The sequence below is a fragment of the Gossypium hirsutum genome, chromosome D10 (assembly GCF_007990345.1).
Source record: "Gossypium hirsutum isolate 1008001.06 chromosome D10, Gossypium_hirsutum_v2.1, whole genome shotgun sequence".
In the NCBI taxonomy this organism is placed as follows: domain Eukaryota; kingdom Viridiplantae; phylum Streptophyta; class Magnoliopsida; order Malvales; family Malvaceae; genus Gossypium; species Gossypium hirsutum.
In genome coordinates this window covers 60,484,305-60,554,662 of record NC_053446.1, presented here as the reverse complement: position 1 = coordinate 60,554,662, position 70,358 = coordinate 60,484,305, and the positions used below count along the sequence as shown (strand labels likewise).

General features: G+C 32.5%; 7 protein-coding genes and 1 pseudogene across 15 annotated transcripts; 4 read left to right on the top strand and 4 right to left on the bottom strand.

The window, feature by feature from the left end:
• Positions 1–5,802: 5,802 nt before the first annotated feature.
• LOC107915807 (uncharacterized) lies at positions 5,803–8,770 on the top strand. Of its 2 annotated transcripts, XM_016845007.2 has the most exons (6): positions 5,803–6,019; positions 6,892–6,925; positions 7,013–7,269; positions 7,352–7,559; positions 7,910–7,947; positions 8,032–8,770. In XM_016845007.2, exons 1-6 carry the CDS (start codon positions 5,982–5,984, stop codon positions 8,222–8,224), a joined length of 768 nt encoding a protein of 255 aa, XP_016700496.1. In that variant the 5' UTR covers positions 5,803–5,981; the 3' UTR covers positions 8,225–8,770. The 2 variants fall into 2 exon arrangements, with proteins under 2 accessions (XP_016700496.1, XP_016700497.1); XM_016845008.2 differs by lacking the exon at positions 6,892–6,925 and having other exon boundaries at positions 5,804–6,019.
• Positions 8,771–11,989: 3,219 nt separating this feature from the next.
• Positions 11,990–14,856, top strand: LOC107915806 (uncharacterized). Of its 4 annotated transcripts, none has more exons than XM_016845004.2 (7): positions 11,990–12,352; positions 12,668–12,735; positions 12,959–12,979; positions 13,226–13,482; positions 13,565–13,772; positions 14,123–14,160; positions 14,244–14,856. In XM_016845004.2, exons 1-7 carry the CDS (start codon positions 12,211–12,213, stop codon positions 14,434–14,436), a joined length of 927 nt encoding a protein of 308 aa, XP_016700493.2. In that variant the 5' UTR covers positions 11,990–12,210; the 3' UTR covers positions 14,437–14,856. The 4 variants fall into 4 exon arrangements, with proteins under 4 accessions (XP_016700493.2, XP_016700492.2, XP_016700495.2 ...); XM_016845003.2 differs by having other exon boundaries at positions 12,662–12,735; XM_016845006.2 differs by lacking the exon at positions 12,959–12,979.
• Positions 14,857–18,131: 3,275 nt separating this feature from the next.
• Positions 18,132–19,766, bottom strand: LOC107915592 (plant UBX domain-containing protein 4-like; annotated as a pseudogene).
• A 3,742-nt stretch (positions 19,767–23,508) lies between these two features.
• Positions 23,509–33,085, top strand: LOC107915804 (kinesin-like protein KIN-UC). Of its 2 annotated transcripts, none has more exons than XM_016845001.2 (21): positions 23,509–24,169; positions 24,518–24,618; positions 24,849–24,971; positions 25,190–25,375; positions 26,771–26,992; positions 27,077–27,221; positions 27,645–27,794; positions 28,165–28,253; positions 28,466–28,678; positions 28,870–29,004; positions 29,366–29,545; positions 29,675–29,854; positions 30,403–30,522; positions 30,661–30,789; positions 30,864–30,999; positions 31,096–31,188; positions 31,401–31,526; positions 31,894–32,019; positions 32,270–32,413; positions 32,494–32,622; positions 32,786–33,085. In XM_016845001.2, exons 1-21 carry the CDS (start codon positions 23,938–23,940, stop codon positions 32,938–32,940), a joined length of 3,114 nt encoding a protein of 1,037 aa, XP_016700490.1. In that variant the 5' UTR covers positions 23,509–23,937; the 3' UTR covers positions 32,941–33,085. The 2 variants fall into 2 exon arrangements, with proteins under 2 accessions (XP_016700490.1, XP_040959431.1); XM_041103497.1 differs by having other exon boundaries at positions 23,521–23,629; positions 32,786–33,062.
• A 1,401-nt stretch (positions 33,086–34,486) lies between these two features.
• On the bottom strand, positions 34,487–39,002 carry LOC107915805 (uncharacterized). The gene is made up of 3 exons (XM_041103498.1): positions 38,369–39,002; positions 38,207–38,264; positions 34,487–37,632 (listed from the first exon to the last, which is right to left on the bottom strand). Exon 3 carries the CDS (start codon positions 37,588–37,590, stop codon positions 34,597–34,599), a length of 2,994 nt encoding a protein of 997 aa, XP_040959432.1. The 5' UTR covers positions 37,591–37,632; positions 38,207–38,264; positions 38,369–39,002; the 3' UTR covers positions 34,487–34,596.
• Positions 39,003–42,138: 3,136 nt separating this feature from the next.
• Positions 42,139–61,996, bottom strand: LOC107915802 (exocyst complex component SEC8). 4 transcript variants are annotated; one of them, XM_016844995.2, is made up of 27 exons: positions 61,804–61,995; positions 61,141–61,265; positions 60,371–60,583; positions 57,023–57,196; positions 56,754–56,858; positions 55,799–55,908; positions 55,485–55,595; positions 53,909–54,044; positions 53,688–53,794; positions 52,996–53,294; positions 52,584–52,729; positions 52,345–52,460; positions 50,736–50,806; positions 49,837–49,970; positions 48,170–48,219; positions 47,387–47,487; positions 46,709–46,821; positions 46,354–46,461; positions 45,843–46,040; positions 45,537–45,622; positions 44,771–44,939; positions 44,613–44,690; positions 44,037–44,138; positions 43,837–43,911; positions 42,803–42,898; positions 42,663–42,712; positions 42,139–42,577 (listed from the first exon to the last, which is right to left on the bottom strand). In XM_016844995.2, exons 2-27 carry the CDS (start codon positions 61,180–61,182, stop codon positions 42,490–42,492), a joined length of 3,078 nt encoding a protein of 1,025 aa, XP_016700484.1. In that variant the 5' UTR covers positions 61,183–61,265; positions 61,804–61,995; the 3' UTR covers positions 42,139–42,489. The 4 variants fall into 4 exon arrangements, 3 of the variants coding, with proteins under 3 accessions (XP_016700484.1, XP_016700488.1, XP_016700487.1); XR_001689280.2 differs by having other exon boundaries at positions 42,529–42,577; positions 43,837–43,961; positions 61,804–61,996; XM_016844999.2 differs by lacking the exons at positions 60,371–60,583; positions 61,141–61,265; positions 61,804–61,995 and having other exon boundaries at positions 56,754–56,954; positions 57,023–57,160.
• Positions 61,997–63,375: 1,379 nt separating this feature from the next.
• LOC107916078 (uncharacterized) lies at positions 63,376–65,903 on the bottom strand. The gene is made up of 2 exons (XM_016845252.2): positions 65,829–65,903; positions 63,376–64,461 (listed from the first exon to the last, which is right to left on the bottom strand). Exon 2 carries the CDS (start codon positions 64,415–64,417, stop codon positions 63,566–63,568), a length of 852 nt encoding a protein of 283 aa, XP_016700741.1. The 5' UTR covers positions 64,418–64,461; positions 65,829–65,903; the 3' UTR covers positions 63,376–63,565.
• A 2,235-nt stretch (positions 65,904–68,138) lies between these two features.
• LOC107915801 (dehydration-responsive element-binding protein 2A) lies at positions 68,139–69,199 on the top strand. The gene has a single exon (XM_041103496.1). The coding sequence runs from the start codon at positions 68,392–68,394 to the stop codon at positions 69,109–69,111; it is 720 nt and encodes a 239-aa protein (XP_040959430.1). The 5' UTR covers positions 68,139–68,391; the 3' UTR covers positions 69,112–69,199.
• The last annotated feature ends 1,159 nt before the right edge of the window (positions 69,200–70,358 follow it).

Genomic DNA, 70,358 nt, shown 5'->3' with positions numbered 1-70,358 from the left:
TTTGTATTTTTAAAAAAAAATGGCATGAGCATAACTTAGTGTTCGTGAGTTTTTTTTCTTAGAATTACAATAATAGAACAAAATCCAAACAATCAACACGACTAGTGCAACTTGAACCTAAGCTATACTTGGGGTGGTGAACATTCTTAACCATTAGACCATCACATAGGATTCAATGTTCATGAGTTTTTTAAATACATGTAAAATAAAAATATTTATTTTATATACAAAATGTCATAGGTATATTATTTGATTTTGATATTAAAGTAATTGTTATTGAATTTGTGTTAATTATTACATCTGATTTAATCAAATAATTGGATAATCATAAGACATAAAATAAAAAAATATAAGTCCAAGCAAAAGTCATGGGAAATGTGTTGCCGTATTTGTAGACGTGAAAGCCTTAAAAATGGAAGAGTTCCGATTTTTTGGGTGCAAGATTATTGGGACATTAAATATAATATTCTAAAAGATATATTAGAAAGTAATGATAGTGTTCAAATAAGGTCGATACCATTGTTGAATTTTACGAACAATGTCACACCCTGAAGTTATAAAGAGAAAACACAGCATCCCAATCATTGAAATCAAAAGAAAAAGGAAAGGGGAGGGGAGGGGAGGGTCTATTTTCATTACGAGTACAATGAGCTCCGATTCTTCCATAACCAAGAGGTACTAAATCCTAAGATTCCAAAAAGTCATTTTACATATTTCAATTCATCACAATTTAGGTCGTATTAAGTTACCTATCCCTATATTTTAAGTTTGAGTCATTTCATATTTAAATAATTTTTATTCGAGTTATATTCAGGTTCAAGTTGAATAGATCTGAATTGTTGACTTTTTAAGAACAAGTTTGATTTGATCGAATTTAAATTTAGATTATTCGAATCGAATTTTTACATTAAGATCAAATTTGACAGACCTAAATGAATTCAATACAAAACATTAAAATCAATATGTTGTATTTCTGTAAAAAAGAACCTCCTTTTCTTAAACATGATAGAGTTTAGAATAGGCTTACCAATGTGTTTTCAAAGTGAAAAAAGTCTAACAAAAAATTTCGTTAAGTATTTTCATGTAATCAATCTTTTAAAAGATGATATTGAATTTGGTGAATGTACTACATCATTCTATTATAGAGGTTAGATCAGATTAATCCTTCTATTGTTAAATGGATCAAATTAGTCTATATACTATTACAAGGAATCAAACAATAATATAGGGACTAAGTTTATCTATTCAATAATAGAGGAACTATTTTGATATGGTTCATATAATTGAGGGACCTTACAAGCACTTTTACCTATCAAATAGTATCTAAACCTTGTTTCTTCTTTATTTGGTATAGGCTGGATGGCAAGGTGGCATTGATAACTGGTGGTGCCAGTGGCTTAGGAGAGTGTACATCCAAACTATTTGTCAAAAATGGAGCCAAGGTTCTGATTGCTGATGTTGAGTATAACTCCTATTTCAGTCAAATTTGAAAAATAATTTTCCAATTAAACTCTGTTTATTTGTTTCAATCAAATCTCGACAAAAAGGGGGTCAATAAAATGGGAAAAATTCTCAATGAACAAAAAATGAATTATGGGTTAACATTAACGGGTAATTTAAGAAATGATGTGTTAGGCTCAACGGGGTTCACTAAGGGTTAATTATGTAGGTAGGCTTTTTATGGGATAAGTGTGTTAAAACATAAGTGCCTTTATCATCTCAGTATATCAAATCAAAGGTGTGGTCTCGATATGCATAATCGAAGCAAGTTCTAGAATAACAAATCAAATTGACACATTCATAAACAATAAAAAAAATGAGCAAAAAATGTATGCTCTAAAGGCTCAAAATCTCACAAAAAATTATGGTTTTTGATGTCAATCTTGCAAATCTCAAACTTCAAGGTAGTATTTCAATTTAGGGAAACAACCTAAAAATTTTAATTACTGAAAAATAACTTATCATGCTTGATTCTCCCATGTTTTAAAGTTTAAATCAACCAATACATAATTATTGAAAAATTAATCTAAAACACATCAATCAAAATTCTACATCGATAAAAATTCATTCTAATGAAAGTATGAGAAAATTACTTAAATACAAGACATAATTCAAGGATTTTCTAATAATTATATAAATAACCTCCCCACACTTAAGATGTACATTGTCCTCAATGTACAAACAGATATAATCACAGTATAAATGGAATATCATAAGAGAGGGAGAAAACTGAAACTGCCCTGAATATTGAATGAAATTGCCAGAATGGTGAAAAGCGGAATTATAGACAAATGTAGATGTAGTGCATGATTCTGAGCAAACTAATAATAAAATAAACACAAATAAAATCAATGATCCTCATCATTGAAGGCATCAATAGGGTGAGTCGTCGGTGCCGAAGAAGGGACATGGAGGCGCTAATAGATCTACTGCAGTGTCGCGTCAATGCTATCGAACCTTTAAAAGTAGTGCTGCTCAAAGTGAGTGAACCGCTTAGAGAGGTCCACTAATGTAGCAGTAGAAGAAACATTATGGTAATTAGAAGGTGGAAGATGAGGTGGGTCCTCGTGATGGAAAGGGACATCATCAGTGAAGTCCTCGGGTTCATTCTGAGAGTCAGAATGAAATAATCAATACTGAGGAGGATCTACTCCACGAAGCTGCTTGATCATCCTCATATGGGTCATGCTCGATAGTCCTTGTGGAGACATCTGGTCGGTGAGTGTAAGCGTGGAGGACTACTCTGGTGTGTCGAAGAGACCAAAGTTTCGAGCGAGTCGAGTTACATAAGGGCCTAAACAAATAGGACCCTTCCTGTTGCAATCTATCTGATGGCGGAAGGCGAGGGCGATGAAGTAGGTTAAATAAAAAAATATGCTCGGTGGCCATGCTCCATAAAAAATATGCATCGGTGGTACTGACAGCTCCAGTGCTCTCTCTCTCCTATCGGTCAAAGTATGAGCTAAAAGGGCATGAATATACTGTAAAACTGGAGGGAGAGAAGTCGCCTTCGAGCGACTCGCGTCTAAGGTGTCGTACTCACCGTAAGATCTACCCAACAACTAGATGGCGAGTATTGAATATGCCGATGTAGAAGGAGGAAGTTCTCAGCACTCATAAACTCCTCAGTGGATAGTCCCAAAGCAGCGCCGAATTCAGGAACACTCATATGGTGCACCAGGCTACCGAGTCAGAAAGTGATAGTGCCCGGCTCATTATGAGTTGTCATGACATGCTGTAGAGTGATTGTCGAGCAGAACTCTAAAGTTAGCTCCATGTATGTGGGCTCGATGATGGAGAAAAATCGGTCTCACGGGGCTATAGTAATAAAGGCTCGAACATGATCAACTAACTGGACCTGCTCCAAAGTGGCCCAATCAATACATCAGCTTAAGTCGAGTGGTCGTAGTCACAGAAATATAACATTACAAAGAAAGTGATTCTTTGAAATATAATTACTAAGAATGTAGTCACAGAAATATAACATTACAGAGAAAGTGTTAATTAATAATATTACAAAAAATATACATTTGGTTCATTGAGCAATTTTCTAGGAATGTAAAAGTCGATTTATTATTAATAAATTTGTAATTTAATATATTTTTTAACAATATTTATTTATTTTTAAAAATAAATTATATGATTAAATTTAAAATATTTAATATGTTTTAAGGTTTTTTATACAAATATGTATGTAAGTTAGAATATAGTTTTATTTTAAATTTAATAGTATTCAAAAATAAATTGTTTTTAAAATTTAATGGGGAAAAGTAGAATAGATTTGAGGAAGGTTTCTTTTACAAGTAAAAAAAACTTTTACAATTCTACTTAATTTCAAAATTGAACAAATTAATTTTTCTAAAACGAATCAGAGTTAAAGATAATTAATTACAAATTTAATGTCTTACATCAATGGTACATAATTTTGAGATTCATATTATTTAATAACTAAATAATATTTATTTTCATAATATTTTAATAAAAAAGTGGAGGGAGAAAGATTTATTTTTCCTTAAAAAGAAATATATATATACAGCTGTCCTAAAGAAAGAGATGATAAATATACAGCTGGTAATAATAAATTAAATGCAGTCGGCAAAACCAGCAGCCATTAATTTTTTTTGTTTATTAAAGAAAAGCTGACAATTTCTCTGCTCTTCATCCCTTCATCCAACTCTGTTTCGTTTTCTCAAAATTTCTTTGACTGTTCATTTTTTGAATGTAAAGCATAATATGTTTTTTTTTTCATATTTTTTTATCTCGAGAAATACACGTATTTTGCAAATGAACAATAAAAAAAATTATATATAGATGCCAGTTACGACAGGGCTGACACAAAAATTATATATATTTTAATTTCAAGTTAAGCAATAATTACACGATGATGAGGTGGGTGTTAGCCACTGGAATGTCGGCATCGGTTGGCACTGTTCATTTTAAGTTATTTTTGTTATTATTTTTGAACTTTATCAATATTAAAAATTTTTAGGTTAGTTTGATAAACTAATCCAAAAATATAAATATTTACGAAAATAACAAAATCTACCGTGCCAACTAGCGTCACCCACCCCACTTATCATGTAATTATTGCATGCCGATAGGATTGAAACTAAAAATATTTTTTTTAGTGTCATGATCAACATCGATAAGTATTTTTTTATTTTTTTACAAAATACGTGTATTTTTCGAAATAAAAAATATTTTTTAATATTGCTAACACCAATTATTTTGGCGTCGAGTTTGTCTCTACCGGTATGGAAAAAATTTTGATTATTTTCCGAAAAAAAAGTAATTTAAAAGGGGGCATGGATAAAGCAGAAAGAAAGAAGAAAATCATAAAAGACATGGTTGACCTGATTTAGAAAATGAAAAAGTTAATTTTTTCCCTAAAAAGAAGAAAAAGACAAACTATATATCCTCTTTAATTCTCTACGTCTACGGCGTGTATTTGAAAATGAGATTCTATTACGAATGATGTCAAAACTTTACTTTTCCTTATATTGATACTTATTTTATAAGACATCCAATTATGATCTGTTTATTTAATTTTTTTAAAAATTTCCGGAAAATATTTTTTTGTATTTCTTTAAGTTTATTTTATAGAAAATAATTTCATCAATGAAAAATGATTCACCATTCAATTTAAAATAAAAATAAATTATTTTTCCTCTAGAATAACCTACTTTCTTAAAAAGCATAAGTCATTATTAAAAATAAAAATAAAAATATATATTTAATATATAATTCAGGCCGGGCCTAGGCCAAAAAAGTCTTACCCGAGCCCGGCTCGTTTTTTGCCCAAGCACATATTTTGGGCCTATATTTTTACCCGAATCTTCTCATTTTTTAGGCGGGCCGTTGGGCCAGGCCGGGTAGCCCAACCCATGATTACCTCTAGTTGTGACACGTGGTGGCTTTAACTAAAAAAAATTAAGGGTGGTTCTTTTAAGTACCCAATAGAATACAAAAAAAAAAGAGCTTAATTGTTTTAGAAGGGTTTTTTTTTATATATTTTGAAAGTTGAAATCCAGAGGCTATTGTTGAAGCATTGTGAAAGTTGAATGGAAAACAAAGAACTAATTGTTTTTTTTTTTTACACTCTTTACATCTAAAAATATAAGAAATTAAAATAATTATTTGGAATGATATGGTGGTTTCTAGATTATTCTGAAATCTAGATGGTCTTCTCACAGCAACTTGGTGTATGAACTGAAAAGGGCGTGCATATCTATTTAAATTTAATTTCAAAAGTGCAAAAATAGGTCCAAACCCATTTAACAGGTGGCACCCTTGTTTTAGCCGTATTTGACTTTGCTTTAGGAAAATTGCTTTTCTTGCAAGGAAAAGTACTTTAGGAAAATTTCTTTTCTTACAAGGAAACTAGATTTCCTTTGGTAGTGACCATCTATAAATCTTTCTTTCATCTTTTAGTTTCAGAGCCATTTAACAAGTTACTCTGAAGATTTTGATATCCAAATTCAATGCCATGCAGAGCAACACCCTCTCTCAGCTTCATAAGGTAATTATTAACATCTCTTCTCAGCCATTTGTGTTTGAGGTCTGGGTTATCCCTGTCTTTGTTTTTTGAAGCTGTGAGAGGTATGCTGTCCTTGGGATTTGCTTGGAAGCCCTTGCTTTGGGGTTTAATTCTCTGTGTTTTTGTATGATGGAGCCTATGTTACCTTTTCACTTCCTTGTTTTTAGCAGGGTGTCACATCACAGTCCTGCCCATTCCATTCCTCGGTATCTATCACTAAAATATACATAAAAATATAACTATCACCATTTATTTATTATATGTCTCCTAAAGCCGCTTCTGAATTGGCCGGCGGTTCAATGAACCGTCTTCCTTTTCTTGCCTTTCCGCTCTTCGGGCGGTGAGATTGGAATGAATCCGTTTACCGGCTCTCTTCCTTCTCCTGCTGCCAGGGCCTTTGTTTCTTTTGGGTGCTATGCAGAGGCTCCCGAATGGTTGTTGTGCGGCGGGGCCAATCTGCGGGTTTGGAGAGTTAGGGTTTCCGATGATGGACTACCCGAGCCTTTTGGAGGGTCTTGATTTGCGTGCTTAGTCCTTTTTGTTTGAGGTCTGAGTTATCCCTGTCTTTGTGTTTTGAGGCTGTGAGAGGTATACTGTTCCATTGACATTTGCTTGGTTTAATCAGCGCATTAGGTGGATGAATCTAATGGCTGAAGCCCTTGTTTTGGGGTTTAATTTTCTGTGCTTTTGTATGATGGAGCCTCTGTTACCTTTTCACTTGCTGTTTTAGGGCCTTCCTTGCTTGCTTTGGTATGGCCTTGCCTGAACAGAAAAAAAGAATCTATTATCACTCTGTTTCAGATTTAGGAACCTTTTTTTTTCCATCATTTGTTTTCTCATAAACATGTTGACAGATCTGCAGTTGATGACGAGGCTCTGCTTAAAGAAGTCTGACATCACCCTCTTCATCACTTACGCCTTCCCAGATTTCGTCCGACTTTGGTGTTTACATACTTTATTTCTCGATTTTTGCAGTCCGGACTTGCTTTGCCCAAGAAATTGAAGAAGGGTTACAAGTTAACCAAAGCAATACTGGCTTTTACCTTGCCCTGCTTGCTGCTGCTGATTCAACCAGTACAAGGGGCTTCCAAAACCCCAACTTTACAGTATGGCACATTTGGGAGGAGGAATAATGCTCCTTCGACACACCCTCCACCTGTTAATGACCCGACAAGGGGTTGCAATGCCGCTAATGGTTGTCGCCAGTTTACTCTGAGTCTTGAAAACCGCAGGTGGTTGAAATGAAAATCCATGTTAAAGTTCATCCATTTTCCCTTCAATACTGTTCCCCTGATGTTGAAAGTGTTGATACAGAGGAACTCTAGTTGAAGCTGTTGGCAATGTTACAGTGGCGGAGGGAACTTTGAACCACAGAGAGCCAGGTACCGAGGCCATAGCTGCTGGGATTGCCACTTGGTTCTTGAACAAGACTGAGTCCAATAGCAATACATATGGCCGATTAAGCATTTCACAGGACCCAATTTCCAGTGCTGCAGTGTCATCACAAATGTTGCAGCAACAGGTATCTGAAAGGGAGTTCCATCCTTTGATTGTTTCCTTTAATATCAACTTTCAATAGTTAATGTTCATTCAACAAATTCGTTAGCAAGAAAAAGAGATTGAGGAGTTGTTTAATATTGCTAATTGCATAACTCATTAGGTGAGGTTTAGTTGTATTTTGGAAGTGCTATTGCCTAAACCCGGCAAATAAACTCTCTAAAGAAAGTGAGTCCTCCATTAATTTCTGTTTCCATCTACTCATATATTACTTCTCAACATTTTCTATGGCTACTACATCTGTTATATCAAATATGGGTTCTCTTTTTTGCTTTGCTACAAATGATTTGTTTACTTATCTGAGTTCGCTTGCAGGCTGTTTCTCGAGGGATTGCTCGTATGGGACTGCAAGTGTGAGAATTCTTATAATATTTCAAATGAAGTTTGTAAACAAGTGATTGCTTAAACTCTTTAAGCTCCGTTATTTTGTTTTGCAGTTATACATCAATGTCAACTGAAGATAACTCCAAGATACCTCCGGCAGATGGAAACATTGAAATAAAAGTTAATTCAACATCGAACATGGTGGACTTGAGGTTCTTCACTAGCCTTGAAATCAGTCTTGGGGAAGCTGATATTATACGCGTCTTGGAATCTGCTAAAACTATATTACAGTCCTCTCGACACTGAAGCTTAGTTTAGCATTGTTGTTCCTGTTAGGAAAAAATGCGTTGCGAGAGAAACCAGTGAAAAACAATTGCACTTTCTTGAAGTTGCGATGTCAATCTACTGTATTTGAAGTCGCAACACTGCATTATTGAAGTCGTGACGCCAAGCATCTGCCGTTGATGGCGCAATGTGAGCCTTCCATGGTCGCGATGCCAACTCGATAAACTTTGAAAACTTTGCATTGTGGGTCTCAAATAGTCTTGAGTTAACGAAAGAGTTTTCGTATCGGATAAACTCCAGATTAGAATATATAATGGGTTATAAAGATGATCTTATTCATTGGTACAAATTGTGGAATTGATTGAAATTTGTGACCATAGCTACTCTGGTAACGAATATGGCATCTCATGATTCAGACTCGACGATTGTATTGAGTTTAAAGTGTTACATTTTTCTTATGTAGTTGTGTTGTTACCATATGTATGAGCTTAGACGTTTTTTCATTTGAGAGGTTATTATTATGGTTATTATTTTATAATAGACAAATTTTCGAATGATTTTTTTTTCTTTAAATTGAATCCTTAAAATGATGCTACAACATTTCAGTCATTTAATTTTTTATACAAATTTAACAATCCCTAAAAAAGAATGTAAAAAATGATAAATAAAGTGTTACTTATATTTTCAATTTATTATAAATAATGTGAAATGTTTAAATAATAATCATTTAAATTTTATCAAATTGTTTAATTATATTTTACAGTGAATTTTAAGTAATATATTATATAAGTGTTTTTTTTCTTTCATTGCATCCAAAGTCATTAAATTATTAGTAAGTTTATGTTTTAATTACTTAATTTCAAAAAGTTACAAAATGTTCAAAGTTTTTAATTAAATCACTAAGTTGTTAAAATTATTGTTGTATGACATTCTCCATTTGCACTTCTTGTAGTTCAGTTTTTTACATGGAACAGCTTCAAACTTCTCGAACTTGCGGATCGAAATCCAAATAGCTTAGAGTTCGATAGCTAGACTTTAAAAAAAACTTAACAACTCAGTGATTTACATAAAAACTTTTGAATAGTTCAATAACCTAAATGAGAACTTTTGAATAATTTAGCAATTTAAATAAAAACTTTCAAAGAGTTTAATGACCTAAATGAAAATTTTTGAATAGTTCAATGACTTAAATGAAAACTTTCGAAGAGTTCGGTGATCATTTTATAACTCTTTAAAGTTAAGTGATAAAATGTAAACTTAATAATATTTTAATGACATTGGATCTAATTCACCCTAAATTAAATTCATGTTTATGAAAAATTCATAATTAAAAGAGTTGAGTTTGCTATGTTGAAAGTATGGTTTTATTTTGATAGAATTTGATTTTTCTACAAATTTCTTTTAGATAAAAGTAACATTTAATTTTTAAATTTGGTAATTTATCTAAAAAAATCATAGTCATTAAGCTTTTCTTCAATCCACGTTAGTTTTAAGATTTAATAGTTATGTATATCCTAAATTTAGATTCCGTTAAAACATGATAATGTGATATTACGTGATGTGAATATGAAGATTATAAATTTCCAAGCATTTTTTTCTCATATATAAGAAATAAAATAATTATTTAGCAAAATATAATAGGAACTGAATTAATTAGAGATATATGAAATAAAATAATTATTTAGCAAAATAATTAATGCAGGTGAAGAAAATAAATATTTGACATATAAAAATAATAATGATATTTAAAATAATTATTTATTTTTATAATATTAAAACTCGCCATACTAATAATGTAGGTGAAGAAAATAAATATTTGACATATAAAAATTATATATAAAGAAAAATATGTCAAAAAAGTAGTTGGTATTTTTAAAAAAATAAAATATATTTAATATAATTATAAATATAAAAATATTTATTTTATATAATTACATATTTATTAATTTATTTATATAAATAAAAGAGTTATTAGTTAAAAAGATGAAATAAAAATAAAAAACTTGAAAACAATGTTTATTAATTAAAAATTAAAACAAAGCTTGAAACAAAACAAAATAAATATATATATAAATATATTTATGAGATTAATCGAATTTGGGACTAGAGTTGTTCATGGGCGGGGTCGGGTTTAGACAGGGCCAAATAAAAAAATAGGCTCATTTTTTAAGCTTAGGCTCAGTCCGACTTAAAAAATGAGTCTAAAATTTTGTCAAAGACTGACCCAAATAAAAATGCTAAAACTTGAGCCCGACCCGACTGACATTAAAATTTTTATATTATTTTTATATAAAATAAATTTTAAAAACATAATACATCAAATGCATTAAAAAATTAAAATAAATGTTTGTCAATAAATGGAAAAAATAAAAAAAATACTTAAATAACACTAAAATAAGTGTAACTTAATAACAATAAAATAGTAGTAATATAATGACGAAATGATAGCAAAATAATGAAAAACCAGTGGTAAAACAGCAACAGTTATTTTTTTACAAATTTGGACTGAGCTGAACTGAGCCTGGTCCGAGGTCCGACTTATTTAGAAAACGAACTTTATTTTTTTTGTTCAAATTCATTTTTCGAATTTATATTTTTACCTAAATTTTTTTTATATTTCAATCCGATCAAATAATCCGACCCATAAATAATTCTATTCAAGGAAAACAATTAGATTTGATGAAAAGAAGACACATTTTTGTTGAAAATCTTTTTCAAAAAACATTTTTGTCAATGTGTACGTTAATCAGCGTACATTCCATTTGACAAATGAGTTTGATTGGTTGCGTGTGTTTTCCTTTTACCTGTACATTCAACCATTTTGATTTAATGGATAAAGAAAGAGGACTCAGTTAATAACTAGGAAGCTTCTAGAATATATCACACCAACTTGATGCGACCTTTTCAAAATATCATATTCGCAATCACCAGTTCCTCACATTTGAATGGTAAACTTTTCAATAGATTGAGTAAAATAGAAATTCGAATATTTTGAATTGTTTAAATTATTTGAGTTTAAGTTTAATTAAATTTTATAATTTGAATAATTCAAATGATAAATTTGTGTAAATATTCTTTTGGTCCCTGTCGACTAGACTCGAAGGTCCGTTCGAAAAATAAAAGGGTTTAGGCAAAAAAATGAGGCTAATTTAAAAAAATAGGTCAGGCCTCGAATAAGGTATTTTTGGCCCCAACTCAGCCCGAATTCACGAATGGACAAAAAAATTATTATTTTTTTCCTGTTTTAATGTTATTTTCTTGGTTTCTCCCTATTTTGCTACAATTTTACTATTATGTTAGTACTTGTTATTGTTTAGATATTGTATAACAGGTGTTTTATTGTTAATTTTGTTATTATTTTAGAAGCATTTGCTTGTTAAGTTGCATCTATCTTAATGTTATTTAAGTATATATATTTTTAAAATTTATTTTTAATTTGTTTGAAAATATTTATTTTAATATTTCTAATATTTTTGCTGCATTATATATATTTAAAAATTATATAAAAATTTTAATATGGGCAAGTTAGCGGGGCTCAAGTTTTAGCAATTTTGTTCGAGCTAAACTTGAGTAAAAGTTTAGGCTCATTTTTGGGCTCAGAATTTTGATTTACCTCGGCCCATGAACATCAATTTTGAATATGAGCACATTAGTCATTCTTTCAACAAAAATTTTTAAAAAAATTAAAATACTTATAAAAATTTCAAAATTTGTTTTTTCAAAAAATTACAAAAATTCTAAAAAGAAAACTTTAAAAATTTGAGAGCGATTACCAGATGATGACATTAAAATACGATCATCCTCTCTCACCTTCATAAGGTATTTATTATCATAAAAATACAACTATCACCATTATTATTATTGTCATTACTCTGTCATGTCTCATAAAGCCGCAGTCGAATTGGCCCGGTTCAATGAACCTTCTTCCTTTTTTGGCCTTTCCGCTCTTGGGGCGGTGAGATTGGAATGAATCCGTTTTCCTGCTCTCTTCTGGCAGAGGCTCCCGAATGGTTGTTGTGGGGCGGGGCCAATCTGCGGGTTGGGAATGGACTAACCGAGGCTTTTGGCGGGTCTGGATTTGCGTGCTTCTCAATCCTTTTTGCTTGAGGTCTGGGTTATGCCGGTCTTTGATTTTTGCGGCTGTGAGAGGTATACTGCTCCATTCACATTTGCTTGGTTAAGCCCTTATTTTGGGGTTTAATTAAAAAAAGCAACTTGAAACATCGTGAAAAGTACAAATATCCTTAATTTATTCTTGAAATCAACTTATATTCCTGATTTTGTCAATTTTGTCCGCATTAGTAGTTTGAAAAGGCACACAGTCAGCTTTGATTAGTTGTCACGACTTCAGGAAAATTACTTTCCGTACAAAACTAGAACCCTTTGGTAGTCAACATCTATAAATATCACTGTCCCAAGACCATTGTTAAATCTTCCCTTCATATTCTCGTTTTTTAGTTTCAGTTACTTTAAAGATGTTGATATCCAAATTCAATGCCATTCAGAGCAACACCCTCTCTCAGCTTCATAAGGTAATTATTAACATCGCTTCTCGGTCCTTTGTGTTTTAGGTCTGGGTTATCCCTGTCTTTATTTTTTGAGGCTGTGAAAGGTATACTGTTCCATTGACATTTGCTTGGCTTAATCAGCGCATTAGGTGAATGAATCTAATGGCTGAAGCCCTTGTTTTGGGGTTTTAATTTTCTGTGTTTTTGTATGATGGAGCCTCTCTTACCTTTTCACTTGCTGTTGTAGGGCCTTCCTTGCTTGCTTTGGGTATGGCCTTGCCTGAACAGAAAAAAAAGAAAAGAAAAAAGAAAACAACAATCTATTATCACGCTGTTTCAGATCTAGGAACCCTTTTTTTCCCTTCATTTGTTTTCCCATAAACATGTTGAGATATCTGACGTTGATGACGAGGCTCAGCTTAAAGAAGTCTGAAATCACCCTCTTCATCACTTGCGCTTTCCCAGATTTCGTCCGACTTTGGTGTTTACTTACTTTATTTCTCTATTTTTGCAGTCTGGACTTGCTTTGCCCAAGAAATTGAAGAAGGGTGACAAGTTAACCAAAGCAATACTGGCTTTTGCCTTGCCCTGCTTGCTGCTGCTGATTCAACCGGTACAAGGGGGTTCCAAAACCCCAACTTTACAGTATGGCACATTTGGGAGGAGGAATAATGCTCCTTCGACACACCCTCCACCTGTTAATGACCCGACAAGGGGTTGCAATGCTGCAAACGGTTGTCGCCAGTTTACTCTGAGTCTTGAAAACCTCGGGTGGGTGAACTGAAAATCCATGTTAATGTTCATTCATTTTCCCTTCAATACTGTTCCCCTGATGTTGAAAGTGTTGATACAGAGGAACTCTAGTTGAAGCTGTTGGCAATGTTACAGTGGCGGAGGGAACTTTGAACCACAGAGAGCCAGGTACCGAGGCCATAGCTGCTGGGATTGCCACTTGGTTCTTGAACAAGACTGAGTCCAATAGCAATACACATGGCCGATTAAGCATTTCACAGGACCCAATTTCCAGTGCTGCAGTGTCATCACAAATGTTGCAGCTACAGGTATCTGAAAGGGAGTTCCATCCTTTGATTGTTTCCTTTAATATCAACTTTCAATAGTTAATGTTCATTCAACAAATTCGTTAGCAAGAAAAAGAGATTGAGGAGTTGTTTAATATTGCTAATTGCATAACTCATTAGGTGAGGTTTAGTTGTATTTTGGAAGTGCTATTGCCTAAACCCGGCAAATAAACTCTCTAAAGAAAGTGAGTCCTCCATTAATTTCTGTTTCCATCTACTCATATATTACTTCTCAACATTTCCTATGGCTACTACATCTGTTATATCAAATATGGGTTCTCTTTTTTGCTTTGCTACAAATGATTTGTTTACTTATCTGAGTTCGCTTGCAGGCTGTTTCTCGAGGGATTGCTCGTATGGGACTGCAAGTGTGAGAATTCTTATAATATTTCAAATGAAGTTTGTAAACGAGTGATTGCTTAAACTCTTTAAGCTCCCTTATTTATTTTGCAGGTATACATCAATGTCAACTGAAGATAACTCCAAGATACCTCCGGCAGATGGAAACATTGAAATAAAAGTTAATTCAACATCGAACATGGTGGACTTGAGGTTCTTCACTAGCCTTGAAATCAGTCTTGGAGAAGCTGATATTATACACGTCTTGGAATCTGCTAAAACTGTTTTACAGTTCACTCGACACTGAAGCTTAGTTTAGCATTGCTGTTGCTGTGGGGAAAAATGTGCTGGGAGAGAAACCAGTGAAAAACTATTGCACTTTCTTGAAGTTGCGACTTCAATCTACTGTTTTTGAAGTCACGACACTGCATTATTGAAGCCTTGACGCCAAGCATCTGCCGTTGATGTCGCGGTTGGAGCCTTCCATGATGTGAGCCTTCCATGGTTGCGATGCCAACTCGATGAACTTTGAAAATTTTGCATTTTGGTTCTCAAATGGTCTGGGGTTAAGGAAAGAGTTTTGGTAAGCTCATATAAACTCATATTAGATTATATAATGGGTTATAATGATGAAATGATCTATTAGTTGGTTGAAATCTGTAATCATAATTACTTTGATAATGAACGTGACATTTCGTAACTTAAGATTCGACAATTGTTTCGAGTATAGAGTATTGCATTTTTCTTATCTGGTTGAGTTATTACCATGTGTACGAGCTTCAACGTTATTAATTTGAGAGGTTATTGTTACTGTTATTATTTGATAATGAACATATTTTCAAATTATTGTTTTTTCTCTAAATTGAATCCTTAAAATGATGCTAATGTTATACAGTTTTCAATTATTTAATTTTTTAAGTAAAAATATTGTAAAAATGATAAGATATGATTAGATGACGTGTTACTTATATTTTAAATTTATTTTTAAATAATGTGAAATGTTTAAAAAATAATAATTTTAATTCTACATTTATCAAATTGTTTAATCATATTTTATAGTTAATTTTAACTAATATATTAAGTAGGTTTTATATAATTTTTCAGGTTGAATTACGAATGAGTCTATCCAGGCCCAAGACAATACGAGTCAGGCCAGACTCTTAAGATAGATCCAAGTTTTGCTCAAGTGTTCTTTTTTTTTTCCCCCAAAAAAATTAAAGCTTAAATTCCATCAAAGTTACTAAACTATTAGTAAGTTCACGTTTTTGTACTTAACTTTAAGATTTTATGAAATGGTCAAAGTTTTTATTGAAATCATTGGGTTGTTAAAATTGTTGTTGTATGACCTTTTCTGTTCACATCGCTTGCACCAATCGAAAACTCTCATTTCCTTTTTCCTCTATAGTTCAATTTTTTTTTATGAAATAGCTTTAAACATCTCAAATTTGCGAGCCAAAATCTAAATAATTGTATTCTTTGATCTCCAACACTGATCATCAGATCGAGTTGAATCTAAAGTATATTTTTCTACTTGTCGACGGATATTGATCCACCATACTGATCATTGAATCATCGTTTGGAATTCTATAGCTAGACTTTAGAAAATATTTAACAATCTAGTGACTCAAATAAAAACTTTCAAATAGTTCAATAACCTAAATGAAAATTTTTAAATAGTTCAATGACTTGAATGAAAGCTCTGAAAGAGTTAAATGACTATTTTGTAACTTTTGAAGTTAGGTGATAAAGTATAAACTTATTAATAGTTTAATAATATTGGGTATAGTTCACCCTAAATTAAATTCATATTTATTAAAAAATCATAATTAAAAGAGTTTAATTTGCTACGTTGAAAGTATTGTTTTATTTTGATGAAATCATAAATTTACAATTGATTTTTCATAAAAAAAATTCAAATCTAACTCAAAATACAGATAATTCCACAATTTATCTAAAAATGCACAAATTGGTATCTTACTTAAAAATATTTTTCATTCGATTTTTGACCTTTTTCATGTCCCACACCCAGCTATTCGATCAATGTTTTTGCATTTACCCTTTTTCTTCAACTTGGTGAAAACGTAAAAAAGTTTCAGTTGAAGTCTCATCGAAAATCTTCCACGACTCTTTACTTTCATCCTCGTAGATTTCGTATTCGGAAATAATATTGTAGGGTAATGGTTCACCATTCTAGGGGTGTTCAAATTCCAGTTAAAATCAAATTAACTGACAAAATTGATCTAATTCGATTACGGTTAACCGATTTAATTCAGTTGAGTTCGGTTAATAATTTTTTGGAAGTTCGGTTAATTCGGTTCGAAATCGGGTAGTTAATTGAATTAACCGAACTTAATAATTAATAATACAAATTATATATAATTTTAATTCGATTAATTCGATCAAATGAACATTATCAATTTTTTTATATGTTTTATACTTGCTTTAACAAAAAAAAACATATAAATTTCGGTTAATTCGGTTAACCGACAGAATTAACCAAAATATTTAGGTTCGGTTAATTTTTTTTGAAAAAAATCGATTCATTTAACGGTTAAATGATTAAAAAAATTCGGTTAATTTGGTTAATACTAGTCTGGTTCAGTTAACCAACCAGTTAACTGTTTGAACACCCCTAGACCATTCACTTTCTTTGAGAGCTAATGTTAAGTGAGCTCAAAATTAGTTGATTCAAACCGATAACCCAAAGGAATCCCCATAACTAATAATCGTAAGTATCAAAATCCATAAGTTAAATATCTGAATAAAAAAAGCAGGTAGCTTAAAATTTGGTTTGCTCTTATAGTAAAGTTCTAAAAACCTAATTAATATGTTGATTAGCATCACATATATATATATATGCATATAAGCATGGAATAACTTAAAAACATAGTTAACTTAAAAATATAGTTTTTAGACACCAATAAAATAATACCACATCATCAAATTTTAAAAACATACAAATAGTACTATATACTCATTTATATATGGCATTTTCTCTAACTTAATTTTACTTTAAGTAAATCACATAAAAATCATTAAAATTTTGAGGAAAAAAAACAAATATGTTGGAACTATAGTGAAAAAAACCGTAACAAAATTAAAAATCCTGAAATAAATAATTAAAAATTAAAAGAAGAGATAAAAGAAAAAAATTGAAAATAAGAGAAAAAATGAAACCAACAGTTTAGGAAAAAAACCTTTAGTAGGAAATTGAAAAGCTATAGCCTCCACTAATTGTATTATCAAACTATGTTATTTAATTAAAAGTTAAAAAGAAAAAATTAACTTCTTATAAATTAATTTTTTTTTAAATTTACTGCACAAAAATAAAAAAATAATAACTTTTGGAAAAAAACTAAAAATGATTTAAAAATTGTAAAAGAAGAAAAGATGTATTATTTAAAAAATTAATTATTTTAAGTAATTAAAGTTAAATTAAGTTGAGAAGATAGTAGGTATAGATGAGTGTATAATGATACGTTATTATCTTTAAAATTGGTTGATGTGATAATATTTTAATAATGCCTAAAAATTATATTTTTTAAATGATTCTAATATAAATTATTCCCATATAAGTATTTATAGTAATACTAATAGACGGTTTAAAGCATTTATTTAATAAAATTGTACTTTTGCCGCATTTATAGGAACTATTATGATGTAATTAAGTGGATAAACCACGTTATTTTATTATAAATTATAATTCTTTTTTTTTAAATAAAGTGGTGTATGTACTCATCAAAATATTAATTTTGATTAAATTAGATAAAGTGATGTAATTAGTGAACATTCGATGTATTTCTTTGAAAGCCAAGGAGTCTATTAATAACTTGAGCCATAATCTTTGGTGTAATTCGATCCCATTTAACCAGACTCGGTCATCAAAACCTGCTTCTTGTACATTGTAACGGTTCATAATCGTTCAAATTTATGAAAAATCTTCACTCGGTACAATAAGCAGTTATAGTAATGACTAGATGGACGAGTTCTATGCAGCCCAAGCTAGAATTTCTGTATTACCACGGAATTGATCAGGCCTGCCTGCTCGACGGTTTGGGTTGGATCAACAAGAAGTTTAGGAGGGAATTCCATCATCTGCAATTGATAAATTGTTGCACTCTCAGGTCTAAATGCATCGATGAACGAACGAATGTCTCCAATTGTATTGTGCGAATTGAAGTGAGCGACCATGCGAGTCCCGTCAGCCAACCTAAGCCAAATTGAGGTTGATGGTAAACTTTCTTCTACAACCAGGCCAGGAGAAGGACTTGGAGCAGTGTTGAGAGGACTGGTACTGCTGGTTTGTTCAGGAGTTGCCGAAGTATTGTTGCTACCAACAGACCCAGCCCTCGGGGTTATCTAGAGGTGCAGCCGCTCAAGGCCCAAGGCTGAAAGGATCCAAAATATTGTTTTTTAATTTTTAAGGGTCCCAAAAAAAATTTAAATTTTAAAGGTCAAAGAAAAATTACCAAGGGTCGAATTTTTTTTATTTTATTTTAAGGACTCATAATTCTTTTTTACCAACTTTTAAAGGGCCTAAAATAGTCTTTCTCCGTCATTTAAGAAATCTAAAACTCCATTCTATTGTTTTGACTAGACCTAAAAATGTCAAAATGGGACCTGGTTACCTGTTCCAACACCCTGAAATTTTGTCTGGTGCTTCTTTGGTTCCTGCATGAAAGACAAAACACATGATTGATATCATCAAGTGGACTTCAAGAATCAGCCAGTTAGTGTTAAATGTACGAAAGAAAAGGACAGATACATGTCTGAAGAAAGCCTTTTCGATCCCTTCCTAAATTCTACACAATGCTGAAAACAGAGACTTACAGGGTATTTCTCGTTTCTCTTTATCAGATTGACATGAACAGGACCTTTTATCAGCACCCTCAAGTTCTTTAGGACACCCCGGACTTTCTGATGCTCTGCATCAAAAGATTTAACAAAGTTATTAACACAACACGAAAAGGTATTCTGAAAACATATAGAATGAAACAAATGTTTGCGAGATGCATGAAACAGAAACGACAAGAATGGAACGCCTAATTAGCATTACCTCTAAGAAATGTGCATTTTCGGGATCATCCAACATTCTCAGAGGAACATCATTTACAGTGAAGCCATTAGTCCATAAAACAATGTTGTGAATAACAGTCTGAGGCCGCTGAGGTACAGAAGATACAGTTTCCCTTGAATGTAATCTACCGGTTCCAGTAAAACTCGTTGAACTTGACGATGGATTAAGCTGTTCGATTGGCCGTTCTACGGCTCCCAGTTGCCTAGCTTGATTCAAAATCTCATCTACTTCATTATTCTTCAAAGGATCTTGAACAAGCATGCCACTGCAAAATCTAAAGAGTTATACTCGATCACCCTTAAGCATTTCATCATATTGAATTATAGGCTTGGTATTTCTTTAAGTTGAACACCTTGAGAAAGTTTAACATAGAAAAGTAAATGGTTTCATTGACAATGAAAAGAATGACGAATGTGTATATATAAAAGTTGTCCATTGCCTAGCTACCGATCAGGCCTGAAAGCCCGCCTAAAAAATAGGAGGGTTTGGATAGAAAAATAAACTGAAATATAAGCTACGCCTTGGTAGGCTCGATCTCGCTCGATCTCGCTTGAATACATGTTTTTCTAAAATTTGTTGAAAAATATTTATTTCAATGTATTTAATATATTATATTTTTTAATTTTTTTATATAATAAAGTAATGTTTAAAAAATTTTAATACATATTAAATCACTTATATAATTTAGGTCGAAGTTGAATAAAAATTTATGCTTAATTTTTTTTATGGAATTGAGTCCAAATCTACCATGGGACTTAAAATTTGGTTAGGATGTACAAGTGTAGAGGTGAGTGAGTAATTGAACAGTCAATGTCAGCGTAACAGTGCAAGTAGAAAATGACAAAACACTGAAACAAGGTACCTTTGTGATGTAATGCAAGTCTTGTAAGTTTGGATTGCATTTAATTAATGTTCTGTTTTTCTTATGAAAACAAATCTTTGGGGTATCATTTTCATTGATGTTATTCAATTCAATCAAACCCAACACAATATTGCCATTTGCCAGCATTTTATGGTTAGCCTTGTTCATTCTTTTTAAGGAAACACACTCAACCACCTCCAGTTTATATAGGATTTTATTTTATTTTTTGGTAGAATAAGTAAGGGCTAAACAGGTAATATGATAGATTTTTTTAATCGGTCAAATAGACTTTTTTTTTTTTAAGATTTAGAGAAATAAGTTGATTTTAAAGAGTGTGTGAAAACGCATTTAGTTAGGCGTGCTTTCTGCACAATTGGCAAGAAAACTCATTCAATTAGGCGAGTTTTTCTGCTCACATGCTACGCGTTTTCTTTGAAATTTTCAGCTGCGTGTGTTTTCCCCTAACATGTCAGTAGAAAGTTTGTCCAATTGGACACGCTTTCACACTCTCGTCAAAATCGGTCTATTTTCCTAAATTTTGAAAAAAAAGCCGGCATATTTAGCCTATTTAGCCATAAATAAGATTTTATTGATGGCTATTTTAAAATTGTTTTATGAGAAATTTATATTACATAAAACAATTGATTAAACTGATATTACGAATTAATTTAACATTAAATTTAATTTTAAAATTATTAAAATACCCTTTAATAATATTTTTATCTTTTCATATTTTATATAATCTTTAAATAAAACAATTGAAAACCTTATTTTAAAAAAAAAACACAAAACTAATAAATTCATATAAAATTCTCTTACTACTCCACCAAAACTATTTATTAAAATAATTTTATAAATATATTTTTAATATAAAATATTTTCATCCACCAAATGTATAATAAAATGTATAATTAATTATAATTTAGTTACGAAAGAATATTTTTGTAATCTAGTTGGAACCATGAAATTCACTATTTTTAAGGTGTTACAAGTACATTAAAATAATTTTTTTTTATAAATTTGGTATTGGGAACATTTTTATGATGATACATGTTAGGCTTTATAATGCATTGAAAAAAATTACTTATTTATATTATTGAAAAGGGTAACTACGAACTCCGCACATGAATCATAAAATGAACATGTAAAATATAAAAAAAAAAACAAAAACAAAATTAATAGACTAAAAAGCAAAACCTTTTTAAATTCAGGTTAATAAATGAGGTCTCCATGCTTTTTTCTACATATTTAAAATTTAATCTCTCTATTTTTATTCCAATTTTCAAGGAATTTAGTCACCCCATTTTATAGATTTAAAAATGCAAATTCAATTGTTGAAATAGTAAAATTCTTTGGTTAAATTCAATTTTATTGCAATATCAAATTTTTGTGTTACATGACTACTAAGTTAATACTTCTTTTATATCAAAATATCACCCCCATCAAACTTGAAAGATTTTTAATGATATTAATAATTGGATCTGAATTTTAAAATTTAAAAAGTAGAAAGGACTAAATTCTAAAAAGTAAAAGTTGAACGACTAAATTTCAAATATACGAAAAGCATAGGACTTAAAACATAATTTAACCTAAACTAATTTCATTAATGATGTGAGTTATCATTCGGGTTGAAGCAATGAGAATATTTGGAATTAACTTATTAAATGCTTTTATCACCATTTCAAATATGTGAGGGACCACCAAGATAGGAAAAAATATATTTAAGTGTAGAATATTTTGAGAGAAATATAGGATTAGTGGACCCATTTGGAAGGTTTATTTGATTAATGGGCCAATAAACATAAAATTTCACCAAATTCATCAAGGTAGTAGGGAAGGGAATATCAGAAACTTCAATAATTTGTTGCTATTGATGGAAATAGAATTTATCAGATTTCATAACTACCAAATCCATCCTTCAACTTGGCAATACAATGGGTCAAAATTACTCAACATTTGGTCAGTAGTCAGTACAAATTTTCTTAATTAAATTTCCAATTCTCGATTCAACTAATTAATTCGGTTCGATTATGTTTTTTTAACAAATTAATATTCGATAAAAATAAAATACTTAAAAAGGGGAAGAACCCACCTACAATTTTAGTTTTACACCCATTTCGTATATTTTTGTATGATTAATATATTGACGATTTAACCATCATATTTCATGTTCCATTCATATAGATTATATTAAAAAAAATCAATCGTGAGATACATATCAATATAGACAACCCTTTAGATCAATATCAATCATATAAAACAATCGTAAGTTTTTTTATATCACTATAAGTGAATTTCTCCTCATATTTAAAATATATTTATATGTTATTGAAACATAATTTCAATTAGGCTAAATTCATAAAAAATATATATTTAAAATTTAATTTTTGTATTGAATTAATGTTTTTAACTCTACTTTTTCACTTTGGCATTCATTATTATCCATTACAATTTACAAGTTTTTCTTTTTTTCATCATCATTGGATCATTGATTATAATCAATATATTGGAAAGTTATGAACAAAAATTTATTTGAAGAGAAATCCCAAAAGTGTAAATAATATATAACAATATTTATATTAAATAAAAAATATGAATTAAATAATTTTAAATTACATAAATTTATAAACTTATTTAAATTTTGACCAGTGTAAATGAAGTATATATACACTTGTATATATAAAATAGGTCTCATATTTGTCTTTAGAAAATTCTATTTTATAAATTTAAATTCGAATTTAGTTCAATTCGATTATCATATGACATAAACAATATGATTGCAACTTGAAATTAACTTTGACGCAAAATACTAACATTTTGTAATTTTAGAAATAATGTTAGTATTCGTGAATATTTATATTTTTTTTTAATTTTTGAATATCTTATAATTTTAGTATCATTTGTTGATGTGTCATTTTAAATAAATAATGTCATATTAACATGAAATATAAATGAACTATTATTATTACGAGAGTTGGCACTTCAATATCATCATAAAAGAAATAATGTTTTAGTTAACATTTTATTAAAAATTTTGACTTTTTCTAAAAGGTAAACGATTAAATTTAACTAAAAAAATTAAATTAACAAAAAATACAAATATTGAGTACTAAATTTGACATTATGCCTAAAACGGAATTTCGTTTTGGTAACTTAACTAAAAAAATTACAATTTGATCACTAAACTATTCAAAAATTTTCATTTAAGTCATTAAATTATTCAAAAGCTTTTATTTAAGTAAGTTTTTTTTATAAAAAAATTCGGCTAATGAGTTCCAAATAATGATTCGGCGATTAGTGCAATTAAAAAATTAAAGAAAAAAAATTATATAACATCGATTTTAAGAGTTAAATAATTAAATTGTAACTTTTGAATAGTTAAGCTACAAAATTTAAAAATTTCTAGTTAACTTATAGTTTACTTTTTTTTTTTTTAATTCACTCTTTTAGCTCGCAAAGTGAAGCTTTTTGAAAATATAGAGAAGGAACAGCAATGGTGACAAAGACACTACCTCTTTCGAAAGAAAGAAGATAGATATCCAGAAAGGCATTTGAAATGTGGTGAGTGCATTTTATGCCGGCCCCCCCACCTTTTTTCCATTGACGTTTTCTCACACCCAACAGAAACGAACTACCCAACAACGCGGGAATCCCCCTTTGCCATTTCTTCTCTTTTTCATTTATTTCTCTTTGTGTCGTGCCGGCCTCAACTGCTACCTGATCCAAAACTTGTCAATAACCCTTTTTTTTCTTTTATTTGTTGTTTTCCATTTGGGTTTTGTTCTTTCTAAGTGCCTCTTAGCTCACTTTCTTTTAAAACCAGCTCTTTTTAACAATACCCAGTTTCAGATTCTTTTTTCACTCTGACAATGGCTACAACAAGTTCTGGTTTGAGACCAGCGCAAAGGGCTGAAAGGCAAAGAGTTTCTCAACAAGGTCTTATCCATGGTGGGAATTCATTAACGAGAAGTTTAAATAATGGCCAAAACTCTCTTCGCTCAAATGATACCAAACCTCTTCATTTTCCTCCTGCTCCTACTTCTAGACGTTTAGTTACTCCAAATTCTCGTTCTCACTCCAGGGACTTTGATGATGATAATGGTTTTTTCCCCCCTCTTTCTTTTAATTTGCTTCAATTTTTACTTAAAAATTTCGGTTCTATTTTTTGGTGTGTTGTTTTGCTTGCTTCTGTTTGAAGGTCTGAATTTGTTTGGGGGGGGGGAGTTTACAATAATTTTGGAAACTTTAAATAAATGGGAATAATTTTGCATTGGAATAATTTTGGATATAATTTGTTTGAGCAAGGCTGAATTATTTGAAAACATGATTTTAAGATATGGGCTTAATAAAAAAGTCCTTGCTTTATTGAAGGACTGAAACCTGCTACTGACTGTCATTTGATTAATGTATTTTTCTGAAATGTCCTTTGATTCTGTACCTGGTTTATAGATCCTGGGAGGGTGAGAGTTGCTGTAAGACTTCGACCAAGAAATGCTGAGGATCTTCTTTCAGATGCTGATTTTGCTGATTGTGTTGAATTGCAACCCGAGGTAAATTATAGGTCTATTAACAAATTCACAACCCTTTTTTGACATTGTTGTAAATTATCAAAGCATGTTTTCTTTCTGGTTCATAGCATGATTTCATGGTTTTTTATCAAATCTAAGTTGATCCTGCAGTATTTCTCTTGTTTTTGCAATATTCATTGACTTCCCATTTCGGGCCTCCCCTAGAATCATAGATTGATGGTTTTTTATTTATGTTGTCCGGTGCAATGTAGCTGAAGCGTTTAAAGTTGCGAAAAAACAACTGGAGTTCTGAATCTTACAAATTTGATGAAGTCTTCACGGGAACTGCTTCTCAGAAGCGAGTTTATGAAGTTGTTGCAAAACCTGTGGTCGAGGTGAGTGAGAAACATCTTAAGTGGTAGAGGTTTTTTTCAACCAGATGATACCTATTGCTTGTTCATTCTTCAATGCTCTCTCCATGTGTGTCACTTAACCCCCTAATTATGTTTGCATTTTCATCTTAAAATTGGTTGCTTTGAAGCCATTGTTTCCGCCTTCTAAGATTGTTTAGTTTATATTTAATCTTTTTGGTTGATTTTATATGTTTTTGCAGAGTGTATTGAGTGGTTATAATGGGACAGTTATGGCCTATGGTCAAACAGGTACTGGCAAAACTTTTACACTTGGCAGACTTGGAAAAGATGATGCATCTGAACGTGGTATTATGGTTAGAGCTCTAGAGGACATAGTGGCCAACGTATATCTTGCTTCCGATACTGTGGAAATCTCGTATTTGCAGGTAAGATTCATATTGCGTTCTTTTGTATGATAGTTTGTAGGCACTTGTCTCATGGTTGTTGATTAAATTTACTGTTGAGGTGTGTTTTCTTCCTCAACCTATAGCTAATGTATTAGTTTGAGTTGAATTTATCATTTGATGCTTTATCTACTAGATAGGCATGGTTGGGTGTTGTTGTTTGGACCTTTTTGATTTAATATTTAGCCATATGACACTTATACTGGATGGAGAGAAACATGATATAGTCTATTGAGACTTGTACACAACAAAGAAGTAGCAAACAACAATAATTAAGCGAAGACAGCACTGTGTTCAGCTACCAGGCTTCAGAATCAAGATCCTAAAATGTGTATAAATATGGCATAATAAGTTGATGAAAATGGAAAGCACGAGCCCCATTTGGCTCTTCATTGTCAGTCTAAGGCTCCGTTTACCACCGAGGTTGAAAAGTGCTTTTCAACCCAAATCATGATTTCAAACCAAAAATAATGTAAACAAGGAGTTTTTCCAGCCAAACCATGTTTTTAAAATGAGATTTTAACCGAAGCAAAAAGCTAAAATTTTTAGCTTTTGGCTTTTGTAAAATTGCTTTTGGCTGAACTTAATTTCTTATCCTCATTAAAGAAGTCCAACATTTCTTCTACTTTACAAGTCTAAAATGGACATTTTATTTGTTCAAAAGTACTTTTTGACAGCAATAGCAAACACTGTCAAAATTTTCAAAAGCACTTTATCACTACACTTTTCAACTTCAATGGTCAACTGGCCCTAAGAACCCTAAAATTTTTAGTCAATTTCTTTCTGCATTATCTAAAATATCTCTTCGTCAACTGAAAAACAATATATTCAAGTGCCTTGTTGGTAGATTGAGTTTTGGTTGGTATCTACATTGAAAACAATGCAAAATTCGGTAAAAAGTTTGTGAAGTTTACAGCAAGTATGCTTACGGAAAAACTCAGAAATTCAAAACACTAATTGGATGGAGAACCCTACCATACCTTATTCACCTTTATGGTAATATTACAATTAGCATATTTATGGTGCCAAAGCTTATGGAAATTTTGCTTATCAGTGTTTTAGAGGATGGCTCAGCAGATGACATTATTTGGATCAATAGCTTGTGTCTCCATCAGTCTATTTTTCTCTAGTAATCTTTTAGTAGTTAATTATGGAGACACACACAGACACTTTTATTTATTAGTGAAAAGCAAACTAAATTGTTAACCATTGACCAGATATTTTACCAGACTGTTCACGTAGTGATTGGTTGTTGGAAATTTCGTAGGTCACCAGCCTTTAAACTATTATTTTGTGTGTCTTCTCTAGTTATATTGATAGAAATTTTTGGATGAATTGATTGTTCTTTTAATTTAGTGTTTTAATTTTATAATCCAGTTGTATATGGAATCTATACAAGATCTGCTTGCACCTGAAAAGACAAATATCACTATTAATGAGGACCCCAAGACTGGGGAAGTATCATTGCCTGGTGCTGTCACAGTTAAAGTCCAAGATCTTGATCATTTTGTAGAGCTATTGCAAATTGGTGAGGGAAATCGCCATGCAGCTAATACAAAGCTAAATACAGAATCTTCACGTAGCCATGCAATTCTAATGGTAAGCATTCATTAGAACTTGGTACTCTGGAAAAAATGTTAGAAAAAAGGTGCAAAAAGGATCCTGAATTCATTTATCTTGTAGGTTTATATCCGGAGGTCTGTCCCTGAAAAAGTGGAAGATGGTATTAACTCTCAAGATAGGAAAACAAAAAGCAAGTTGCCTCTGGTTAGGAAAAGCAAGTTGCTGATTGTGGATCTTGCAGGTTCGGAAAGATTAGACAAATCAGGTATGTTCTTGATGGTTTCTATTTCCATTTAGAGGACTAGATGTATGCTTCAAACACGTATCGCCATTATCTTTTATAGTTTTATTTTTGTACAGTGTCTTATACTCCAGTTATGTATATGTTTCTTGAGTAGAGTAAAAGTTTTATATAACTGGTTTCCAATATGGAAAATTATTTGATCCACCATTGGGGCTAGTAGGGTGATATGTGTTTAAAATTATTAAAAAAAATAATGTAACAAAAAAGTAACACTTGTCAGTTTCTTAATCCCACTTGTGGAGTAAAAAAACTCTACCAGCTGTATATAGGAAATGGACTCTTCCGATGTATTTTGTTTCTCTGAGTGTTAACAGCTGAAAGTAGGAGCATAATTTTATCAGATCATCCTTAAAAAACTTGCCTAACTGTTTATCCATGTTACAGGCAGTGAAGGTCTTTTGCTTGAAGAGGCTAAGTTTATTAATCTCTCTCTTACTTCACTGGGAAAATGCATAAATGCATTAGCTGAGAATAGTCCACATATACCTACGAGGGATTCTAAACTTACAAGATTGCTTCGTGATTCTTTTGGAGGTTAGTAAGGAACTCTTTACTTTATGATTTTTTTTTTGTTTCTTGTAATACCTTTATCAAAACCTGAAGGTTTTGAAGTAGAACATTCTATCAGTGACGTCTATCACCTCTCACACTAATATCACTGTTTCTACGATTTTCATGGCATTGTAATATGATTAATTTATCTATATATCAGTTGGTTTTCTTAATTAATAGGTTTATGACTTGATAAATTATTCTATATTGTACTTTAATGGATATCTTTCAAAGGATGCTTATCTTTAGATTAAGTAAGCTTATTCTGCATGCATTATTAGTCTTTTTATCGTAATATGCTTGCTCGTTTTATCTTCTAATATTCTTATGAGATTCATATGTAAATGGATAGGCTCTGCAAGGACTTCACTTATAATAACAATCGGGCCATCTTCACGACATCATGCAGAGACCACTAGTACAATAATGTTTGGGCAGCGGGTGAGTATATGAAGAATATTGCGATTTAAAAGTTGAGAATCTCCAGTTGAATGCATGCTATGTTATGTTTAATCATCAACAAACCTCTCTTTCCCCCTTGTTTCTTTTGTGCATCTGCTCTGCATTATAGTTAAATGCTTGAACCATTAATTTTGATGAAGACAATGCATTATATGTTTTTCCTTACGCATCCTAATGTCTTGTTTTTGCAGGCTATGAAAATAGTAAATGTGGTAAAGCTTAAAGAAGAGTTTGATTATGAAAGTTTATGCCGGAAGCTTGAGACTCAAGTAGACCATCTTACTGCTGAAATTGATAGGCAACAGAAATTGAGGGAGAGTGAAAAATATGATTTAGAAAAACGACTGCGGGATTGTCATGATTCTTTTAATGAGACAAGAAAGAATCTAGTCACAAGGTCTGAGGTAGTTTTCTTTCCTGCTTTACTTCACTAATTATAATTAATATTCGATCTGAAATTTTCCTGGCCTTTTTCTAACTTTTCATCTCTTAAATCGCATTACTGTCTTGTTGTGTTTGGATCCAATATGCATCTAAATGTTGGTATAATTCTATTTTTTTCTTAAATTTGTAATATTTTAATATTCTTTTGCAGTTATTAGAGCAGAAAAATACTCGCTTGGAGTTGGTCATTGAAGAGGCGTTAGCTGAATTAAACTGCCAGAAAGATCAGAACTCTTTGTTGGAAGATAAAATTGCAGACTTGGAAATGAGTTTAAAACAGAACAAGGTAATTGTTTTTGATAAATATTTGCTATGGCTGTTTTTCCATGTATTAAGGTTATATGATTCAAGCAAATCTTCTTGTCAGTAGCATTCCAGTGGATCTCTAAGTCTGTAAAAGTCTTTCTCATAATATTATGGTCTTCAAGAATAGCCTTACTTTGTACCAAGAATCTTGATCAGTGGTGGGTGTAAACAGCTTTGATTTATATATACACGCATGATATCATGTGAAAGTTTTGCTCTACATTAATTCTAAGGATGCAAATGGACAATTGAGCTAAATATATTTATGGTGTTCTTTATATTAATAATTTTTATTATCCAGAAAACAAGAGTATTTATGCTGTTCTTTTGGTTGTTAGTAGCAAAATCAGCTGGAAAATTCTACATACCAGAAAGTACTAGCCGATACCACTCAGATGTATGAGAAAAAGATAGCCGAGTTGATGAAGCAGCTAGAAGTTGAGCGAGCCAAGTCTGAAAGTGCTGAAGAACAGTTAGATGCAATGAAAAAGCTTTCAGATGAGCGTAAAAAGTTGATTCAGGTTAGTGGACCTAACTTATGTTTCATCTTTCTTTCTGTGAATTATTATTGTTTTCTATTTCACTGATTCATCAAATTCAATTTTGTAAAGATTATGCAAACCCTGATTATATATTCTTATTGCTAATAGCATCATGAGATGGAGAATTCTAAATATCAGATGGCTCTTGCCGACACTACTCAGATGTATGAAATGAAAATCATGGAGTTAACTAAGCAATTAGAGGACGGGCACACCAGGTTTGAAGGTGCACAAGAACAACTAGATTTGGCAAACATGCTGCTAGCAGATTATCAGAACTCGACGCAGGTTAAGCTTCTTCCTCAAATGAAATGTGAAATAATCTTTTGTTCCCCCCCCCCCTAAATATCTCCTTACAATCTAATTGCTTTAACAGTAAAGTCTCCTCTTATTCTCTTCCCTTCCTAGCTCTGCTTGTATTTGATTTGTTATCATCACTTTTTAACAATTATATTACTCAATCGGATTTTTTATTTTGGGTGCATCTCAACTTTCGGGCTTATATCCTTACACTGCCAAATATTGTTTATCTGCCTGCCATTTCTTTACCTGAAACCTCAGTAGTCTGTCTGTATTAGACAACATAGATTCACATGTCAATTTGTTTCTGGTCCTAGGAGAGAGTCAGATGCTCCATGCCATTGCTAATTCCGTGAATTTATCTTGTTGTTTTTGTTGCATATTTTGATTACCAAAGCAGTCTAGTCTTTTTGAGCAGTTAAACATTCCTGGAATGCCTTTCCTTACATTATTCTGCTGCAGATAATTTACCGGCTTTCTTAGAAGTTATTCAGTTTCTGAACTCTTTTTGCACTTTTGTTTTTCATGATCTCCAGGGGCAGGACGGAACCAGTGAACTGAGATTGAAGTTAGAAGAAATGTATCGGCTTCATGAATCTACTGTAAATGAACTACAATCCCTGAAAGCAGAGTTTAAAGATCAGATCCAAGAGAAGGTATGATTGGTGTGCATGCATATGCTGGCATGCATAACTTTTAGTTCAAGTTTTGTTCAGACATCCAGCAGCTGTGTACTTTAGGCCTGAAGTTCTAACCTTAATGCTTTTTTCTCTGAAATAAATTGGTTTTCCTAGGAAGCAATTAGTGAAAAGCTTTATGCTGTTCAAGAAAAATTATCGGCAGAAGAAAAAAGGAGGAAGGCTATTGAGCATGAGCTTGTAAATCTTAAAAAAGGTGCGCCTGAAGGCGATAAACATTTTGAGGTAAGTTGTTTGTACGTTTTTTACATCATGTCAATTATTATTTCTTCATAGTATTATAATATCAAGTTTTGCAGGATAAGAAATCGTACATGAAGGAAAATATCAGAGGAACTTCAGTGTTAGGTACCTCAGCAAGCCTCAATAAGTCAGGCACATTAAGGGTCACGCAATCTGCTCAGAGGGCTACAATTGCAAAGATATGTGAAGAAGGTAAGACTTCTGCTGTAATAAAATCGTATACCATCAAAATATTTCTCCTAGTCGAGGATCAATCTTGATTTACATGTTTTTGGTTCTTAAATGCAGTCGGACTTCAAAAGATAATACAATTGTTAACTTCTGAAGACTCGGATGTGCAAATCCATGCTGTGAAAGTGATAGCCAATCTTGCTGCTGAAGGTGGAGTTCAATATGACTACTGGATTTGAATAAATTGCTTTCATTCCTTTTGCTTTGCTTGGACAACCCTCTGATGGAATCGTGTTTTTGGATTGATTTTAATGCGTGGCTATTTTCCTTCTCTTTTTTTATCTCTGCATCTTTTTGTTCCTTATGTGCTTTGAAAGTTAAAATCATTTCCCCCGAGTTGATTATGGTTTTATATACTGCAGATGTTAACCAGGAGTCTATTGTGGAGGAAGGCGGTTTAGATGCCCTGCTTACGATGTTGAGATCATCTCAAAATGCTACTATACTTAGAGTGGCTTCTGGGGCCATTGCTAATCTGGCAATGAATGGTAATTGTAAATTACTATCTTCCTTGGTATATTATTCACTCCGAATCTGGCAATTGGTTATAAATGATGGATTCAAATTGAACTCTTTTCCGTTTTCTAAACATTTCCACATAATATCTTTTATAGTTATAAATGGCAACACTTTTTCGTATGAAGAATTAGCTCACATGCATATCACCACTTTCATTTCCAGAAGTACCTTTACAAGAAAATCTCAGGATGTACCATGGTTTAATATGCAAATAAATATAGTTTTTCACTCCAAAGTCAATCATCTCATTGTTGCATTCTCTCCATGCTGAGATGTTTAAATCCTCCATAATGTTCAGAGACTTCCTATGTTAACCTGTTTCCGAATCATTCTCAGAGATGAATCAAGGTCTAATAATGAGCAGAGGAGGTGCTAAGTTACTAGCAAAGACAGCTTCTGGGACAGATGATCCACAAACTCTTAGAATGGTTGCCGGTGCACTTGCCAATTTATGTGGAAATGGTATGCCTTTTTTCATGTACACTATGGAATTCTTTTGACCGTGGCTGGAGCCGAGACATTAACCAGTCAGTCATACCAATTGGAATTTAGGAACTGTTTTGTTCAAACTGTAGTTTCCTTCAACCGTAGAATCCGTCTTGCAACTGAATGTACCTGATACACATTAAGATAACTGATCTTATTGAAACAGGAAGTTAAGTCCTCATCTTGATTTATGCTGATCATTTTGGATGTTTTCGTCATTCAACAGAAAAACTACACACAATGCTAAAAGAAGATGGAGGAATCAAGGCAATGTTGGGAATGGTTAGATCAGGGAATAGTGATGTGGTTGCGCAGGTTGCTAGAGGACTGGCTAACTTCGCTAAATGCGAATCCCGAGCAATGGTTCAAGGTTTATCCATGTCTCTGAAGTTTGATAGCCAATGTAGGTTATCTTCTCTTCACAATTCTAACGAACTTTGGTCGCTGCAGGACATCGCAAAGGCCGTTCACTTCTAATGGAAGATCATGCACTTGAATGGTTGATTGACAACTGTAACACCACACAGGCTTCAAACCGACGTCACATCGAGCTGGCGCTTTCTCATTTAGCACAAAATGGTAAGGGCCTAGGGCCAAAATTTGATACAAAAAACGTACTTCACTAAAATCCAATTCTGGTCATTCTCATTCTTGGATTATAAACTGTACGGGCCAAAATTTTCATGGCTGAAACTTATCAGTTTCTTTTAATGCTGACTTCTTAATCTGCTGCCTCTTGTAGAGGACAATGCCAGGGATTTTATATCGAGTGGAGCATTACAAGAGCTTCAACGGATATCAAATGAATCAAGCAGAGAGGATATCCGCAACTTGGCAAAGAAGATGCTGAAATCAAACCCTGTGTTTCAGGGTGAGATGCGTTTAGGACAGCAGTAAGATGTACATACAGTATGAACCTTACAATTTGTTTATGTATTCTCTAATTTACTAGATTTCTATTAGGGGTAGTAGCTTTCACCTTAAGTTATTAATATATAACATCAAATAACTTCAATCCATCAACTCAAGATGACATTAAACATTCAGTTGGTTCAATTTTAAAAATTCTGAAATTGAACAAACTCCTTGAGCATGAAGAACCGGTCATATTCATTGATCTTATACCTTAAAACTGAAATGAAAGATCCAAATCGTCATGAAAAGAACTTTCAGAACTTTCTATTTTGATTCGGCAATACAATCTGACTGTTACTTAAGAATGTCGAAATCACATGTTGAAAGCTCATTTGCAAGAAAACGGTGAACATTTAGTATATCACTATGGAGATATGGCGGGGCAATGCATCACTTAAAATAGAACAATAGTGTGAAAAGGGAATAAGTTTGATCGATATACACAGGCATTTCTTCTTTGAGCAGGGCTTCTTGCCCCATGTCTTACCTACAAGGTACTATGGTAGGCACTAGCAGGTTCCAGGGTAAATAGACTTGGCTCTGGCTGCTTGTCAATGGCTTCAAAACCTTTCAAAGATGTGATCTCACCTTGAAAGAACATGCTGAACTGCAGCGGCAACTTCACTAGCTATACATTTCAAAGTAACATTAGCCAGTTTGAATCACATCTTTAGGTGTCAAATAACCCCTAAACCTATGCAACTAGGAAGAGGAAATATTGAGTATAACATCTATTCAACATTAAAAACTATGTAACCCTTAAAGATCCTCCAAATATATGAAATAGACGTACCTTTGTCATCTGCATATCCGTATTTAATGCTCACTGCTTGAGTAGCATAGGTATGAAGTTTTTAGTCAACAGCATTAGACAAGTGTATTACCTTGGTAAAAATGAAACAAAAGGAATGCCAAAAACAGACCAAACAATAAAATAATGGGAATGAAAAAGTACTTGATTGATCCAGGAATAAAGCATGTTCTTAATTTCCTTCTGAAGATTAGTATCTGACAAATGTTATAAGAATGGTACAAGATTTAGATCCTTGTTGTTGCCCTTTAGCATTCAGAAACATATCATAGAAACCTGCATGAAATATGTAAATCAACAAATACTTTCTGTCAGAAAATTTATGATGACAACTAAATAAGCCAATCGAATATCGGTTAATCATTTAAGAAGAGACTACAATCAAATGAACATGCCAATGGTGCTCTTAGCCTGTATTGTAATGTTATGCACCATGCTTGACACAGAAAAGGTACCTTGGAATTTAACAAGCTAACTTTTTTGACTTAGCTAATGCAATTAAGTTGTCAAACTTTAAGCCATTGAAGAGAATAAAGCATAGCACTATCAAAATGTGAGACATTGTTAGAAAACAGTAAATTCATCAAGGTAAGAGTTTACCTTTTGAGATTGAGAAGTCCTCATCTTGGTCAACAGGCTCTCCGTGTTAAATACTAGTTTGAAACAAGAAAAGTCATATTGCAACATTGTGTAAATTCAGTACTTTAGGGCATATCATTCAAAGTTAAAATGGTATAAAAATTCTCAGAATTGTTTACAGGAATTTTATTTGTAAACCTTGTATAAACTAATGTAAAATTTGCTAACAAGAAACATAGAACCTATGGTTAAGTATGAGTTTGAACATTTGCTAGAAGCCGGGTGAGTTTACTTAGAGTTTCATGAGCAGATACAGTATCTGGATGATCCTCACCACAGATTGAAGTTCTAATAAAAATAGCTTTCCTAATTAGGTCATCTCCTATGTCAAATTGCCCCCCCCTTAGCAGTAACTTGGCCCTAGTTTCGAGCACAGTGGCTCTTGATAATGCCAAGTCCTGCCAAAGACAAGGATTCAATTGAGCATTAGTTTTGATAGGCCTCCAACAAAGTGATTTGTCGAACCACTTCTCGACTGGGGTAACAAATGCCTGGTCTGCTACCTCCAACGCATTGGTGCATAGCTGGAGCAGTTCAAGAGCAGGTCTGCATCTAGAGAATGTGATGAATGTCCGAATTGCAAGAGGCAAAATCACTTCTTTGACAAGGTATAACAGTTCCGAGACCCTGAGTTCAACAACTATCGGATCATTACCAAATCCAAATAGCAAGAAACATGCTGCCCATATATGTTCCGAGTGGAGGGATAGAGATCCACGACTAACAATAGCTTGAACCATGGCATGTGCAACACCAGTAACTCCTTTCTTCCGAGCATAAACCTTGATGAGCTCATTGAAATGGACATAACCTTCCTTGGTACTACTTCGTGCAATGTTGAATCTCAGCAACATGGAAGATGCTTCTGTTTCGGATCTCTTGGAGTATGATGAAGAAAAACCACATGTCAGGGAACGCAATACTTTTCTCCAAAAACAGGTTCTTTTATGTTTCTCGGGTATCTTGCGAGCAGCTAGGGCTAACAGGGAAACTGGAATGGCAGCAGGAGCAAACCAACCACTCACCAGGACCATTCTGGTCGCTAAGCTCCTTGGTCCAACGGCATGATCAAATATGGAAAAACATACCTCAAAGAGTTGGAGAAGGAAAGTGTTTTTCCTCAACGAGTGAGCCTCCCTACCACTCAATGAAATGTCTCTCAAGGGCATACGATTGATAGTATCCAGTAGCCGGCTCGGATTTATCGGTAGCTCAGATAGAATGGCGCCTACAATTGCAAGGCCCAAAGTCAGCCTTCCAACTTTCTCCTCAATAGTCCTCAGCACATCAATCTCTGCAATAGGGTACTCTTTTGCATTTACCTGCATTAACGACATAGCCTCTACTGCAGACAAGTATGAGAGTTTTAAAGGTTCCAGATTCATCACACGTGGAAGCCGAGTGGATATCACAATGTGGGTCTCTCCTCCAAAACGAGGAAGAAGATCCATTATGAGCTTTTGATCCCACCAATCCTTTTCACTCTCTAAATTATCAATCACTACCAGAAAAGGTATGTTTCTCATTAGCTCTTTCCGGATTCTAGAAATGGCAGCCTCTTCCTGCTCATCAAAGCTTTTCATCTTGCTTTTGTCTATGCAATTTTCGACCCTAACATCAACCTCTAAAAGAGATCGGAGATTTAGATAATTCTGCCTAATATACCGGCTTTCCCCTCCTATCCATAGAACCATCTTATACCTCTGGTGATATCTGTAGGCAAATTCCAGAAGAAGCTCTGTCTTCCCTATTCCGGAGTCCCCAGTTACGCAGGCAATGCCCTTTCCGTATACAATTTTTGCTGATTTCTTTCTCCGTGAAGTCCATCCACCACCTTTAGGTCTTTGATTCTGTTGCCTTTCAGTGCTTTGCATCTCAATCTCCTTTTCCGACTCTTTCCAAATGACTGGTTCTTTACCCTTCCTACTGCCACTCCCCCACTGTCGTTTCCCAAGTCTTTCCTCTACTGAACTGCTCTTGCTCCAGCCAATCATCAAATTCTTTCTCTTAGATCGAGCTTTGAGCTCAAAATAATCTCTTTCCGTTTCTCCACTAATGTCACCAAAAAGTATAAACTCTAGCTCAGACAATTCTTTCTTCCTGCCAACAAAGTTCTCATTTCGAGGAAATGGAAACTCCTCTTTTTCTACCTTTTCTCTCCACCTCATCATTTGCTCTACAACACTTCGTCTTCCTAACCGCATTGCCAAAAGTGAAACAGCTCTTGATATGCAGTCTCTCCAATTACCGTCTTGAGCTTCCAATTTCCATTCATCGACTCGAAAGAGGCCATTAACAGCTTCCTTCCATTCCTTCTCCAACCCTCCATACAAAAACCATAATTCACCCCCGTGTTTTTCCCACAGCTCTCCCCTCTTCTCAACTATATCCCGGACGAGACAATCACCGGGACTCAAATCAAAATAGATTGGCACCAAATTTTTCTTGCTTGAAAAAAACCTAAGCTCCTCAATAGTATATGGATTCTTGAAAGACTTCCTCGTTAGAATTACAACCCCGAAGGAAGAAACATCCATTGCCTTCTCCATAAGTCCAAGCTTACGAGAACTCCTAAACCGAGCTCTATCAGATACAAAACAACTCATCCCTTGAAGTTCCAGCTCAGCACGGAGCCAATTTGCAAATCGTTGTAAGGAAGGTTTTCGACCATGCAAACCTATGTAAATGTCATAGCTTCTATTTCTGTTAGAAGATAATGATATCGGAACCGGGGAAAATGACATGTCGTGGCTTCTCATTTGCTTTCTGTGCTTTGCTATAAGGTCATAGTAACCGTTGTCACCTACATGACCATAACTAGATAAGGTGCCATTGGAGACAACATGGTCGGACTTCCGGAAGTCACTTGAAATACAGGCAGTAGGTTCCAATTTCATATCTGGCAAATCAAACCGAGCATTTCCGAGGCATTCAGTTCCCTGAATTCCGGAACAGGAACTTGGAGGATCAGCACTTAAATTAGCACTATCACATTGAGCATCAGACCTTGTTGATTCTGAAAACTGACAGGTTGATGATCTCGGAGAGAAGAACGGTGATTGGTTCGCAGAAAAGAATGCCGACGATGATGATGACATATTTCTAGAGGTTGTCACTGGTAGCGACCCCAACGTGCCGCTCTCTTCTTGGAAATCCATATTCAAGGTACTTCCCATCTCCATTAGGTAAATCCCATGAATATAATCAAGGTATAAGAAGCCACTCTGAGATAAAAAGGAATGAAATTAATCATTAGCAAAAAAAGGGTATTACCATAGGAAGACCTGCAATTTTAATTTTAATTTATACACAATTTAATGCTATAAATCCATACCAGTAATGTTTTAGTTGAGAAACATCAATGCTAAAAAAAGAAAGAAAGAAAAAACTTGAAATAACAATTGCAGAAAAAAATTCATATATTTCCAAACGATTCAATTATTTGGAACACTAAGAACAAAAAAAATCAACCAGCAATGTGTGTTGGAGAAGAAATAAAAAGAAGCGAAATATATGCAATATATGCAATATAACCTAAAGTCTTACAATAATCATATACCTAAAGTCATGAAAGCTAAATACAAGTGTACAACACATAAAGAACAAAGAGGACCCCAAGTTTTGAAATTTTGAAAGATTAAAGAACCAAAAGGGCAATGAGTGAAGCATAATCTCAAGACCCTTACAGATCTAAAGAAACTATTAAATATACAAGGAAAATTTAGATACAAAGACCCACTTCTGAATTTAGTAGAATAAAATAACATTTCCACGGTAATTCAGATCTGAGGAACTTACTTGGCTTCAAACTATGGGTGCCAAACCAATCAAAAAAACCAAATTTAACTTCAACAGACTACAAAACAAGGGGGCATTTAACAATAAAAATAGTTACCCAAATGAATATTTTTGAAGGCAAAGTTGATAAACTGTTTGAGAATGAAAGAGGCAAACACTCACAGTATTGCAATCAAGGTAGAGAATGAAAACAATGAAGCTAGCTAAGCTTTTACTATTAAAAGTTAGATTTGATAAAGACCCATTTTCAAAAGCATACTAAACAAAGTAAAGGTTTTCATCAATGCCCCCCAAAAACCAAATTTAACTCAGTAAATTTCAAAGAAATTATATGAACCCAACATAGTGATCCAAAAGCTTTAAAAAAACACATTTGTTTGTTTCCTTTGTCCAATAAAAATGGACCCCTTTTTTTCTCTCTCCCTTGTCTCTTGAAAATATAGTTCAAATCTAAAACAAGGGCTTTTTTTTCCACTTTCAGTGTCTTTGTCTATGGGTTTTAATTATTGATTGTTTTTCAAAAAGATGGTGAAGCAGAAGAAGAAGCAGAAGCAGTGAAGTACTGAAGAAAGGGCAAAAATGGGGACCCGAAAGGACGGATCTGACGATATATACGGGTTGGTAGGCTCCATTACAGTTTACACTGCTTCCATTTTTATAGCTCTGAAAAAAAAAACTCTTTTTTGGCTGAGAAGAACAAAATCCACTGTGTTTTTCGGCTTTTGGGTTCACATTTAAGCATGGGTTTTTGGTTTTGTCACTGTTGTTGTGGTTATTGTTGTTTGCTGATTCCTCTTCTTCTTCTTCTTATTAATCTTAAAAAGGGAAACAATAGATTTTGTTTATAAAAATTTAATATGTTTTTCAATAATTAATATTAGAAAATCTAACATAATAATTATTGGTTTTTTTATGGAATCTAAAATTTTTATTTTTAATATAAAATATCATTATATATAATAAGAAATATTTTAAAAAAATCAAAATATCATTTAATAATTTCATGATGATTTTTCTTCTTTTTGTATTCTTAATGATGATATTGCATGAAGGGATGAGCAAATTGGGTAAAGAAATCCATAAAAATCGATTATTTTCGATTTTTTCGGTTTCGATTCTATTTGATTAAATAATTTAATTTGTATTTATGGAAAAATATATAATTTTTTTTGTCTAAATATATCCATATATTCAATTAACATGATTTCACCTAATTTTTGGCATTATTAAATTGTGAAAGTGAAATATGGATAAATCATTATTAATGACTGCAAAAATTTAATTGAAATTATATTAAAATAAAAAAATAATTTAAGTGCTCGATTGAGTCTTAGTTCAATTAGTATTGGTATTGTTACCAATACAAGAGGATATGAATTCGAGTGTATTAAAATGTATATTCAAACGTATTTTCCTTCTATTTAAAGGTTGATGAGAGACAATAAATAATATTAGATATTGTATATAATAGACGAAAATAAAAACAAAAATAAAAATAGTAATAAATGAAATGACATGAAGAATGTAAATGCCGCTATAAAAGTAGACACTGAGTTGATAGTTCAATACTTATGATACTGACATTTTTATTTTCAATATCATATTCATTATGCAGCTTCCAAATTTGGTGTGCCCCATCTCCATTTTTTATTTATCATTTTATTTATTTAAATTAGATTTAATATTTAATAACTAATCATTTAAGTCTAATTGAATCATTTCCAATTAGAAAAAGAAAAGGAGTTAGACATAGAAAAAATGGGAAATTGTCAAAATTTTAAGTTTCGATTAGGGTAGTGCAAATTCGGGCAAAATTAAACTAATTCGGTTAATCGGTTAGTTAACTAAATTAATTCAGTTGAGGTCAGTTAATATTTTTTTAAATTTCGGTTAACAATTAGTTTAGTTTGAAATCGATTGGTTAATTAAATTAATCGAATTTAATAAATAATATTATAATATATAAGTATTCAGTCAGGGTCGGTCAGTTCGGTTAACTTTTGGAAGTCTAAATTAATCGGTTGGTTAATTCAGTTAATTTTTTATATGGTTTATACTTGTTTTAACCAAAAATAAAAAAACCGAATTAATCGAAAAAATTCGGTTCAATTTTTTTTAAATTCGATTTGATTAATGGTAGTTCGGTTTAATTATTTAGTAATAAATCATTTCTTAACTGTGTAGTTATTCAGTTGATTCGTCAATCACATAAATAATAATATAAATACTTATATTAGATTATGACACAATTAGGATTAAGAGAAAATTATGTAAATATATATAATTTTTTTTATAGAAAAACAAATGAGAAATTTGTGATTTTAGAAACTCTGACAAATTCAAACCTCATTATCTATAATGATTTTTTATAAAATATTTGTTTTGAATTTAAATTATTCTTCATATATATTATATAAAACATAAAAAAATATTCTTGATTATTTAATTGAGTTAATATTTAATACAGTTATAATGTAATTACATATTTGAAGTTAGGAGAAAAGAGAATTGGAATGATATATGTGACAAGTGTTGGAACCCTAAACACCATAAGGAAACAAAGGGGTTTTGATTGGGTGTGGTCTTACATGAAACCATGTGGTAGCAACTAGCAAGTGGTACCAACCAAAGGAGTCTTTTGGACTTATGTTCAAACCTCTATTTCAGAATTTCAAAATTAATTTACTCATTTAAATCAATTGTAGCAGTCCTTTTTGTAGACAGCCTCTTATTATTCCCACCAACAATTAAACACCCTTATTTTATCACACTTTTTTAGATACAAAAATCATATTGACATCTATTATTCTTTACATGAATAATTTTAAAATAATATTTTTATTTTTAGTAGATGATATACACTGTGAGTATAATTGTAATAGTTTATGCCAATGGACTAAAATCATCAACTAATTCAATGCATTGGCTATATACACATTCATCAATTTTAAAAGCCTCTTTAGTAAAATTCTTGTTATTAGTAAAGGATTATTCAATTACCATTCGAAAATTTGTATGGCAAATATATATATTTTAAAGAGTTTATAAATATAATTATAAATAAGTAAAAATAATTAAAATTTAGCATAAAGTATAATAAGACTGAAAATTAAAATATAGTTAGATAAAATTTAGACGTAGTAAAACTTAAATTTAAAAAATAATTCACTCGTGATATTAGTGTAGAGTGGAATTTTAAAAACCTCAAATTTAAATTATAAATATATTAAAATATAAGTTTAAGTGGTTATTCTTATCTAATAGTTGCCTATTCAGTAGTTTTTGATTTCTCAAAGTATTTATTGAATTAAGTCCAATAATTAATACTTCGGGTTCTATAGATTCGTTAAAGGAGTGTCTATAAACCAAAGAAATTATTAGGGTTTTCATTTGTTGCACCTAAAAAAAGATCTGGGTTTTTAAAAAAAGAAGAAGATTAAATGCAATGAACTTTGGGGTTACATCCTAGTAAAAGTTGGACAAGTAGAATTTTCAAATTCAAAAATAAAATAAAATAAGAAAGAAAGAGAGAGAGAGAAAATGGTACAATGTGCTTTGAAAATCGTAATTAAAATAGCCAAACCTAAGATCTTATCTCTTTTAAATTTTAACCAAATATTAAATTCAGTACTCCCATAATTCAAGTTTGTCGCTGAATTTTAAAATGAATGGAGATTTATTTAAGAAAGGTTGAGCTTTGTATAAAACCAAAAGTATATCCTCAAAAGGTACACCTATAATTCAACTTTTTAATTATGAATGATAATGAAAAGTTAAAAGTAATATACGAAATTATTTGATTTAGTATGCAGGTACACAATAAGGTTTAATTCCAAATGAATTCAAATCCAGACATCGCACCGGTCCATTTTGTTTTTAATTATAATAATCTTTTTTATATTTATGTAATTTATTTCGTACCAAGTGAAATATATTATTTAAAAAAGAATAAATATATAATAATATAGGGTAAACATTAAATTTTACATTTTGTAGTAAGAAATAACATGAATAGATATAAATAGGTTGGAATTGTTTATTTACAAGTACAATGGAATTTATACTTAAGCTCGATCACCCGGGCTGAACGTAGCCATACTTTTTTATTTGCATTCTTTTTTTATGTCTATCACCAACCATCAACCAGACAAAGGCAATGATAGAACAAGCCTCAATTTTTTGATGGACATGCTGAAAGATAACTTCCATGGAAAAGGCTACGCACCGTTCTATATGCAAGAAAACAATACGATTTCGGAGGATGAAATTGTCGATTTCGAGTGCTACTGGGACAAAATTTCTTTCATTCGGTCTTGTGCATCGAGAGGTACCTCTCTTCCGGGGATCTGAACTTTTAGAAGATTAATGTACCTGTCAAAACAACAGCATGGTTCAAGGTTATACGGATATGCAAAATATTTAGGTCCAACTAGGAGGGGTAGTCGGTGCTACTAACTCTGAAGGTGTAAACAAGTGCTCATGCTCTGTAACGAAGGTGAGCAAGGCCTGCAAGCATGGATAGATCAAATAATTTGGAATGATGAAACTGCCTATTCGATAATCATGAGAAAGGGACTATGAGTTCAGATATCTTGCCTCGGATGTCATATTTAATAGTTCATAATAGGTTCGAACATGCTCTAACTTCTGCTGTGCAGCTTCACTGTCAATTGAAGGGATTGCTGCAAGAGTCTGTAATGGGATTAGAGATTGTAAATCAGAGGATTGATTTGTGCACATAAAACTGGAACTGTAAGCATACATCCGAACATTTAGATTTTTGACAGTTTGACATGGAATGCAAGGATTGAGCTTATTCTTCAAACTCTTGGTCAAACATAGCAACAAAGTCAAATCCAAGGCTAATTACAGGTAAGGATTGGGTTATGACAGCCATGAGCATAACCTAGATCCTTTTTTCACATCATCCTTGTCTGACAAGAAAACTAACCGGAAGAAATGAGAAGAGGAGGAAAGGGTGTACGGAAGTAAAGATCTGAGCGAATAACTGGAAAAGGGAATCATCACTGTCTCAGACATCTGAGAACCTAAGAGCTACCAACTATGACTTGTATTAAGCTTTATTTTGAACCACGGAATATACGGTACTATTATTTCAGGAATTAATAAGTGCCTCTTTGCAATTAACAAAGACTGATTGCAGTCACTGCACGGATATTATTGCATCCTATGTTGCTTTGACTCTTCATTTGTTGAAAAGTAATCATGTCAGACCACATATCATACGCCTCAAAGAGGGCAGGGACTGAGCTCTAGAATATAACTCAAAACTTACAAAAATTTACGGCGACTGTCTTACAAAAACCCATGTTTGACTTGCTGCTGAGCCCAAGTGACATAGGTTTCACCATTAACTTGACAAGATTGGTTTGAACATAAGGGCAGAACTCAAAAAGACTATAATCTTGACATGAAGGAAACTTGAGACTGGACTCAAAAGACAAGGCAATCCTCTTTATTGGTAATTAATTTATACAACGGACAAACTGCAAAACACACACACACACACACACATAAATCGGAATATTTTCATATTATTTCAAGCACCTTCAGAGATAAGAAAATCATTCATCCCAGCACCCCATCTGAAAAGAAAAAGACATACTAACCTGTTCTAGAGCAATTGAATTCCGACATATCTGCTGAACTCCAAACAGGTTGATAGATTTAAAGTCGGCCAAAGCCTAATCAGAAGTATTCTCCCATTGGTAAGAGGAACAAAGTAGGTGCTATTCTATACAAAATAGAAACAAATATAAATAATGCACAAATTATAGACTCAAAGTTAAACTTTGCAATGACCTCCAACCTTAATGGATGCATTTGCAGCAGTACCACATATTCCACCAAATATGTAATTCCGCTTTACTCCAGAAACAAAAGGCGCAATTTCTTCATCCCCGCATGTTATCTATACATACAGAAAACGAAGAGGAGAAACTTAAATGATGATAGCATTATATTATTCATTAAAGGAAAAATCAAGCTTCTGAACCTCTGAAATTGGGGTACTAATGGAAGATTAAATGCAGGATTAAGATTTTCCAAACAATCTGATCATTGCAAAAATAAAGTTCCAAGAAAATAATGCCCAACACTTTTTCACTTTATTTCTTCACTGACATTGACAAACCCAAGATGCAGCCAAGGATAAGCTGATTGTTAAGAGCCCTTCATATTAAGCCAGCAGCCAAACTCTATCATTCTGCCATAAGGTTTTATGAGGTGTTCTTTTAGCCACTTAGTACGTTAGAACTTTATTCTAACTTAAAGAAGCAAGGACTAATGGACAAATTATCCATTGGAAATTTAAAACGGACGTAAGTTTCTGTAAAACTGGCCAATGGAACAAAAATATAATTTGATAAGAGTTGGAGAAAGTGACCTGTGCAGTAAGTGAAATAACAAAATCATCAGGCTCTTCTGCATCTTGGTTTTCCAGGTATTCCCTATGTGTCATTTCCTGTTTGAGCCATAATGCTTAGTTAGTTACAGACTTACTGGTTTTTTAAGTGTTTCTGAAATATGCTATTGTGACAAAACCTGCAGGTGGAAAATTGTCTCCAACTGCATCTCCACGCGTAAAACTTTCAAGCAATCAATTGCTAGTTTTCTGTACTCGTTTGCAGACAATGCCAGATCCCTAGCAGGGGAACTGCTTGTTTGGCTAGGCTTGCCACTCTCCACATTTTGTGGGGACACTTGTACAAGTCTACATGTTGCATTAGATATGTGTAAAATGTAAGAAACAGCAGAAAATTTACGAATAGGAAGTTCTCAAATGCATAGTTGTTTATTATCACATACAAATCTTGCAGAACCATCTGCTCCTTTAATAACATACAGTGCAAAAAGATATGCCACTCTTTGTATCTATGTATAGCAGGACAAGAGAAGAAGGAAAAATGTAAAAGTATGAAGATACTGATGGCGTAGCATTTTGATTTTCTTTGAAACCAAAGCCCCATTTGGTTGCATATACAAATTTAGATTACAAATGTTAATGGCCTATCGTGACTCCTCAAATACAATTTAGGTTACAAATGAATCATCAACTTTACCTGGATCTATAAGTACATGACTGAATCACTAAAGTAACGAGCTGCTTGCATAAGGTATTCATAACTCGTGGGTATATGTAGATAAACATTGAGATGCATATTCTGGAAAGCAGGGAGTAGATCCCATGTCTCTTGTCCATATTAATAGCTCCTTATGTCATTATAAAATACTATTTAAAACCCATTGTCACTTTACAACATTGCTCAATATATCCAAGTACCAACTTAAGTGAGATGGATGAACTTGCCTTTCAATTGAGTCTGCTACATACTCCAATGAATAACTCAAGGATGCCAGCAAAACAATTTTATGGTTATCACGAATTAGGTTCTCCTGCACATGAGATGTGATAAGAGAAAAATGAATAACTTCAACTGATGCTTTGAGAACACAAAATTATATAAAAGATGGCACCTAGGTTTCATTCACAGGTAAAGCTCAAATGCATGATAGATTCGATTCTTTGGAAGATCAAATAGTACATGGCTAGGAAATTTACTCAAAAAGAAATTTCGAACCAGTAGGGCAGAAGTGTCACCAGGCATATGTCTACCTGTCTAATAGGACGCAAATTTAGGAGAAGGTCACTCAGTTCTGATTCCACGTCAATGCTTCCAGCACCAGAAGAATTATTTCTCACATTTGACTGACTAAATGCATTGGGTAAACATGCACTAGCTGGATCAAGTCGCATCAATTTATCAATATCATGCCTCCCAATGATCATGTAACTCTGTTTCTCAAGAACTGCCTGAAATGTTAACAAAAATGTTTACGAGTGTAAATTGTTGATTACCATATGCATAGTTGCATGGACAAAAATAAAAGTTAGAGACAACTTCTCTATTATATTCTCACTAAACATTAATTTATTTGAAAAGCAAACCAAATAGAAAATTTTACCCCTCCCCCCACATCCTTGCACAAAATTTTCTTCCTTCATAATTTCAAAAAATAGACACACCTAAACTAATTAGAGCTGGTTGACATAAAAAAATCAACAAAAACTAAAATTATGTTAAAAGCAAACATAAGGACAGACATGCATACAGAAGAATCCAAACCTCCATGTATGAGGTACGACATCTCTCATATGTTCGTTCGAGAAAAGTTTGCACATACTTCATAAGGTCAGCAGCAAATTTAGGGATTGCTTGAGCCCAACCAAGAACCTATAGTTTGAGTAAAATTAACTATTAGGAAAAAAGAACAGCTGTAAAAGTAGATGGTCCTGAAGCATGTATGGAAGATGTTCAAGACAACAAAGAAAAATGCTGAATAACTTTTACCCGAATATACAAAAGAAAAAAAATGAAGAATCTAATACTCACTTAGTGCAAAAAAAAAAGTAATAATATTATTAGACGGAAAGGAGAGAAAAAATAGTTTATTACAGAAATAAGGACAGGATACACTTGCCTCTTTTGCTAAGTAATCAATGGCCAAAAGCCCCTGCAAGACAGGTCGACCCTTCTCAATGGATGAAGCATATGAAGCATGATTATGAGCCCGTGGCCGAAATGCAGCGGGACCTGTAAAAAACATTTCAGGTTAAGAGTTTTAAAGAAGAAACATAGATGGAACCAAAACTGGAGCATCGCATATGCAATACAACTGATGTTCATTATTGAACCCCAAATTTCCTAATACAAACCCACTTGTCACAGCATGGTTCTCAATATTCTCCGCTTTCTAAAATGAAATTACTACACTTCAGTACTCAGAAAGATGAACATGCAAATATTCTTCCATCCAATCCTTGTAAATTAGAACTAAGCATTCCACTAATTACATTGCTGCTTTATTTAAACACATTTTAATTATATTGTGCTAACCATCTTTCAGAGTACCGACTAACATTGGTGAAGCAAACCTAGGTCACATCCATCAAACTTAGATCAGACCCCTCCCTATATTTCTTGTGATGGCCATCATAAGATACTGAATATTGAAATACCAACAGTATATGATTAATGAAAAATGAGAAAGGTAAACAGAGTTTTCAATCAATCAAGTTGACAGTTAAAGCAATTATAGGGCATGGATTGAAATTTGACAATTAATGCCTTGTAGGACTTAAATGGTTACGGAACTTGCTTGATATAGCTGCTTGTACGCTTTTCCGGTAGTCAACAAACATAGTTGGTAAAAGGTGGTCTTTCACAAAGTTCTCCACGAAGGCTAGCAATCCATCATTCCTGCAATTATAGAAATTTAATGATACAAAAGAACATCAATGACAAATTTACAGCTCACTTGCGAAAGAGTTGGGGCACATAATTTACAAATTTCACCTAGATTTGACGAAATGAACAAAAATTCCTACTTACACACAGCGTGAAATATATTACCACCAAGATTTGATTAGTCAAAGCACACGTAATATATAACCAGCTTCAAACCAGAAATAATTACCAAAAATTGATATAACTACTAAGAACCTTGGAAAAACTCAAGCAAGCCATCAACCTCATGCAATAAATAATGAAAAAAGTGCAACAAATAATTCCTACAAAATTAATTATGGAAAAACCTCATCTATAGATATAAGGAGGGGAAACAACTTTCAGTAAAAGAATTAGCACAGATAGTGTTTAAAGATGCCACAGCAAGGAACAAGGATGAAAGCATTTGGAACCTTAATTATTATATCCGTTTGATAACACTTATAGAAAGAAAAAGGTTGTATATTTTCCCCCTTCCGCATCTCACTTTAAACTCGAACATTACAAACAAGAATTGAAAAAAAGAAGAGCACAGAGTGAAAAATTAAAGGTACTTATATGCTTTGGCTAACAGCTATCCTTAAAAGACATATCATATCATTTACACAAAGTGACTCTTCTTTGTATGACATACAAGCATAAAACAGAGACTTACCCAAGCTGGGAATACCTTTTTGGCAGCATTGAAGCAAGCCTTTCTGTAAACTGCACCACTCATCAGAATAAAAAAGAAAAGGCCATTTACAGAACCATCTATAAAATCAGTGTTGTCAAGAGCACAAAAAGCACCCTAGGCACTAGAACCTTTATATTTCCTTAGGAGCAAGGCAGGGACGAAGCCAGGAATATTGGTAAAAGGGGAGGGGAAGGGGTCAATATATATGCAGATGCTAATAGCGAAGTTAGAAATAATGTAAGACTGAAATATATATTGATTTTACAAAAAATAAGTTGTTATGAATAGACGTCTAAAAGTTAGATAATGTATATAATTTGAGAGCTTAGTCCGAATAGTTTTCTAAAGTTTGAATCAATTTGGATTTTTAATTTGAAAATATTTTTATTAATATCAGAAGAAGCATAAAAAGTTAGACGGGTTAAACTAGGCTAAGCAAGAAATATTTTTTGTTATCTGAATTTTTTCTAAACTTCTAATCTAATCCTTTAATGATGCTATTAAACATATGTTAAATATTGTATTTAAATTAAAAATAACATATAAAATCGTATGACACAATTAACGGAAGAAGCCATCATGCAACCTAATCCGCGCCAAGAATCTTTTTTTGGTGAGTCATCCTTAATCCCTAAATCCACTAATGAATTAGATTTAACTATTGCTCAAAGAAAATGTGTTGGGTCTTGTATCAAACATCCTATTTTTAACTTTATTTCTCATGATTCCTTGTGCCCTTCCTATAGAGCCTTTGCCTTGTTCTTGTTCTCTGTGTCTATTTCACAAGATTGGAGGGCGCGAGGGGGGGGGGACTTGGTCACTTGGAGAAGCAAAAAACACAGTGTTGTTTCTAATCAAATGCTGAGGTAGGGTATAGAGCAATGACTCAAGGTGTTTGTGAGCTTCTATGGTTACAGAAAGTAATGGAAGAATTAAAGTTGTTAGGAAAAGGAAAATGATCCTTATATTGTGACAACAAAGCTGCCATCAGTATAGCCCATAACCTGGTACAACATGATCAAACAAAGCATATAGAGATTGGTTGACACTTCATCAAAGAAAAGTTGATTACTAGTGCCTTGAGTTTAGGTCATGTAGCTTTTAAGAAGCAGTTAGCTGATGTGTTCACCAATGGACTTAGCAACAAAATCTATCATAATTTGGTCAGCAAGTTGGGCATGTGTGATTTTTATGCACCAACTTGAGGGGGAATGTTAAGCAAATTGAATTTGACAGCACAACCTTCCTTAGACTACATCGTCGTGTATGTTTTATCATTTGATATACAACAGAAGCAATTCTTCTTTATTTTTTGGAATTCTTTGTCTTCAGCAATGCTCTATATTTGTTGTTGAATGCTCAAATAATAGAGTTTGATACTGTCCCCTTTTTTTATTAGTAAACATACACCTAATGGAAGATTTTTAAAATAAAAGACACCAAAAAAACTTTAATCAGGCGCACTTTTTTAGGCTTGTCGCCTTGCAAAAAAGTACACCTACGTGCACCAGGTGTGTGCCTAATAAATGTGCATCACAAAAGGGTCTAAGGTGCAAGGAATACGTGCAAACCTTGAATAGCTACTATGGACATGTAATAAAGAATATACTTCAAAGGATAAATATTTGATTCTCAAGGTCCCAAACCTGATGAACAGGCCGGTATACAGATGCCGCTAGATACATGCCTTGCTCAGGCAAGACAGCTGCAGAGCCATAGCCTTCTTGTGAGACATTGGAACCCTTCGTACTCCATCCCCCCTGGCGTTTAAATTCAACTCCTATATAGTAGACAAGGCATTCAATAACAAATAACGATAGAGACATGATCAATATAATTATGTGAAAAAAGTTACACCTAAAAAAAATTGCAACATAACAAGGGAAAGAAAATTTTCCAATCACCACACAAATAGAACTTGCTGCCGCAAAGAAAAAATGGGGGGCAAGAGAGAACATCTATTAAATCAACAAAACAAAAAATCTCCCACTCCAGCTGCTTGGTAAATCAAACAAATTGGATTAGAATTGACATCATTTGAAAGAACCAAACCACTGAACTTCACATTTTGAAAGCTAACTGAAATTTTCAATAGGCTTCCCCTTGCTAGCTAAATATACAATACCTTCAATGAAACTTTCACTAAAACGCAAACTGTCAGTTAAATATAAGTAGGAACTATAACTCTACAATGTTTACAATGAAGAACAACAAACTTCTATGACACGTTTTTGTTTTTAGAAATGAGAAGAATTTTCCTTTCATTTATGTTTCTCTTACCATTTGTATTTCCTATACTACCAAAAATTGCTACTATTTTCACTCTTAGGGAAAAACACATCAGCATAGATTTTACCTAACTGGGCAGACATAAAGTTTTACTTGGCTGATTAATACTAATAATCACAATAAAGGAGCTACACCAAACAATAAACTAAATTTGATAAGAGAAAATAATATATACCAAATTAAAAAATTTAGATAAATCATGGACAAAGAGCTAATAATAATTTAGTAAGTTTGCAGTAATTCAAAATTAGCATACCCTTGTTAGGAACTGATAAGGTGGCATCTGTGAAACGGAAAGCAAAAGTGAGGCCATCTTCTGACCCATCACTGTAGCCAAACATATTAACTTTCAAGCTTGTATGAAAAAATAACCAATAAGAGAACTAATAGGCATATGTTAAGCATCTATCCTAAAACCAATATGCTATAGGATAGAAGCCCCTAAAATAAAGCCAGAGCAAACTAAAGCCTTAATTGGCATAGGATAAAACTATTTAATACTCTCCATCATCTATAAACCAATATTAATACACCTAACATGTTCATAAAAATGTAAAGGGAAATAAACAACATAACAACAAACTTGGGCTATAATGCTATGTTAAGCATCCAACCATAAACTAAATGGATATAAATGGAGATGCCCTTGCTTAAATGTAAAGCACAAGAAACCTAAGATTTAATGAAATCAGATAAAACTGCTTAAAGAAATAACAGCACAATATGTAGCATACACAAAAGAACTAATAGAAGAACGCTAACTATTTTGATTTCTTATTTATGCGATGCTGCACTTATGATGAAAATGGTATTTCACTTTAGCAATGATTTTAGTTCTGGTGATAAATGATTACAACTGATTCCAGCAATTCAGCAGATTTATTTTTTCATTTTGGAAGTCATGGCCCCCTGGTTTAGATTTTTTTTTCTATCTTTATTGTCAACTGATATTCCAACAATGAACCGAGGATGGAAGCAGAGACAATACAAAGCCATACTTGCACCAAATGAAATATGCTGGGGAATAAATGGCTACTTAAAAACCCATTTAACTCATCATGGCTGCTATGGAATAGCATCACATACTCTTTATTTTTCAGTCATTACTCAATAATTCAAACACACAAAATGCTTTTCGAGGGTGTGGACAATATCATATGCCTTTCTGTTGATAGCTAAGAATAATTTCACACCCCAAAAGATAAATGCTAACTTTAGGGATTAGATTACAATTTATATCCTCCTAACTTGTTGCAAAAAGGTAATGAATTAATTATAATTAAATAAACAAAGAGTAATCTATTAAACAGCTATTCTAATGACTAATTAAAGGAGATAATTCCAGTTGGATTTTGTTTGAAAATGTGAGATAATTCTCAAGAAAAGATGCAAAACTGCAAAGACTATCTAGTGGTTCAATGAGAGGGGAGGAAATAACTTTAACTTCATGCAGCTGGAATATATTTAAATCCACAGCCATATCTCCACAGCTCACTGCCATCATAATGTCACATACAAATTCTTCCACATAAAATCCAAAATAAAATGATAACATCTGAAATCCTCCAACACCAACATCATCAATATTCACACTCGCTCTCTTCACGATAAACCCCATGCCAAGATTATAAATAGGTCTTATTTTAGTGATCTACTAAATATTGTTGAAGCACTTACTCTTTCTCACCCTTCCTAAATATAAGAGGAGGAATATATGGGAGCAACTGCACTTCCCCCCCCCCCTTCTTCAAAAAGAAAAAAAAAATTCTATGTTAGCAAAGTAGAGATGACTAATGGGAACTATAACTGAATCCTTACTTTATCTCTTCCGCCAAGTACTAACACAAGGGACTCTAGTTACTTGCCTCTTTTCTTTTGTAGGAGCCTTGCTAGCAAGCCTGGCAGTTTGTACAGCAGCGTCTGCAGATGCAGCCTCAGGGGTTGCTCGAAGAATCTCACATATGAGTTGCTGGCATTCACTCTGCATCACATAATTCAACAAAAATTGTAAATTGAAGAAATAAAGTCAAGAATAAGTTATCAGGTCAACACCATTCTAAAAAGAAACTTGGTGAATATGAAAGCACTGGATAAGATAGATGACCTGTAAAACTGTCAATGAAAAGCCAATACTAAAATGAGATGCTTTAGAATCAAGGTATGCATCTGTTGACATCGATTTTAGAATCTTTGTATCAATTTGCGGGGAAGATTTCGACTCAATAAGCTCTCCAATAACAATATGATTTCCTGACAAATTACAGCTCAGAGATTTCGTTTCAGATTTTAATTTAAGAGTAAATGAAATAGCAAGGAGGAGGAGGCCCTGGAACATTGAGGTCCCAGGTTCAAGTCACACCATGTATAGATTTATTGTTTATATTGAAATTCTCTAGATGTTTTCTGTTTGTTAGTCTCATAGTTCATTTATTTAGTGATACATGAATGTAATGATTGATTCTAATTGTGACTTTTCATATAGTTGTATTTCCAATAATAATAATTCAACGTCTCACCAAATATCCGAACAACAGAGTCCAGAATTGAATTAAGAAGCTCTTTTGCAGCAGCCTGTGCTTTTCCTGTAGGAGCCATCACAGGTGAGACAGGGCTCACTGCTAACAGATTCCCAGCCAATGATATCCCATTCTGACGCTTTTGTTTGGATAACTGATAGCTTTCTAACTGTCCCTTCATAAGATGGAGACTGGTCGCACCAGTTCGAGTAGCTTTATCAACTGAAGAATTTATGAATTCTGAATGGGCTTTAATCCTGGATGTGATAATCCCATGAACAGTGGGTCGCAATCTTTGACTGTTACATTAGTTTCGCAAGTAACAATTCTTAAATAGGTAAACCATTAAGAAGACAAGTTATGGCAAGAGCAGCATAAATTAAAACTACAAATATTACAAATAAAAGAAAAAGAAAGAAAGAAATACATGGGTGTTCGAAGTTCATGTCTTTAGTTTGTTAAAACACCACAGATCTTAAAAGGGATAAAAGCTCAAGACTACTTTCATCATGCTCATCATGTATCTTACAAGAAAACCATTTTATACAAATCAACATTAGATGATCCAAGAAAGGAAAATTAAGACATATTAGTATAGTTGTAGATAACCATTGCCAGAGTCTATCTAAAAGCACCAAGGGAAAAACATAGGTTCCGTTAAAACATGCTACTACATAAGCAAAGCAACTAACCATATTAAAGCACTAGCTGCAGCTATTTTGTTAAGTAAGCTGAGGCACTCCACCATGGTCTGCAAATATTTCACGTGAATTGGAGCATCACTCTTTTTAATTGTTTCCTAGATAAAAAATTTAGAGAGAGAAAGAGAGAACAGTGCTTTAATGTCAAAGTTCAGAAAATTTAACTAAGTCAACATTATGAGATGAGATAATATTAAGTGAAGTATTCATACAACAAATTCATCAGGAGTGGAATTAAAAAGCCACAATGGGATTTGATGGACTTTGACATCCTTTCCATCACCACCATTAAGCCTTTCATCATTTGGCTCCAAAGAACTATCCCCATCATGACCATCATAAGATGACCTGAAAAAAGGAAAATGTCAAGTACAAATTCAGACAACTGAACAAAGTATAAAATATAAAAATCTGCAGAAGAGAATAAAAACAAAAATAAGAAACCTACAGGAAAAAATAATAAAAAATAATGACCTCTCTGCATAACTACATTACCAAGCAGAATAGTATTCTGATAATGTGCGCATGACAAGAGCTTAAAATCAACAATAAATTACAAAAAAGATGGAGAAAATGTAAGTTACAGGATCTATAAGAAGGTTTTTGATAATTTTACAGGTTAAGAGACGGACATTAACTAGAAGAAAAAACTTAATCCCATTTGGGATTGCATGCATTTTATGACTTTATAATTCAAAAGAAAGCTTGGCGTCCAATTCTTTCTTTTTAAAAGTTAGTTTGGCATCCAATTCATTCCTCCATAGATGGTAGAAACCATAAAACTCTACAAACTAAAACAGAAATGAAAAGGGTTGTTTTCCTGTATTCTAAAAAAAATCCATTAATATTCAGAGTTCAGACATTGAAATTTGTTGCTAAGCATCAAACCTAATACCACTTGGTAATAGGTGGAGGGGCCCAAATTTAGTAAAGGACCATGATGCGTAACTCATGTGGGATACCACCACTTATCACTCCCATTCACATGTAGCTCATAGGGCCTACACATCAACAACTTCACTAGGGGCGGTCAGCCTCACATGGTAGGAAGAACAACATGACAAAACTTGAGCTCTGATACCATGTTAAACATCTAACCTAAAACCGATTGATAATAGGTGGAGAGGCCGAACTTTAAATAAAACCACAAGAAATCTAATACTTGGATGATGTGAGATAACACAACAATCATGAAAGAGGAAACAATGTTAAGTTCTGTCCATAGTCCCTAATCTTTTATCTCGATTCCATTTCAATCACTAACTACCGAAGTGTTCCATTCAGACTCTTAACCTTTTTACGTGGTTTCACTTTGGTCTTTTTATCACATTTTTCCACTAACAGTCGAGGAAAATATCCAAGTGACAAGACAAGGGAATGTTTACACACTGTACCACAGAAGCTATAACTTGGACATTACATTAGAATTAACAAAATTATTAGTAGGAAGGACTAAAATGGAACCATTTTAAAAGCCTGAGGACCAAAAAAACAGTTCACTGATTGAGGTTCAAAGTATAATCAAAATAAATGGTTAAGGACCATGTATGGAATTCCCAACTATTTCAACGAAGATCCAATAGATGAAGGATTGGTTCAAAGTTCAAACTTAAAGTAACGCAAATAACAGATGTGAGGTTTGAAACTCCTCTTATAACTTCAAGAGGAATGTACAAAAAGACAACCAAATAAAAATTCAATTTTAATTTTATGCAAGACAAGGAAAAGAGACTAAATTAAGAAAGATATTAAAAAAAAAGAAAAAACAAATGAACCATCTGCACTTACCTTCCATCAACTGGACTTAGAGACACAGGTTGCAAACTATTTGCAGTGATTGCAACAACAGTTGTTGTTGGCACTTCATCATCCTTTTCATGCATGCTTGAAGCAACTGAGCTGCAAAATTTAATCAGCTTAATGACCAAAAGTTCTGTAAAAGGGAAATCTTTCCGGAAAATGCCTTATATCGGCATAAATAAATTACAGATAACATGTTTAATCAGATATCTCTTTCTTTCTTATTCAATGTGAATAGATGACACCATGAATCACAAAAAGACTAAGACAAGGAAAGTTAAGCTGTTAATAGACAGAAATACCTGAATTCACCCTTATTGTAAAGATGTGCATGCAAATCCTCCAAAATTTTGAAGAACAGAATTCCTTGCAACTTTGACAGATCAGATCGAATGTCTTGGAGAGCACCAACCTAGATAACAATAAATGCAAGCAGAAGATCTTAAAGTTCTCTATATAATTTCAATTGAAAAAAAAGGTGAAGTTATAGAAAAGCTCAACTATTTAAAACTGTAAGATTTCTTTTATAGTTAGGTTGACTATTTGCTATCATTAAACCTCTGTTTCATGAACATATGACGGCATCAATTGTTCCATTTCTGTTTGGGATAAATTTGCAATTAACATGACATCAGTAGGCTTCTAATTTTTAATTGACTCGGCTGTCATCTTTTTCTTTTCTTCTACATATTTATGTGCCTGTATATTTTTTTTCTTGTTTCTTTTTTTTTTTTTTTGAAAGGCATGTACCCGTAGATTATTTTGCATGTTCAGCATAGTTTCAGGCATTTTAATGGTTGAATTTGATTTTTGTTGTTAGCATTGAGTATACTCCACTACGTTAGCATCTCTTTGGAGCATCAGATGCAGCCCAAATGCCAATTAACAGTCTACTTAATTGAAGGCTAAAACTGTTTAACATATTTAATATAGAGGTTATTTAATAAGGTTTTTTGTGCTTCTGCTAGATATTTAACAAACCCCCTATGCTAAGCCTTGGCCATAACTGTGTCATAAATATGGCCATTTAATTTGGGAGGCCTAACAAATTAAAGATGGGCACCTGATTTATTTGTGTCAAAGCAACAAGTTAATCTAAAAGATAAAATGTAAGAGAAGCTGAACAATTTTGATAACATATTATGCCAGAGGTAATCTATCTAGGGATCAGTAGCAAGATGAGCTAAACCAAAGTTCCACCAAAAATAAAGTCGAGAATAGAAACAGATACACTGCTTGCAACATTTTATAAATTACCGGTTGAAGGCCCTCACGCTCAAGCATCAATGCTGACTGAATATGCAATTGAACTGCAGCATAATACTGCTTATCAGAAATGAGCTTCTCAATACGAGCAGGAACCTGATCCAGGTAATAAACAAACCAGGCGATACATCAGATTTACTGGATTTCTTGCAGGACCAGAGGAAGGTGTGGATGGAAGTGAAGTGCCAAATCCTAATAAAGATAAAGCATGTAAATACCAACAAAATATCATTTGAATGAAAGAAAAATTATGAACAAACCTTAGCTATACCCTCAATCTGATCTAGCAAGGAGATTATGTGACGCAAAGTAACAGATCGATACCACAACTGATGCAACTGTTTATTGCGTGCAGAAAGACGTTTCTTGGACTCAGCCAAATCTACCTTTAATACTTCAATACTTTCAGAAGATTCACTGAATAACCGCAAGATCTGAAGAAGAATGAACAATTACTCATAAAAATATATAAATAAATGCAAAGCTCGGTTTTTTCTACATGTCAACAAAAAAGAAAGAAAAAGAAAAGAGAAAATGGCAACAACCATTGAAACAAGAATTGGTAATTGAATCAGAATATTACTGCTAGTATTTTCCACAAAGAAAGACTATTACATGTTCCCCACTTATAGACTATACAAAATCTAAATAAGGAAAAGAAATATATTAATCATCCACGAAAGATGGCACCTCATTTAAGTTATCAGACCAGAGATTTTATTGGTTTCAATGAAAATTTATTTATTCTCCAAGACCTGCTTATTCAGTATTATAATATTATCAATTACTATGTCCATAAACTCTCATCTGCAGATTATTTATCATATAAAGGGATTCATTACCATGAGTATCCAATGGACATCACATTGATAGTGGACTACTTAGAAGACTGATACTGGACTCTCTCATACAAGATTGACAATCAAAGGCAAAATTAGAGATAAATAATACTCAATCAAGGTAAACTGCTTATGTTTCTATGTCAAATTTGTGTTTTGATTTTATAATTCAATTTTATATTATTTTGCTTCTGTGCATCAGCTTAATTTCAAATCAAGAATAGAATAAGCCTCCCTCTTCTGATATATTTAGCTCATCCTATAGACTTCCTACTTTCTAAAGGGGCATCATTTACTGTTCTCACATTGGTCTTAAAATGCATTCACTTCCAAAGGTTTCCCTAGCAAATTCTTGCACACAAGCTGAAGTGAAGCAAGAACTGCTAGTTTTGCAAAATTAACAAAGCATTCATTGACCTCCCAAAATAAACAAATATTTAGGACCAAACAAAAGGATGGGAAAATTTTACGTAGAGAGGAATGTTTGGGAGAGGGCTCTTCTAAGAATATACTAGTTATATACTAGTTCCGGTTAGTCACTGCTTATAGGCACCCGTTAAGGTTTCTTTAATTGCAATTTTAAGAAAGTTTTTAGCATTTATTGCATTACTCTTTTAAAATTAAAAAAGATTTATTAATTTCATTTAAAAAAAAAAGCATTAATTGCATTTTTCTTGACTAGAATATCACCTTAACCAGTGTCACTATGCACTGATTAATATTTTCCTTAGGTCATATAAAAGAAACAATTGCATCCTAAAAATTTTTGGAGTTCCAAATGCGACAATAATTATGGGAAAGAGGAGAGATACATAAATGGTTGAGTCTATAAAAATAAAAACCACCAAAGACCATACTGGAAGAAAGAAAACAGTAGATAATGAAGAATTGCAACTTTTTTCTCCCTGGTACCAGCAGAATCATAGGATTCAAGTACAAAAACTATAAAAGAAAAACCACAAAAACAGAAAAATATCTCTTAGGTCAGCGACAATCAAGAACATATCTATCAATGGTTTGAGGGGTGTGAAATTTTATTACCTTCTTACTTTTAAATATAGTACTTACCCCTATTGGACTATAAATATCATTAGAAGAAGTGAGCAAACTAGATAATGATTGTTAGAGTGAACAGTTTCAAGAGAATTATATTCTATTAAAATAACTTACTATTGTCTTCATTGAAAACATTAAGATAATATGGTTCACATGCAATTAACTAAAAGCTAATACCAACAAAAGACACAAAATGCCATCAATGTTCTAAAAACAATACAAGATAACTTCTAATATGAAAATCTCTGAATCATACGCTTCAATCTATCCACTTATAACTCAGCAACCCCTTGAACCAGAAATGATGATTGAATAAAACATCAAATTTTTCAGTACAACCCCTAAACCCCAATCATGTCAACATCACAACTATTGCACTTATCAATCTAGGTCAAAACCAAACACTGATATTCTCCATGAATGTGAACGTAGACTAAAATATCAGTCATACCATGCATGGTCACTCTGCAATCTGCATACAGCAACAATCAAGAAATCAAGAATTATAGGCTTTCACAACATATGGTGCTCCAATGATTGTTCATTCCTTTGTGAAGTTCCCATGTCCGACATTTGTGTCCAGCACATATCCAGATATATGTATGGAAAGATGACCGTCCAAAGAGTCCAAAGAATGAAAAATTTAGAAAAAAAAATGTTCCCACATTGGACACATACTTATTTACAACACTCGCACCCAACTCCAATTACCATAGTTCACAACAGTATTTTCCACCTAAGCTAAGGGAATTCCAATGATAAAGAAAAGCACTAGGGAGGCTAACGAGTATGTCACAAAACAATTCAAAGAAGCTTGATCAGCAGCCACAACTAGCAGTGCCAAGACATGACCTAAAATGGCTTTCAAACATCCAAAAGCCATCGCTAACATCCCAAAGCTTTTCAACCATAGCAACAATAAATTCACCTTTCAATTGTACATCACGCCACCAGCCAACTCCTAACAAATTAATACAGCAACCCACCCAAAAATGGCAATAATCAACCAAAGTGATGTATGAAAGAATTCATGAGGATTATGCCTGGGAAGATAAACTCTGCATGCTAAAACACATATTTCTTCAAAAACAAACTTGCATCCTGATAGTAGATACAACTACATAAAAACATTTTAAGAGTGCAAGCTCATGGGAACACCCTACAAGGATAATCATCATTCAAACCTCCTTCGTAATCTCAAAATTTGTTAGCTTAAACAAAAGAAATAACAGTAGCAGAGTTACTCAGTCTTCTACTAGGTTTGCTAATATTTGTGGTGTCCCCGCATCTAAAAGTAAGTAATTTGTAAATGACAGAGAACTGACAAGGGATATCCAATGAAGCTTAATGTTTATCCTTAACAGAAACAATAATTATGGTGATCAATGAGAGATTTTTCCATTTATATATATTTTCCAACAAGATTTAGAATAAAAATAAAATGATTCTATGATCTCAAACTATAGAAAAAATCCTATATTCATTATCCAAGTGTGGACCCAACATTAACAGAAGAAAATAATTAAGAAAATATGAATATGCGATACATGTAATTAAGGAAATAATCACCAGGAATGGTTTTTGAAGCAAATCGATTGCAATTTAACTAAAAAAAAGAAACACAAAAAGAGAGTCATTACTATAAAACAAAAAAAAAAGGAACACTTGAGAAGCCTGTAAAAAGTTTTAGCATCACAGAATCTACTAAAGAACCTGAGAATAATTTTGAATTGCTTTGTTGAAGCCACCATGATAAGCATGAACAACTTCATCTACAACATCCTCGACAATATCTCTTTGTTCCTTTAAAGCCCCGAGCTCACCTTCACGATCTTTTGATGACAGGATACGGACAACATGAGGCAGTGAATCAAAACGTGCAGCAGCCCAACTCTCTCTTACTGTTAAAAGGTCATCCCTTAAATACTGTATTTAATCATAAGCAAACAGAAGACGAACATAAGAAAACCTTAACACATAAAACACAGCATTATTAGCTTCCCACACTTTTATCAAATTTCTAACCACGTACTAAATCAATGAAACACAGCATTATTTGCTCGATAGCAACAAACTAAGCTGTCCGCAAATCAGAATAATACAATCTCTACCAGCCTCAAGATGGTTGCCAAAACTTGCAACAAATTACAAAACAATTTTGTTGTTGCTTTTATTATTTGATTTTTACTTCGGGATGAAAACTACAAAAAAAGGGATTGTATGGAAAAAACATGTTTCAAATAATTAAGAAATACAGAGTCACAAATTTTCCTCGAGATCAAAGCACCTGAATTTACAAGTATATGAAAATAACTAAACTAGAATTGGAATAACGTTTTAGTCATTTATTTATTGTTGATCAATTACAGTTTTGCTTTTCGGCAAATTTTTACAGGCTATAAGCTTAAAAATTAAAGTAGCAAACGCCGCAACCAAACAGAGCTTTAAATCAACGGACTAGAAGAAGAATGAAGTAAACTTACTTCTTTATCCGGAGGAAGCGGAAATCCGTCAAAAATCCCCATCTCACTAAACGTTTCACTTTTCCCACGCTATAAAAAAACGCGCGGACTATTAATCACAACAAACCCTTTAATCCTACCTGTAACTGAAATAAAAAGAAAAGGTAAAAATATGTATATTTTATACATCACTAGCTAAATTCTTAGACTCCGTGCAAGAAAAGAGGAATTTGAGCTGAATTACTTATAATAGTAACAGAAAGGAATTATATTAAAAAGAAGTAATACATGCAGAATTTCCTTTACGTTAAATTTTCAATTGTTTTCTCAGTAAGCACACAAGTGATGCAAAAGAAAAATAAAAGTTCAAAATCGAGAGAAACACCTTCAGATCCTGCAACCTGAGCATCAGAATAGATAAATTTCAAGCAATGTAGAAAGTAAATTAATATCTCCAAATAAATAAAAACAAAGAAGATAAAATCTTAAACACGGAAATGCAAGTGATTCAATGAATTAAAACAGATCATAACAATATTCATTCAGATTGAACAAAATCTTTTTTTAACGAGAAAAGAACATCGTGTCCTCTGAAAACGAACGAGAGCAAAGAAGCGAAACGGAACAGTGAATCAGTGATGAATAACAAGGAGAAAGTGAACTCTCGTTCATAGTTTCAGATACCCGCTGAAAAAAAAAACGCTTTCGTTCCAAAGCGAGTGCCTCTTTCTAGACCGAGCTCGCCTGCGATTCGGATCTCTTCAATGGCGAAGAACAAGAAGAAATGTCACAATCTTGGAATAGAAGACGATGATGAAGATTGAGCGATTGTTGGAGGGTAAAGCTGTGAAATATTGATTATTTCTTTATTTATTTACTTTTTAAAGGGTCTTGAATTTAGATATTTTATTTAAAATGGGAAAGAACACTTTATTTCCGGTACTGAAAAGAATGTTTCTACATATTTTGGTCTAATTTTAAATTTCATCCCTCTATTTTATTTAATTAAAAATTAGTCTTTTTATTTTAATTTATCAATATTTGAACACGTATTTTATGAAAATTGAGAAACTAGTCCAATTGTTGGTAAACATGAAAACTTAAAATGTTGATTTTTATTACTTTTGACAATTTAAAGTAAATGGACTATTTTTTGTAGAAGGATGAAAGTAAGAATTAGACCAATTATTTTCATCCATATGGTTATTATTTAAAAATCTATTTATTGAATGAAAAATAATTTATTTTTAAATCATTTCAAATTTTACTGGGAGAGAGCCAGAGGCAGACAGTCGCTTTGGGCCCTGGTCTAATGGGAAATTTCAATAAGTAACCCCTTTCAAATTTTGATAATTCATTTTAAGCCTTTTAGTCATTGAAATAATTATAATTTTGGTTTTTTATAAAAAAGAATTTGATACAATATAATCTCAAACTCACACGTTTACACACGCACCTATTTAAACTACTACATAAACACATTTTGCAGATCATTCTCGTGACTTTAAAGATATGATAAACAGATCAAAAAACACGAAACGTTCATATTGATCCTTTATAAAAATTAATAATATAATAAATTTATAATCTCATCTCAAAATTTTAAAATTCTATCTCACTTCTCTTGACAAAATTTGATCATGTGGTATATAAACTAATTAATTTATTTAAGAATAAATTAAGAAATATAGAAAAAAAAACTTATTGTGTATGAGATTTTAATTAATTAAAAAAGTTAACTATATGTCAATATACAATTCAATTATAAATTTAATTAATATTAAAATTATTTTCATAATATAAATATTTATCAATGTTGTACTTATATTATTAAGTTTAAATTAATTAAAATATAGTCACTTTTGTTTGTCTCATATTACATTTTAGTCACTTACGTTTGAAATGTTACGTTTTAGTCACTTACGTTATCGTTTTGTTATGTAGTGGTTACTCTACCATTAAACTCCATTACCTCCCTAATGGTAGTCCTACGTGGAATATCCAAGTTGGCATTTAAAACTCATTTGGACTGCCATGTAAGACCGCCATTAGGGAGGTAATAGAGCTTAATAGTAGAGTGATCACTTTGTAACAAAACGATAACGTAACTGATTAAAACATAACATTTCAAACATAAGTGACTAAAATATAATCTGAGGCAAACAAATATGACTATTTTTGTAATTTACCTTTTTTTTTAAGGTAGGGACGATACTTCAAGATTAGTAAGAGTGAAAAGCTGGAATTCAATTTTGATATTAAAGAAAAGATATTCACTTTACAACAAAACGATCTAAAACGTAATATTTTAAATATAAATGATTAAAATACAATTTGAGGTAAATAAATATGACTATTTTTGTAATTTACGGAATTCAATTTTGATATTAACGAAAAGAGAATGAAACCATCATGTGTATCTGCAGATAATTACAAAACTCAATCTTCATTCAAGGTAAACCCCACCTGTTTCACTTTCTCCCTTGCTTCTATCCAATTTGTCTTCACATCCTTCCAACCATGGTTCTAATTTAGATTCTTTATCAGCCTTGAAATCATTGTAATCTTCAGACACGAACAATATACTCTCACCGGACACTTCGCCATCAGTTTCGACCTTCCGTTCTTCTCCATGGAGTTTATCCGCCGGTTGACATTGAACCGGCATCTGGGACTCGGTTTCTATCGGTTCCTTCGACTCCAGTTGTGGCCACTGAAAATTATCAGGTATTGAACCAGTGCTGGCAGATCCAACCCGTATAGTCGGAGCAGGACACCGAACCGCGGGTTCTATCGGTTCCTTCGACTCGAGCTGCGGCCATCTAAAACCGCTCGCCTTCTCTCTTGCAGACTTGAACATGGTCAAAAAATAATTACTTCCATCTTGCTGCACATCTTCAGAACCATAAACCCAAGCCATTGGTCCCCAAGACATGGTTCTTCTCATCGTAAAGCTCGAATCGGTACTGTCGATCAATCCACGTTTCAGTTGTTTCACCGATATTAACGTTAATGAATCCGTGATGTCCTTGATCATCTCATCGGCGATTGGGAAGCCGCATTGCTTCATGGAGCTGACCATGGTGATCGAATCTTCCAAGTCCTGGGCGTGCAAAGTGGCTTGGCGGGACTTATCGGCGAGGCGGTTGCTGAGGTTAAGGAGGTTGGGAACGGTGTCCCGTGTGTGCTTTTGAACGTAGGAAAGACCCAACGACGGTTCGTTGGCGATGTACTTGATCATCTCTGCCAAGGATTCGGTTATCTCCACGAAGCCGTCCACGGTGGAGAATCCATTCATCTTGTTGGGGATGAACCACGGTTCATCACTGCTTTGTCAAAAATCTCGAGAATGGGGAAATGCATATCAAAGTTTGGCATTGGAAATATTAATATAAAAATGGCATTGGAAATGTTAATAATCATTTTTTAGAAAGATATTACCTTCAAGAAATCTTCCTAGTCTTCTTTATTTTATTTTTTAAAAATATGTGATTACTTGAAATTTAATTTTTTTTTTAAATTTCAAAAATTCAAATTCAATTATTAATATTATTTTTATTAAAATTATTAGTGTCACAATTTAAAATATAAAAAAATTCACTTGGTAACAATATAATTAAAAAATTTGATACTACAAAAATAGTCATTTATGTTTAAAATGTTACGTTTTAGTTATTTGCGTTATCGTTTTGTTACAAAGTGGTCACTTTACTGTAAAGTTCCGTTACCTCATTAACGGTGATCGTACGAGACAATCCAAATTAAATTTATTAATTAAAAATCTATTTTCATCCCAAAACATTCAAGTTATCATTTAAAACATATTTGGATTGCTACATAGGACTACCGTTAGGGAGATAATGGAGTTTAACGATAGATTAATCACTTCGTAACAAAACGATAACGTAAGTTACTAAAATGTAACATTTCAAACATAAATGACTAAAATATAATCCAAGACAAACAATAGTAACTATTTTTATAGTTTTCCTAACCTTTATTTAATTTAAGAGGTTTGAATTTTATTTTAATTTTACAGATTTCTTAACAAATATAAAGTCAATTACTCCTTTCCCGTTGTTAACTTAAGCGAATTTCTTATAAATTGTTTGGTGATTCGATTCGTTACATAACAATATAAAACTAAAAAGATTCTGTTAAATTAAATCGTATTTCGATTCATAACTTATGTCATTCTATTTAAATTTAATTTGATTAATGTTTAGATATATCCAATAATTAGTAACAATTATAGATACTCTCGTGAATTAATGGATTTTGATTGTAAAATCAACAGCACCACCATCATTTTTATATTAATTCCTATACCAATTCATTGCTTTAGAACCCTAATTCATATTCTTCCCGAAAGGGTCTTAAACTCCTACGGATTCTTTACTTTCTGGGAAAAAAACTTTCAATTTATACCAAATCATTCCCACACAATTTTTCCGGGAAAGAAAAATACAAAGCAGAAAGATTTTGAAATGTACGGTTTAATTCCACAGTTTACAATTTGTTCCTTTTAAGCAATTCATTCCTCAAAAAAAAAAACCTCAGAAAAATAAGCATAAATTCTTCAAATTCATTCATAATCATAACCAGCCATCTTCGATATAAACCAAGAAAAATAGCAAAAACCCAGAAAATCAAAATGCGATATCGACTTTGATCTGTTAGATTGGAAAACGAGAGGGAAAATGACTTACCAAAAATCCCACAAGTGGAACGGTTACATTTGCGTAAGAAGAAAAAAATCTTCCAAGTTGATCAGAAATAGAAAGATTCAAAATCTTCAAACTTGAGCATAAATTTGTTTTCATATATAGTAGTAGTAATAAGTTTGTTACAAATATAAACTAATTAGTGGATTCCTCCCAACAAAAACCTACTTAGTGGATTCCCACCCAAAAGGAGAATTTTGTTTTGGTCTAATTTTAAATTCAATCCCTCTATTTTATAAAATTAAAAATTTAATCACTTTTATTTTAATTTATTAAAATTTGATCTCGTACTAAAACTAGCTGATCAAATATCAATGGTTCTTGTAAAATTTGAATCTGCAAACTTGTTTAAATAATTTTTTTAAAAAGAAAAAGAAAAAGTGAATAATGGATTCAGATATTCTAATTAGAATTTATTACCAGAAAGGGCAAAACGGATTTAGATATCCATTACCGCAAAAATAAAGTCGATTTGGATAATGAATCGACATAATCCATTGCCATCTATTGAAAATTGAGAAATCGGTCCAATCAAGTAACACTACTAAACCATGACTTAGATCACTGAGTTAAAAATAAACCGTTTATCAATTTATAATACATGGAATCAGCAGAAATAATCTGTTCAAGTTCATTTATTTACCAAGAAATGGACTAATTTCTCAACTTCCATAAAATACGAGGATTGAATTGCAATAAATTAAAAAATAAAGAGACTAACTTCTAAGTTTTCATAAGTAATGGATGAAATTTACAATTTTACCATATCTTATTTTTGGAATTTTTCTTCAAATCCATCACTGTCTACACTTTACGAGTCATTGTATGGTGAGTCGTTTTCGGATCTCATATTGACATCAGAATAGACCATCCTTATCCACAGACCAGAAAATTTAGGATCTCATTTTGTTGGAAATAAAATATTTTAAAATATTTTTCCATATTATCTATTTTAAGATTAGAGTTATCAATGGGCTGCAGAGGAGAATTTAGGGGTTGATACGGGGGCGGACCCTTAAAATAAAAAATTACTATTTAGTTCTTTTATTTTTTTTAATTTTAGATTAATAAAAGTAAAATTATATTTTAGCCCTCTAAAATTATAAAAATTATATTTAATCATTTAAAAACTATAAATATATAGACAATAAAAAAATTAAAATTTCACTAGGATTTCCTAAAAAATTGTTCTGACTTCACTCCTGATGGGCTGGGCTAGGTTTCGGCCAAAATATTAAGCCCGTTTGTTAGACTTGGCTTGACCTTAAAAAATGGGCTTAAATTTTTATCCAAGCTCAACTCGGTTCAGCCGTATTAAATTTTTTATATTATTTTTAAAAAATATATAATACATTAAAAATACTAAAAATATTAAAATAAATATTTCCTAATAAATTAAAAATAAATTAAAAATATATATGCTTAAATAACACTAAGATAAGTACAAAATTAATAATAAAATAAGAGTTATACAATATTCAAATAATAACAATAAAATAGTAGAAATATAATAATGAAATGGTAACAAAATAGTGAGAAATAAAAAAAAATAACAGCAAAACAACAAAAAATGGTAAAAAAAGTATTTTTTTCAAATTCGAGTCAGGTTAAGCTCTGGCCAAAAAAGTCTTACCCAAGACTTGACCAATTTAAAATTTCTCAAACCCATTTTTCGAGTCTATATTTTAACTTAAACCTTCCTATTTTTGGGATGAGCTACATGCCAAGCTGGATGACTTGATCCACGAACAAATCTATTTAAAATATATAATTATTAAATTAACTAAATTTGTTTATTATAAATAAAATATTTCTAAAAAAATTTCTACCTTCTTCAATGTTTGTTTCTAAAAAAGGTAAGTTCGGCTCAAATAATTATTGAAATATAATTATTTGAAAGAAACCGTTTTCTTTTTGCGGTTGCATATGGGCTTATGGTTGGTCAAAGCCCATATTGACTTATGACAGAAAAGTCCTTATAGCGCTAACAAAGCTAGTTTGTTTAGTAGTAGCTTGCCTAGCAGTTAGGTAGTGGCACATCTGTAATAAATTCAAAGAACCAGGGTTAAAGACGGAAACTGAGTAAAACAAAATTCTTCGAAAGGAAGTAAACTAAGGATAATCTCTAGAATACCCAGGGGAAAACCAGGTGACACGTGCCAGCTGTCTCCTGGCGACGAAACATCATTCAAAACAACTCAGTATCCGACACGTGTCTTGTTTATTTTATAATCTTTTAAAACAAATTCAAATTAATGAAAATAAAAGGTGCAATAAATATCTCCCGGAAAAGTATTAAATATCATCCTCAGTTCTCAGAGTGTTAAAGATCTTTCCTGCTCTCCAAGATTTCACTTTCAAGAAAACAAACGTTCACGAAAGGAAAAAAAATTCCTTAAATTCATCAAAAACCCAGTTTAGAACTAAGCTTTGTTCATTGTTTTTCGTCCTTTTTTGTTCTCTCTCTTTTTGAGCTTCGTTTGTTTTGGTTAGCCCCTGTTCTTGTTTCTGGAGATTTCTGGGGTTTTCTCGTTTGAAATTTTTGGGAATGTTTGGTATGGGTTTTAAGGATAATCACAACCCAGAGATGGATTCGTCTTTGTTTCCGGTTTCTTCACGTAAAAGGAAGAGACGGGACGGGTTATCAGTGGCGGATACTTTGAAGTTATGGAGTGAGAACTCGGAGGCCAAACAATCACGTAAAGCGCCGGCTAAGGGTTCCAAGAAAGGGTGCATGAAGGGTAAAGGCGGGCCGCAGAACCAGAACTGTAACTACAGAGGCGTACGGCAGCGTACATGGGGTAAGTGGGTAGCGGAAATCCGCGCTCCGAATAAAGGGAAACGTCTCTGGCTCGGCACTTTCCCTACTGCCGTCGAAGCCGCTTCTGCTTACGACGAAGCCGCCAAAGCCATGTACGGTGACAAAGCGATCCTTAACTTGCCTCAGGGTTCCGATTCGGACTCAGTCGCCACTCCTTCACATGGGTTTTCTCAGGCTACAACTACAACAACAACAACGGCCACTTGCGGTGGCTCTGAGTCCGCTATGGATGGTCCTGTTGATTCTGAAGCGCCGTCGACAAGTGGTGCAATGGATATGAAAGGTGAAGGTGGTGAGGTTGATAGAAGAGGGGATGATACAGATTATAGCTGGCTTGAAGGATTGGAATCGTTGCAGTTCTTCGATGACATTCCAATGGATTATGTAGGGAATAATAGTGTGTGGGATAATTGTGAGTTTTTTGATATTGATGAGTTCCTTGCTTGACTTGTACGTTACAACATTTTACATGTAACAGATTTTGTACCCTTGTTTTTAAGTGAAATTATAGTCAGAAAATAGTGTTTAAAAGATAGCACAACTACTTGCACACATCTTCACTACATTTGTTGTTTTGAAGGTTTACCAATACACGAAGAAATCGAGTACACCTAACATAGTACAAACAGGGACATCCTTAGATTAAATTAATTATTTTTGATAAAAATTTTATCAATCTGTTGGTTAAAAAATGACTTTTGAATGTTAGAATAAAGTAGTACATGTTTTAGTAACGGTATAAGATCACATTAATTTTTAATAATTTACTCTTTAATCTAATTAGTGGTGTTTCAACACTCAAACTGAATTACTTAAAATATAAAAATCTCTTACTCTTACTTGAAATGAAGTTTTTTTCTTACATATACTAATCAAATCGAAATATTTTGATTAATTTAGTCGGTTAATCGAATAATCAAAATTTATATTTTTACTTTTTGATTAAAGTAAATACAAAATCTTTTATTTAATAGTTCAAACAATTTTAGATGGAGGTGAAAATAATAAATAAAACATTTATATTGGATATTGGAGTCAAAATGAAATCGTTTTATAATAGTTAAATTCAAAATGTAGTCTAAAGGATATCAGTGGAGTCACCAAGTTTTTTAATCTTTGGTCAGAGCATAGATTCAACGACAATCGAAAAAACCTACTTTTTAAAGCAATATGGTGTTTGAAAAAATTGAGATTTAGACAAAACATAGGTTTAAGAATGATTGGAGAAGTGCTCTTTTGATTTACTTTATTAGGAAAGATTAGTGAGGAGTCTTGTCTGTGGGCGTACAAAGGTTCATCTATCAAATCAGAAGGCTGTCTGAAATAATTGAAAGAAAAATATATTTACTTATGTGGTGAAAATTAAAGAAAGTCAAGTTGAGATCACCATTTGACCTCTTTTGATTATATAATATAATAAGTTGACAAGTTTATCATGATTTGATCCGGTTTAATCATATACTTAAGTTGACTATTTGTTTCTAACATGTAAGACCAAGTTTATTTTGATTTGATGCATTTTAGTTTAATTTAATGTTGAATATTTATATTTTTTTGTCAATTTATTATTTTTAAATATTTTATTTTATTTTTTAAAGAAGTCGAATTTTAACATTAATATATTAAAAAGAGTTGAATTATTGTTTTTAATGAAAATATCAATTAAAATATTACATTGTAAACATTGCAGTTTG

Coding starts and splice junctions, on each gene's coding strand:
- LOC107916078 (XM_016845252.2), bottom strand. CDS start 64,417: ATGAATGGATTCTCCACCGTGGACGGCTTCGTGGAGATAACCGAATCC.
- LOC107915805 (XM_041103498.1), bottom strand. CDS start 37,590: ATGGAGATGGGAAGTACCTTGAATATGGATTTCCAAGAAGAGAGCGGC.
- LOC107915802 (XM_016844995.2), bottom strand. CDS start 61,182: ATGGGGATTTTTGACGGATTTCCGCTTCCTCCGGATAAAGAA. Junction 52,730..52,995: donor CTCTGTTGTTCGGATATTTG/GTGAGACGTTGA, acceptor GTAATTTGTCAG/GAAATCATATTGTTATTGGA. Junction 52,461..52,583: donor TTTCATTGACAGTTTTACAG/GTCATCTATCTT, acceptor TATGTGATGCAG/AGTGAATGCCAGCAACTCAT.
- LOC107915804 (XM_016845001.2), top strand. CDS start 23,938: ATGGCTACAACAAGTTCTGGTTTGAGACCAGCGCAAAGGGCTGAAAGG. Junction 27,795..28,164: donor GCTTCGTGATTCTTTTGGAG/GTTAGTAAGGAA, acceptor GTAAATGGATAG/GCTCTGCAAGGACTTCACTT. Junction 32,414..32,493: donor ATCCCGAGCAATGGTTCAAG/GTTTATCCATGT, acceptor TGGTCGCTGCAG/GACATCGCAAAGGCCGTTCA.
- LOC107915801 (XM_041103496.1), top strand. CDS start 68,392: ATGTTTGGTATGGGTTTTAAGGATAATCACAACCCAGAGATGGATTCG.
- LOC107915807 (XM_016845007.2), top strand. CDS start 5,982: ATGCCATGCAGAGCAACACCCTCTCTCAGCTTCATAAG. Junction 6,926..7,012: donor ACGAGGCTCTGCTTAAAGAA/GTCTGACATCAC, acceptor CGATTTTTGCAG/TCCGGACTTGCTTTGCCCAA. Junction 7,948..8,031: donor GCTCGTATGGGACTGCAAGT/GTGAGAATTCTT, acceptor TTTGTTTTGCAG/TTATACATCAATGTCAACTG.
- LOC107915806 (XM_016845003.2), top strand. CDS start 12,211: ATGGTTGTTGTGGGGCGGGGCCAATCTGCGGGTTGGGAATGGACTAAC. Junction 12,353..12,661: donor GATTTTTGCGGCTGTGAGAG/GTATACTGCTCC, acceptor CTCGTTTTTTAG/TTTCAGTTACTTTAAAGATG. Junction 12,980..13,225: donor GCCTTCCTTGCTTGCTTTGG/GTATGGCCTTGC, acceptor CTATTTTTGCAG/TCTGGACTTGCTTTGCCCAA.